Raw genomic sequence first — 67,152 nt, forward strand, 5'->3', positions numbered from 1 at the left:
AAACACGGGGGAAAGTTGCCTCTTTACCAAACTCCAGGGTTTTCACCAATGATCTGGTAAAAGACAAAACCAGTCAGGATAGTGGAGTGGTAAATATTACAGCAGACAAGGCAGAGAGGAGAGTCATCTGGGCCCATAAGTGCGCACAGCTGACACAAATAGGAGATGCAAGTCATTCAATAAAATACAAAGTCAAGACACCTTCACCCACATCAAGGAGGTTACACTGGGTCTGGACAAGGATTCAGAAGTTAGAATATACAGGCACTTAACACTCATTTCTCATGTCACACTGTGACAAAAAGGTATTGCTCTTTTGATCTACTACCTGGAATTAAGAGAATTTGCCTCTCATGTGGCAATGGTATTTATTCTGTGGTTTACAGGTTCCTTAGGGCACTTGAGAAACCAAATGAAGAGGGGAAAGCTGCACAGCACTTCTAAGAGATTTCTAACTTATTTAAGACAGCTTTTAGGAGCTGACTTAAATTCGCTTTGCACGTGTCTGCAGATAAAAATTAGATGGAAAACTCCTAGGATATGGCATCGGTATGCTCAATAGCAAGACTCCACACATGGCTGGGGTGTCTGGATTTTACAAAGTAATACAGAAACATCAGAAAGGGTGCAGAAACTTCACATAAAGTATCTTACACTGAGAATCTAGGGTCTCTGTTGGCTTCATTTCTTAAAAATAATGTGAGAGGCAGACAATTACAACACACAAACTCCCTCACAGGGAGGGACTATCAGTTATTAGAGGCCTCTTCAATCTAGCACAGAACAACTTAACAAACCAGTTGTTGGAACCTAAAGGCAAACCGAAAGCAAGGCACCATTCCCTCCCACCCACTCCTTTCTAGTTTAATAAAAAAGTGCCAAAAGTGGTGCATCTTCCTATATTCAGATCAAGTCTGGCTGCTCTTACTGCTATGCTTAAGTCAAATACGTATTATTAGCACATATAATTCAGGAGACTATGAGAGACAGAAATGTCTATAATATACAGGAGGTCAACCTAGATGGATTTGCCTTTAAACCACTCATATGTAAAACCAGGCTTCTGCAGGTCAGTAAGTTCACAATAAGGTTGAGGGAACAGATGAGAACAGAAGAGAAACATGAGGATTTAAGAGTTCCAGCAGCTCAGTATTAATGGCAAATGAGCTCTTTAAAAAACCCAAGCTTACAAATTACAGCCAGAATGCTTTTTATGTTTGTCTTCAAAATTTCAACTTACCTTTTTCCCTAAAACACAGATTTAAGTTTTAACAAAAGCTAAAAGTCACCTGCATTTACCAGCTGTTCTGGTTAGATTTATTTTTAATTCACTTCTTTCACAGTTGCAGACTATATATATACACTGTTCAGCATGAAGATGAAACTCAAGGCTACAGAAACTTCATAGTGGAAAAGATTTTGGAAACACACAAAGTTTAGGTGAGACTGTCCAGCTGTTGAAAGCAATACGAGCCGCAGCTCACAGCAAAGTTTGTGGTTGAGGTATATTTTCCACAAAGATTTTGTCAGTAACTGGGACAAGAGGTGGCTGGGGACTGGTGGCTGGGCATTGAGTGCTGGCACTCCTCAGGCACTGGTTTGAAGGCGGCAGATGCAGGAAGGTGCTTCTGATGGTCAGACTGGATGGTTTAAATTCTGAGTAAAAACTACTATTCAGACTTCTAGAAAAGACACTGAGTTTACCGTGTGATATTACAAGTACTCAGTAACTGTGAAAAGAAATCCAAAGGAACACTATGTGCCAGAAGGGCCTTTTCTTGCTCAATAAGCTACATCAATTATCTGGCCATTGGATACTCTGCCTCTGTAATAAACTGCCTACAGCACAGATGGCAATCATGTCTGAACAGTATCAAAACTCAAAGCTGAAAATAAAAACCCCAAACACAAAATCACTCAAAGGCTTTGCTTTCTCTGCTTACTTCCATTGAAAATGCGTAAGCCTAACCACTCCCTTCTGCGAATCCTCATCCTACTAGCCTGTTCCACATACTCCCTTACAGAGAAACTCAGCTTAGACAAGGGCTAGCCAAAGGTTTGTCTCAGACAGACCTTTTTCATACTTTCTGTATCTTTATTCTGATGGCTGACACAACAGCATCGACTTCTAATCATCCATCTTAAATCAACATGGGTGCTCCATGTGGTCACCACAGCCAAACATTCAGAGCAGGTCACAGACAAGCAAGTTGGTTCATGCTGCATCTACAAAGATCTGTCTGAACAACAGCCCTTCTGCTATCGGGCATAACTAGTTTGACAGCCAAGGCAAGTCACTGCATGCACCAGCCCAGGCCATCCAACACCAGTATACATTCACCAAACCCCAAGTCTGTTCCCCAAAGAACATTGAGCAAAATTCCTCCTGTTTCATCTCCCCCTTACACTAGAGCAGTTTATAGGCCAAAACAAGATTTCATGTGGTCGAAGTGCTCTGAAACTCCATGGTGATTTAAGAATGTCCTGTGTAACAGCATGCCATTTCTATCTCTAGCAGACAGCAGGAATACAGCCCTGAGCAATCACACAACAATTTCAAATACATCAGCAATGTCCTTCTAGAATAACAAAGAACAGAGACACCAGTTTTTCTTTGTTTGAATATATATATTGCATATGGGATTTTTTTTTTTTTTATCATACTTTTCTTTTACAAAAACAACAAAACACATTGACATCTTGGAAACAAGGGCAACAGGTCTTCCCCACAAACCTCATGTCAGCTGGGGCATTTAAAAGCATCCATATCACAGTGATGAGACCCTGCAGGTAAATTCAGCAACATGCCTTCCAGAGCAAGGGTCTCTCCCTTTGGTTTTATTCACTAATCCTTACTCTGGCATGCATCTGCTAGTCTATCTCCTGAATATCACATCAGTCTTCACAAACAAGCAATAGCCAAGATGATCCCAGTCTCTCTTGGCTTCCCCCTTTCAATCATTGTAAGATTCTCTGACTGCAGAGAGCAAGTTAGCTGCTACAGGAAACTTTCTTGAAGTATTCCCCACAAAAAAAATAACCTCCAAAACCGACCTTTAACCTGAGCAATGCAGACTTCAACCCACTTGATGGAGGGAGGGAATACTGCTCATTACTAATTTAAGGATTCTTCTGTAGCTTCAGCATGCCCAAATCTCTTGCCACTGCTTACCCTTGTGCTTCAATTGTCTGCCGGTCTCTCTCCAGTATGCTAGCATTTTGTGGAAAGCTTTCTCTTACAGTTCTGACCCAACAGTGAGAAGTCAATCGGCAGGCTATCTTCTGTCTTCCTAGAACTGGTGGAATACCTCATCAATACTGCATATTGCTGTTAAATCAGCAGCTACACTGATGATTTTAACTGTGAAACCACACATCGGATTTTGTACATTTTCCCTAAGGTATTCATTTAGCAACAACCAACAAAAATTCAGTGGCAAAGATAATATACCCTCTGTGTTGCTTCTCTTTATTCATGGTTCAGACAGGGTTCATTAGTTTCAAGAAAAATACAGTGGAAACAAGGCAAAGCCTCTAGGAAATGCTTGTGATTTAAAACCACCCCAACCCCCATGCTGTTTAAGCAAATCACATCTTAAAACATGGTATAGATGAGTGTTTGAAAGTTCATGGTGCAAAATAGAGGGGGATGTCAAAACCTCCTCAGATAGTCAAAAAAACAGCTATCTCACCCTATACGTGAACAGAGTGATCTCCCTTCCCCTTTTCCTCTCTGCTTCCATTCACCCTGCAACAAAATCAATATATAGAGAACATCAGCAGCAGCTTTATGATAGGCAATGATCTTCTTTGACATCAGTCTGTGATAAGATCGTTGATTCTCTATCTTTAAATTACATCATGGCTGTGTAAATATGCAGTGATATCCAAAACGTGAACTCTTCACATCTGCTGTCGATACCTCAGCAAGATCCAGACCGCTGCCACAGCAAGCGCCAGGCCTGGCACAAGAACAGCTGCTAGAGGAAGCCCACCTGATTCTCCATCGCCTTGATGACCCACAGGGCCATTCTGTGGCTGCAACTACAAGGAAAAAAAAGTATTTACGTCAGAGCCCATCACAGGAGAGCACCCGCTTTTGTGCCAGGACCAGGTGGTTCTGTGAGGATGCGCATGATGGTTTCCCCACATACCTGTACATTCCACACATGGGAGGGCTAGAATGGCTTCGGATTGACTGAGCTTTACTGCAGGGCTCCCAGTCACTACCAGGCACCCTCATGTTTCTCTGCCACTTGGCTCTAACAGCTGGAGCTGGGTACATTTCATACAGCAGAAACAATGACACATATTCCCAGTCATCCCTTGATGCACTTCCCACCACACCATTTCGCTGATGTCTTTACAAGGAAAAGGACATCACTAATTCTCTTTGTTTTCTTCTTCTTACTTGCCCTGTACGCTAGTCCTAAGACTTTAAAGATCATGAAGTCCAACTGTTAACCGAGCACTGCCAAGTCCACTGTTAAACCATGTCCCTACATGTCCCATCTACCCATCTTTTAAACACCTTCAGGGGTGGTGACTCGACCACTCCCAGGGTAGCCCATTCCAATGCTCAACAACCCTTTCCAGGAAGAAACTTCTTCCAATAGCCAATCTAACACCCCCCCCCCCCCCCCCCCCCCGTGCAACCTGAGGCCATTTCCTCTTGTCCTATTGTTTGTTACTGGGGAGAAAAGACTGACAACCCCCTTTCTCCATCCTCCTTTCAGGAAGTTGTAAAGAGAGATAAGCCTCCCCCTGAGCCTTCTCTTCTCCAGACTAAACAACCCCTATTCCCCCAGCCACTCTTCATCAGGCTTCTCTCTAGACCAGCTTCACTGCTGTTCTTTGGACATGCTCCAGCACCTTAATGTCTTTCTTGTACTAGTGGGCTGCACACACATCTCGACACTAATCTAAGTGATGACTACTGAAACAACAAGGGAGTTCTGCCTCCAGTAAGATTTTGGCCTCTGAAACAAAGCTGGAAAACTGGAGAACTTGAGATTTTGTCTTCACAGACAAACCTTTGCCTCTGAGAAAGGAGATGTCTGAGAAAACACATCATACTCCAGCAAAACAAAGACCTGGGGATTTCTCCAAACTCACTTCTTCCATGATACTGACACAAACAAGTAATGCACGGATGATTACAGCTGTGGTCAATTAGAGAGGCTACAGTTTAAATAAAATCCTTCTATGTATAATTCACACTGAGCACCTGGACATCATATTTTTCTGCTTCATGATATAGAGGCCTATCAATCATAGAAACCAGTCTAAACTGAGACAGAAATAAACCTAAGAAACAGGTAAAACATACCCTGCGCTGAATTTTTAAAGAGACGTCACAGCCTGCATTCCTGAACAGTTCCACAGCATCCTTGTGCCGCAAATCCTTCAAGTCTCTGCCATTGACCTAGCAAAAAAGAAAAGGAAAACCAGCTGCTGAAGGGCAAAAAGCAAATTTTTAATGATGCAGCCTAGCACAAGAAGGAGATAAAATTCTTCCTTTTTCACAAAATGACGCATTTGGGGCATGATTAATACATTTATATTGTAGATGTATTTTTATATGTCGAGAGATAACACGAGAAACCCCAAGCCACAACACAGAGGTACTGAAATAACTACCTAGAAGCAAAATCAGAATAGAAGATGACAGCTGTGTCAACAGCAAACTCTTATACTGTTGCTTTACTGGCAGTAAACCACAGGTGAAATTCTGACAGCTAATGAAAATAAAAAAGCAGCTACAGCAAAATTATGATTGTCTTTCTCACATTGTTCCTTCTGCTGCTCTACCTTTGAAACCCTTCTGTTTGAAAAAGTGTGGTAAACGTACATTTAAAAGCACAGTGACATAACAGAAGAAAACAAAAGAAGACTTACATACATTTTGGCAGTCACTTGAAAGTGTTAGCATTTTTCTTAATTTAAAATAATATCTCATGGCAATAGGTTTTATAACCTGTTTGATTTCATTCACTAACTGATGACATCTATCCTAATTTTATTTTTTCATCCCCACTACCCCTAGCTGTATCCCCTGAGATCACACCCAGTGCCTCCTTTCTCTTGATATTTAGACTCCCCAAACACAAATACATAAATATTAAGCTGTCAAGAAAAGATAGGATAATATTCTCTATTTAACTTAGTATCACTTTCTGGATCAATAACAGGCTCCAACTACTGCAAGGCACTCTGTAGAAGCTAAATGATTACATGTGGAACATAATAAAAGGTATAAAATAAAATTAAGCAATATTAAAAGACTATGTATCACACTAGGAGAGGCTGCTTCTTCACCCAATCACTGTAAATCATATTGTCTTGTATGATTGCCAATTGTTTGAAGAACCAGTGGGACTAAACCTCAGCCACTTTAAAACATTTTTCTAGAAGGGGAACCAGCCTGTATTATTCCTGATCAGCGGAAGAGTTTTATGACCTAGAAGTTTTATAGCCTAAAAAGCCCCCTGAGCAAAAGGATCAGTAAAAAAAAAATGGAAACTTAAGACATAGAAGACCTTTATTTACATGTGTATCAATGACAATCTATTGTGAGCAAGAGAAGGTCTGATGGAATCTAAAACTTCTGGAAACCAAGTCAGAGGAAACATTAAAAAAAGACCTCACCTGGAGTACTGTGTGCAGTTCTGGTGTCCTCAACATAAAAGGACATGGAACTGTTGGAACAAGTCCAGAGGAGGGCCATGAGAATGATCAGGGGACTGGAGCACCTCCCGTATGAAGACAGGCTGAGAAAGTTGGGGCTGTTCAGCCTGGAGAAGAGAAGGCTGTGTGGAAACCTCAGAGCAGCCTTCAAGTATCTGAAGGGGGCCTATAGGGATGCTGGGGAGGGACTCTTCTTCAGGGACTATAGTGACAGGACAAGGGGTAACGGGTTCAAACTTAAACAGGGGAAGTTTAGATTGGATATAAGGAGGAAATTCTTTCCTGTTAGGGTGGTGAGACACTGGAATGGGTTGCCCAGGGAGGTTGTGAGTGCTCCATCCCTGGCAGTGTTCAAGGCCACGCTGGACGAAGCCTTGGGTGAGATGGTTTAGCGTGAGGTGTCCCTGCCCATGGCAGGAGGGTTGGAACTAGATGATCTTGAGGTCCTTTCCAACCCTAACTGTTCTATGATTCTATAAATGCAGCACCAAGGAGTAGTTCTGAGACAAGTCAAGAAGGCAGAAGAGACAGGCCCATGTGTACAGGCACTCATCTCCCTAGTGCTCAAAGTTCTACCCAGACCCCCAAGATAGCTCCTCCACAGAGTATGTTCAGCATCACCTAACTGTATTCATCAAACCTTCCCTCTCTGTGCGCTGCGATGGCAAACCCACATCTCATATCACATCACTGATCATCTCTGATCACAGCACTTCAAGAACACACAGGGAGGCAGAAGAAAGGGCTTACCGATAAAATTTTATCTCCTTCTTGTAATCGGCCATCAAGGTAAGCTGCCCCATCCTTTTTGATCCGGCTTACATAGATGCTGCTGTCATTGGAAATGTACTGCTGATCTGTCCCACCAACAATGTTGAACCCCAGCCCTAAGGTAAGCCAAAGAGAAAGCTGATGAGAAAAAGCTCAAATCTTCAGACATTCTTGCTGTTGTTGGAGACTGCACCCTCCCAGTTGTCCTTTTCTCTCCACCATACTAAAACTCACAGCACACAAATCTGTGTAATCCTTGCCAGCCATCACTGTCTAGAAAAGTTATTCTCATAAAGCTTATCTTGAAAGTAGAAAAGAGACCCCGAATGCTTGAGGGCCCAGATGCTTCATTCCATAAAGCACCAATGAACCCTTTTGAGATGGGCGTTGGGGAATACTTAGGGACACGCCATTGTTTTTGAAATGCTGATTCAGCCCTCAGCAGGAATACACCTCTTCAGCACAACAGGAAATGAAAAGAATGAATTCGACATTTCACAGGAGGCTATGGTAAATTATTACCTTTGAGCAACAAGAAATCATGCCTGACAAGTGTGTCATGAGCTGGAAAACAGAGTTAGGAAAGGTAAGGAGCATTAGATCCTGTCTACAGATGAGGAAGCAGGCAAGCAGAGCTGTGCTACCAGCTCGAGGTCACTCAGAGCCCAGAAAGATCCCCTTCCACATCTCAGGAGCTGGAATTGGCATCCTTCACCCCCATGAATTAGCTTAGATGCAGCTACTTCAAATTGTATATAATCACTTTGTTTTCTTTCAGGGATTCAAAACATGAAAGGAAATAAAGACAAAGTTCTCGGATTTAAAGCAAAACAAAACAAAAAAAAATACGCACACATTAAACAGAACTGATGTCCACATTTCTGTTATGTTTCATATTGTTCTTTAAAGTAAGCCTTGATTACAGATATCTAACTGGAACCAGCTGCTGGATTAAAGTGCAGTTAAAGATTAAGACTTCTTGTTTCATCAAAATTGAGAAGAATAAATTTAATTAAAATTGGAAAGCCATAGGTAATGAGACCACATTACCCACTTTGCATGCAGCTAAGTCTCTCAGTAAATAATTATACATGACAGGGGATGGGAAAGATTCCCTAAGAAGAGGCTTGCAATGAAGAAAGAAAAGTCAAAGAAAAAAATTCACCAAAACAACAAATATACAATCAAAGTAAATGGGGGAGGGGGAGAGGGAACCCTCTTTTTTCTGATATAAACCAGTCATCCAAAACCTCTTGTCAAGAACAGCTGAAGATGAATTCTCCCCATGTTCAGCCAGGTTGATTTATTTATTTTCTCTTTCTTTTTTACTTTCTCTCAAAGTTGGGACTCAAAACTCAGAGGAGAGTTGCAAATGAAAGTAAAACCACCTGGTGCCTTGCTGGGAAGCACTGCTTTAAATCAGTCATAGGAGATCAAAGGATGTGCTAGATGAGTCATGCTATTTTAAGTATGCGTCTAAAGCTAGGAAGTAAAGAAATATTAGCAGCAATATTGCCACACCTCCCCCTCCCTCCCCCACCCCCTTCCTGGAAGCTTCAAATAAGGAAGAAAATAGAAGAGGCAGCAGACTGAAGAAACACTGACATTTCAGCTAGACTATTATCTATTCCAAGAAGGGACAGCTATGCACAATAACACACCCTTGGATGGGAATTAAAAAATAAATCTGAAAATCCTCAAACATAAAATTATTTGCCATAAAACCAATAATCCGGGAAGAGGGGGAAATCAATACTGCAGACAGTATGCAGCTTAATCAACACTTACTAAAAAAGCCAGAAAGAATGAAACAGTTTCAGAATACATTCTCTCTTACATATATAAAAAACCCCAAATATATATATATATATATATATATGTATATATATATATATATATATATATATATATATATATATGAATTACAGAATCATAGAATGGTTTGGGTCGGAAAGGACCTTAAGATCATTTAGTTCCAACCCCCCTGCCATGGGCAGGGACACCTCACACTAAACCGTGTCACCCAAGGCACTATCCAACCTGGACTTAACACCACCAGTGGATGAAGCATTCACAACTTCTTTGGGCAATCCATTCTAGTGCCTCACCACCCTTACAGTAAAGAACGTCTTCCTAATATCTAACCTGAACTTCTGTTTATGTTTAAACCCATTGCCCCTTGAAAACACATATTTTGCAAGTTTTCACCCACAGTTGGACAAATAATTAAAAGTCACAGCATTGATAAGCAGAGGCAACATGAAATAGAAGTAGATCTTCATGACAAAAAGAAGCAGCAGCTCATGCTAGACCAACTTAAGTATTCACAGGGCTTGTTCACTGTGTATTTCCTTTCCAGCACTTAAACTTCCAGTCTGGCTAAAAATATCTCCCCTGTCATTCCTTGAGTGCTCTACTGTTCTTCTCCTTTCAGTTCATGCACCTATAAAAGCCATACAGCAGAATTAGGATAAAAGCAAGAGGAAGAAGAGAGGACACAGTGCTAAATCCCTACAAGGGATTTAAATGCCTACAAGGGACCAGAAGTAAAACAGCAGTTTTAAAAGCAAGCTCTGGGCCAAACTGGCCCTCCCTGAGGCTACAGACCTCCCTATGCCTCATTTAAACTCCTGAAACTTAAAAATCCCTCAAAAAAAAATTACAAAGTTATGATTGCAGGATTAGGGAATGACATTACAAACTGAACCAATGAAGTTACTTAGTTTACCATAAAACCAGAGTTTTCTGCCTAGTTTCACCCTAGTACTTCAGAAAAAGTCTGAAACAGACAAGAGACATACACACAGTGTCTTGCCATTGTACATGCATTCACCTCCTCAGCAAACTTTTGCCAGAGATATTTCGTATCAGACCTATTCTGAAAAATTGTAGTCAAAACTCCAATTAGAGAGATTCTGGGATTACACTGTGCTTTACAACTAACATTGTTGTGTTTCTTCGCAGAAATGAGTTATAGCTCACACAGTAAAAGTATCAAGGTTTTAAGGGGCTGTAGGACCTTCAAATCAAGTAACATAGCTAGAAACCTAACTAAAAAGACACAGCCCATCTTAATGATGGGACAAATGGTACTCCTGGTAATAAGATTTCAATTGCTATGGCTGCATTCAAGACTTATCAATCCATGACCCTTCAACATCACTTTTCAACCAGCTCAAAATTTTAGGTTCCAAAATGTATGGAAACAGCTTTCCCATCAGAACCAGCTTCATTTAGCATAGAATTTTCATTGAGAAGCATAGCTTCAGTAGCTTGAGCTCAAGGCTGTGCAGGCAGTGCTACGCAGCCTTCAGGCAGGTGCCTACTGCAGTGAGCAGAGAAGGCAGAGGGCTGCCCGCCAGGCTCACCCTTTGGGTGTTACTGCTGGCACGGGGGCCAGCCACCGACCCCAGCCCTGCACAGAACTACCTGCACTCCCAAGAGAGGAAAATGGCACATACACCAACAATGTGGGTGCTGCAGATCCCCCGGGGGACCTGCAGAACCAAGGCCGGGCAGCAGCCGCACCCAGCAGTGGTGCAGACAGAAGCGCTGCCACGTTTTCTCTCATGCTCATTTTAATTAAACAGCAGGCCTCACGCACCAAAGTGCAGCTCTAGCTCCAAAACCTCGCTGGAGCCTGCGGTTCTTTGGAGCCAGGATTTTGCTCCGGAGCTGTACACTTGGTGCTAACTTGTTGCACTTCTGGAAATGCCATTTGAATGGCATCATAAATCCTGGGAAAATACAAGGGTGGACAGGCTCCTCCAGGCTTCCGTGAGAGAACACACTGCTGTGAAAGGCAAAGCAAAGCCAAAAACATGCCCCACTCACTGCCCTATCACCTCTCCCTTCCAGCCTGCGCTCCTCTCACTCACTGCCCTGAAGCCCTCCCTAATGCTACCCCAAACACCACAACGCTGACAGCATAGGGTATGATCACTTTCACTCATGCTTTTCAAAACGCCCCCTTATTTCGGGTGTCCCACACGGCTGAGCGCCTGCCACCTCACTCGAGAGCAACAGGAGCTGCCCTGGAGATGGCAGGTCCCGGGAAACCCAGATGTGAGCTGCTCCTCCGCGGACACTGCTCGCAGAAGACAAAAGCCTGCCGCAGCCAGCTCCCCTTACGGAGGTCACGGCTCCCCCCGCAGCGCTGTGTCCGCCACGGGCCGTTGCCACGGGCCGTTTCCACGGGCACGCAGCGGCAGGAGAGGCCGCTGGGGCCGGGACCGTCCGGGCTGCCGCGCTGGTGCCGGGGAACGGGCACTGTGCTCACCGCCGGGACCCTCCCACCACCGCCGTCCCGATGGGGATAATGCTCCCCCGGCCCCACCGCTGCCGCGCTCCCAAAGCGGCCTCCCCGCCCCGCCGGGGGCTGCGCAGGCCTCGGCGCGGCTGATCCGGCTCGGGCGCCGCCGAGGCCCCGGCCAGGGGCAGCTGCCCCCAGCTTACCGGAGGATCTGCGGGTGAGGTTGATGATCTCCTCGGAGAAGCCGCCGCCCGCCACGCTGCCGTTCATGCTGCGGCCTGAAGGTGAAGTCGGCTCCCGGGGCGGCCGCTTTCGTTTCCTCGGCCGCCGCCGGAGGGCCACGCCGGGGAGCGCTGGGAGTTGTAGTCCGCGGCCGGCCGCGCCGCCCGCTGCCGGGACCCTGCTGCCAGCCAGCGCCCGGCTCGCTGCGGGCACGCGGGGAGGAACGCCGGGGCCCAGCACCCGCCTCTGCCCGCGGGGCCCGGCCCTCCGAACCAGCCGGGGTGCCGCGGCGGCTGCGCCATCAGGAGGGGTGCCGGGTGCGCGCTCGGAGAGAGGCACATCCTGAGGGCGGAGGGCCCTGGACGGCCTGCGGAACGGGGCTTCTCGTTCCAGGGCTCGCGATGGGTCTCCCGGCACAGGCAGGAGGGGGCCGTGCGCTGGGGAGCCCTCCCTGCCTGCCGGCGAAAACGGCACAGCCGCTTCCTGCCCCATACATCAACTTTGCCCGGCACCGCTGTGCTCCCCAGACCAGGGTGGGCTGCTTGCGCAGTTAAGCAGCAGGAGAGATGTGACCTGCTCACAGACCTCTTAACTGGCCACACAGCAAACACAGAATCATAGAATCAAATAGGCTGGAAAGTTCTTTAAGATCAGCAAGTCCAGCCTTTACCTCACCACTGCCAAGTGCACCACTAAACCGTGCCACTAAGGGCTTTATCTACACGTTTCTTGAACATTTCCATAGACGGCTATTCCACTACATCAGATCAGACAGTTACAGGCAGAAGCAAAAGCCCAATGCAGGCAGGTATCATGGACAGCATCTATGCCAACTCCTAGTTATCCTGCAGTGCAATGCAATGGTAGCCCTATATTCAGAACCACAAATAGCACTTGAACTGCTGTACTGACCACCAATGCTGGGAACAATACATACTTAACTATGTCTTGAAGAAGGTACTCAGTTTGAGGATTTGGGAAATTTCCTCAAAACTCTACAGAACAGATAGTTACCTACATATAAAAGGCAAAGCAGTTCAACTTTAACAGAGGAACTGCTTTAACCTGGGGCTCCTTAACCTAGGACTCCTGTACCTGAGGGAATTCTTAGGAAAAAGATAGCAAGGCAAAATTTATCTTGTTTATTTCCTTATTGAATTTTATCCTCATCTATTTCAGCACAAGCTGCAAGTGTAGCAATACAGACAATGACAACAGGGAACAATGAAGAGGGCTTGGTGCAATTTAATCACCTGCTTGGTGCTATTAGGACAGCCACATCTACACAGGAACTTTTCTGATGAAAATGAGGGCCAGGTGCTCTGATCTTCAACGTAACCCTAGCAGTTTGTTTTGTTCCCTATTGTAGAGCAGATAAACAAATATCTTTTGACTGTATTCATTCCAAGATTATTTGCACTTATGGACTCCTGAATTTAACAGGGAGAGACAGCCTGGGTGCTATGGTGAAATCAGAAACAACAATATTTTCAATGAGAAAATCTTAGGAACTCGCATATTTTATACAACACATGCTAGGTTTGTTGGGACACATGCTCATCTTGCTCACATGGCCTAAGCAGAAAAAGAAACAAAATGCACAGAAATACTTCTGCCCAGAGCTTGCTGAAAGCCTCCTCCCATTTAAGTCATGTTTTTTTAGATCAGTCATTAAACATAGAGAAAAATGTAAACTGTGGCATTTTATTGCTTTGTCTCTTCCAAAACTGCATTTGCAAGTAAGCTTTTATAAGCTAAACTGTGCTTTTATTTACACCTTTGTCTCTTCAGTATGCAGGTCTGTAAATAAGAACTCTCTCTTAAATGTTTCTCTGATCTCAGCATAGACCTATACTCAGCAATTTATGGTATCCTATCAGTGAGCAAGAGCAGGCCATCAAGGTGTCAACCTGACACTTCTACCACTGATGTTTATGTATTTAAAAAGCAAAATAAAATAAGTCTGCCAGTCTTTACTAGTTGTGCATAGCTACAGTTGGAAGGTGCTGGCTGTAGTGCTTGCAGTACTTTTTACTTTCTCCATCTTTCCCCTCATCCACATCCCCCTTGTTTGTCACCTTGCTTCCAACATTGTTAGTTTGACTGTTAGTTTTTGGAGGAACAACCACCACCCCACCCAAAAAAACCCCTCAAAAAGTCTCTGGTTATAAAGAATACATTTGGGGTGTGAGTCAAGAAACAGTTATCCTGTCTTTTGAATAAACACAGGATTTAAGTTTTCTTCATCTAATCGAAGCCATCCACATTGTTTCAGGACAATAAGTGTAGCCTGCTGAAGAAATAATGTGTTACCTCATTTCCCCAGACAATATTGATAACAATTTAAAGACCCATTCACTTTAGACAGAAAGCCATGAAGAACTGTAAATCACATCCTTTGTATTTTGTATCCAATCATAATGTAACCAGCCCTTTTTGGATGCAGAACAGAATCATTCGGGAAAAAAAAAAAAAAAAAACCAAAAAAAACAAACAAACCATAAAGGAAAATGTGTATTCTAAAAACATAAATGTCATACTTGAGAGGCAGTAAGAGTTGTGGTCTTTGCTTTCCAAATACAAATAATTCTTTTGGTAGCAGAAAAGTGCATTATAGCCCTTAATCCAGAAATACCAGTCCTTTAAAATAAGTTTTCACTGTAAATCTAGACTACAGACTCCTCTTTATGCTGATCTGGTTGAAAGATCTAGTCAGTGCTCTAATATGAGCAGTGTATTATTGGAAGTATTTATTACAAGTAATAAAAAGTAAACCCATTGAATGGTATTTCCACATCCTTCATATTTGCTCACGAGTTAGACATATTTTATCTCATATAAAAAATGGAAAATACAATGCTTCTCTGTGGCACTCTGTAGAGCTGCAAGGACACATTCAGTAAAAGTTTTAGCAGCAATCATAAAGTAAACCAAGAGAAATCCCCTGAGACAGATAAAACATGTCAAATGCTGCAGGAATTCTTTGTGGGGGAGACTTGCAGAATAGTTCCAAATATTGTAGAAATCCAGTTAACTATTCTATGATTCTATAAAAGCTATACCTACAGTTTTCCTGACGACTTCAGTTTAAGAGCTCAAGGTGCAAAGAACAGCACGCCTTACCACCTACATTTATTAACTTAGAATCATAGAATAGTTAGGGTTGGAAAGGACCTCAAAATCATCTAGTTCCAACCCCCCTGCCATGGGCAGGGACACCTCACAGTAAACACCATGTCACCCAAGGCTCTGTTCAACCTGGCCATGAACACTGACAGGGATGGAGCATTCACAGCCTCCTTGGGCAACCCATTCCAGTGCCTCTCTACCCTCACAGCAAAGAACTTCTTCCTTATATCCAATCTAAACTTCCTGTTTAAGTTTTAACCCATTACCCCTTGTCCTGTCACTACAGTCCCTGATGAAGAGTCCCTCCCCAGCATCCTTATAAGCCCACTTCGGATACTGGAAGGCTGCTATGAGGTCTCCACTCAGCCTTCTCTTCTCCAGGCTGAACAGCCCCAACTTCCTCAGCCTATCTTCATACAGGAGGTGCTCCAGTCCCCTGATCATCCTCGTGGCCTCCTCTGGACTTGTTCCAACAGTTCCATGTCCTTTCTATGTTGAGGACACCAGAACTGCACACAATACTCCAGGTGAGGTCTCACGAGAGCAGAGTAGAGGGGCAGGATCTCCTCCTTCGACCTGCTGGTCACACTCCTTTTGATGCAGCCCAGGATACGGTTGGCTTTCCGGGCTGCGAGCGCACACTGCAGCCGGCTCGTGTTCATTTTCTCATCGACCAGCACCCCCAAGTCCCTCTCCGCAGGGCTGCTCTGAATCTCTTCTTTGCCCAACCTGTAGCTGTGCCTGGGATAGCTCCGACCCAGGTATAGGACCTTGCATTTGGCACGGTTAAACTTCTTAAGGTGGGCACCAGCCCACCTTACAAGCCTGTCAAGGTCCCTCTGGATGGCATTTCTTCCCTCCAGCGTATCAACTGAACCACACAGCTTGGTGTCATCCGCAAACTTCCTGAGGGCACACTCAATCCCACTGTCCATGTCACTGACAAAAGATGTTGAACAAGACCGGCTCCAACACCAGTCCCCTGAGGGTACCACTCGTTACTGGTCTCCAGCTGGACATTGAGCCATTGACCACAACTCTTTGTGTGCAGCCATCCAGCCAGTTCTTTATCCACCGAGTGGTCCATCTATCAAATTCATGTCTCTCCAATTTAGAGACAAGGATGTTGTGTGGAGCAGTGTCGAACCGTTTGCACAAGTCCAGGTAGATGACATCAACTGCTTTACCCTTATCCATCAATTCTGTAGCCCCATCATAGAAGGCCACCAGATTGGTCAGGAAGGATTTCCCCTTAGTGAAGCCATGATGGCTGTCACCAAGCACCTTGTTGTTTTTCATGTGCCTTAGCATGCCTTCCAGGAGAATCTGCTCCAAGATTTTGCCAGGCACAGAGGTGAGACTGACTGGTCTGTAATTCCCTGGGTCATCCATTTTCCCCTTCTTGAAAATGGGGTTATATTTCCCTTTTTCCAGTCATCGGGAACTTCACCTGACTGCCATGATTTTTCAAATATGATGGCCAGTGGCTTAGCAACTTCATTCGCCAGCTCCTTCAGGACCCACGGATGGATTTCATCAGATTCCATGGACTTGTGTATGTTCAGGTTCTTCAGATGGTCTTGAACCTGGTCCTCCCCTACAGTGGGCCTAAGGTCTTAATTCTCACAGTCCCTGCATCTGCCTTCCAAGACTTGAGTGGTGTGGTCAGAGCCTTTGCCAGTGAAGACCGAGGCAAAGAAGTTATTCAGAACCTCAGCCTTCTCCAAATCCAGGGTACCCAGTTCTCCTGAGAGCTTCTGGAGAGGGCCCACATTGTCCCTAGTCTGTCTTTTATTTGCAATGTACCTATGGAATCCCTTCCTGTTACCTTTCACATCCTTAGACAAGTTTAATTCTAACTGGGCCTTAGCTATCCTAACCTGGGCCCTAGCTTCCCAGATAACATCCCTGTATTCTTCCCAGGCTGCCTGTCCTTGCTTCCACCTTTTAGAAGCTTCTTTTTAGAGTTTCCTCAGCAGCTCCTTATCCATCCAAGGAGGTCTCCTGGCCCTCCTGCTGCACTTCCTTCTAGTTGGGATGCAACACACCTGAGCTTGTAGCAGGTGATCCTTAAATATCAACCAACAGTCTTGGGCCCCCTGCCCTCTACGGCTACATCCCATGGAACCTTACTAAGCAGGTTCCTGAAGAGGCCAAAGTCTGCTCTCTTGCAGTCCAGGGCAGTGAGCTTGCTGCACGCTCTTCTCACTGTCCTGAGGATCTCAAACTCAACCATCTCATGATCGCTGCAACCAAGGCTGCCCTGGAGCGGCACGTTTCCAGCCAGCCCTTCCCTGTTGGTGAGCACGAGGTCAAGCATGGCACCTCTCCTTGTTGGCTCCTCTATTACTTGCAGAAGGAAGTTGTCTTCCGCACCGTCCCTCCAACTGATATCAGGGTGGTTGAAGTCCCCCATGAGAACAAGGGCCTGTGAGCTTGAGGCTGTTCCTATCTGTCTACAAAGTGCTTCATCCGCAGATTCCTCTTGATCAGGCGGTCTGTAACAGAGCCCCACAGTAATGTCCCCCATAGCTGTTCTCCCTTTAACCCTGACCCACAGACTCTCTGTTGACTGCTCACCTGTCCCCAGACAGAGTTCCATACTCTCCAGCCTATCCCTAACATAAATAGCAAGTCCCTCTCCCTGTCCGACGGGCCTGTCCTTTCTAAAGAGCCTGTAACCTTCCATTCCAACACTCCAGTCATAGGAGCCATCCCACCGTGTTTCTGTGATGCCTATTATATCATACCCCCGTAGACGTGCACACATCTCTAATCCCCACGCTACGGGCGTTTGTACAGAGGCATCTGAGCTGAGCTCCAAACGAAGCCGGCTCATCGGCTGGAGTGGCTGGAATATCTCTACATTGCTCCAAGCATTTATTATAGGTGCTGGCAACTGACCTGGCCTCTTAAATTGAGTCCCATGTTCTAGATACCCATACCCATGACTATGGCACCACTGTTCTAACCATTTATTAACCTGGCCAATCCTCCTAGCCTTTTTAAGGTCCTCCCTTGTATCCTGGAGAATTGACAAAAAGACAGTCTGATCTCCAGAGCCCCTAACCACCTCTCCCAGGGCTCTGTAGTCCTTCTTTATGTTCTCTGGGCTACTGCTATGTATATCACTAACACCCAGTCCAGTAACTGAGGTATAACAGAAACCACTACTGCTACCACCAATAATAATAATGATAAAGGAAATAACAAGGGGAGAGAATACAACCGCTCACCACCCGCTGACCTATACCCAGCCCGACCCAAGCAGTGATCTAGCCCTTCCAGGTAGCTTCCCCCAGTTTATATAGTGGGCATGACATGCTGAGGCATGGAATACCTCTTTGATTAGTTTGGGTCAGGTGTCCTGTCTCTGCTTCCCCTCCTCCCTGGCAGAGCATGAGGCTCACAAAGTCCTTGGTCAGAGTAAACATTACAGAGCAGCAACTAAAAACATCGGTGTTATCGGCGCTGTTCCCAGGCTGAAAGTCAAACCCACAGCACTGCACCAGCTACTGAGAGGGAGAAAAATGGCTGCTACTGCTGAACCCAGGACAGCCAGGACCTGTTGCTTTTTCCTGGCAGCACCAGTAGCGATCTTCTTTACCAATGCATCAGCTGGTTGTTCATGCTGCAAGTGCGTTTCCTCATTAGCCCCCTGCAGAACTGCAAAGTGGTTCTGGGTGGGGACATCAGATTTACTAGGAAGCTCCTGGCTTTTAATTGTCCTCTTCCGCTTTTTTTTGTTGGCTTTTTTTTTTTTGTGTGTTTTGTTACTGTTTACCAGCTTCCCGGGTTAACGGCCTCCTTCTTCCCTCCATGAGCTACAGTGGACGCTGGAGGCCCCTGCACAGTTTGGGCCTGGAGCAAGCAGCCCTGCTCCCTCTCAGCTTCCCTGACATCTTGCAGCCCATTGACAGCATCCCGCAGCTCAGCCCCTGCTGCAGGAGGGCCTCCACCAGGGAGCACCGGGTGCAGCCCTGCCCATCGTGCACCTTTCCCTCACCAGACCAGTGCCGGCACTCTCTGCACCCCGAGCTCTGCGCTGCAGCCTCCCCTCTCACCGGCTCTGTCTGGTGCCTACGGTGCCACCGCCGGGGCAGCCAGAGCAGAGCTCCCAGAGCGGGCCCTGGCCGTAAGGCGAGTGCCCGCCCTCACACCGCCCTCCCCGCGAACTGCCCCGACCCGCCCTGCTCGCCGCGCTCCTGGGGCAGGTTTTGACCCGGTCAGGGCTGGTGCCGCTGCTCCTGGCTCCGCCCCCTGTGAGTCCCTGCTCGCGTCCGCGGAGCTGCCGGCTCCTGGGCCGGGCCTGTCGAGGGCTTGAGGCTCCCTCGTTGGCTCCGGCCGCTCTGAGGTGAGGCTCCCGGACGCTGATCTCTGCCCCGCTCCGGTGTTGGAGGCGCCCTCTCTCGAGCCGCTCACCTCAGTAATATAAATAAATACAAGTACTATAAAAATAAAGATAACACTCTTCATTTAATGGTGTCACGTGAGATTGAACCTGTTCAGAATGTGTTGAATTGTTTTATGAATTATCAGCTGGCGCTGCTCAAGGGAGATTTCCCCAAGAACATCCAAAGCTGCTGCCTGTTGGTCTTCAGGAAGTGCTTTTTGGTGCATTTTGACTCGCCAGCAGGTGTTTCTCTTTAGGAACAACTGTATTTGAAATAACTGCTACCTTCTTCTGTGGAATTGGGCTCTTTTCCTCCTAAGCCATGCCACTATTTGCTGTCGATAAATTATAATGAGGGTTCCTCCAGTGATAAGGTGAAAAAGAGTACTAAATAGTATTACTCTTCTTCCTGCTCTCTGAAGAAGCCCCCTGACTGGAGGAGGTCCACTGTCAACACTGCCTCCATATCCTTTCAATTTGCAATACGGAGGAGCCCAGCCATACCTGCAGTGGCAGTTCTTATGATTGTTACACACTCCTCTGTCATGACACTTTGTCGTGTTACAGTTGTAGTTCAGCAGTGATACGCTGGTACATGTCCTGTTGATACAAAGCATATCACGACCACATGGCGTGCCATCTTCCACAGCTCCCACATCATCTACTGGTATCCCTACATGGTAGTCAAGACCCCAACACTTTTTATGTCCAATAGGCGTTTGGACTAGCGTTACATGGTCCTGCAAGAAAGGCAATTCGTTTACGTTTTCACACTGGATCCTGCCACATAGGATATTCTCAATACTGCATTTTGGAAAATGGGCACTGTCACGAATCCTACAGTTCCCAAACCGGTCACCTTGAGTATTCACTGCTTTGAAGCAACCTAATGAAGCGGCTCTGGCTTGTTTGCCAGAGAGACGCTGGCACTGTTTGTGGTGGGTAGAACATTTTCCTCGATAGCAATAAGCCCCATCTTCACAAGGGGCTCCGTCTTGCATGTACGAATCTTGTGGGCACTGAGGGGAAGTCCCGTTGCAATACTCCGGCAGGTCACAGACACCAGTGGCTGCTCTGCAGACCTTTCCTGCTGGAAGGAAATGACATCTCTTGCAGCATTTTCCAGAAGCACAGACTGAATTTGCAGTAAACGTACAATTGGGGTGACAACAAGGATCCTTTCTGCAGTTTGATTCTGAGCCACAGTCACATTGCTCTCCGTTTTCTACTATCTTATTCCCACAGTATTCACGCTTCATGGCGTAGAAAGTACCGGGTGCTGGTGGCTGACGAATGCAGTTGGAGCCACGCGCAACGAGGTCAAAGTAGTCTTTGTAACTGCAGTCACTGAATGCATCCGTGTCAACATCAGCTTCGTACATAACACATCTCTTTCGCCTGCATTTGCAGCCCGGTTTATCGTGGCGCATCCCAAGATTATGGCCCAGCTCGTGGACAAAGGTGATAGCAAATGAGGACAACTTCCTATTAGCGAAGGAATCAACTGCTGCTGACCACTGGTTATTACATATGGACCCTAGGTACGCCAACCCCAGGCTCTTTCCAAAGCCCTGAAATACAAATAGGTGAGCAACATCGTGGCGCATCCGCGGAGACAGGTCTGACCTTCGCCATTTGTTAAAGACATAAAGTACACGACCGATAGAGTTAGTAATGTTTATAGGATTGCTTTTGGTCCAGATCTCCAATCCCACAAGAAAGAGCCGAACAGAAAGCTGTTTGTACAGAGAGTCCCCAATGTTGATGACTTCTAGGACTTGCCTCAAGACTTCGGATTCGTTCCTGCCCAACTTCACAAACCATGTGTTGTCAATGACCACTGCTATCTTCACATACCTGACGTGTGTCCACCAACCCTCCAACACCTCTTCCTCCTCCTGCGCTGCCTGGGGCTCCTTGAGCCAGGGCAGCAAAGCCTCTTGGTGCTGCAGCTCCTGCAGGGTCAACCCGCAGGTGGGACCCACAGGGTTGCTGGGCTCCATGCGGTAGAGGATGTGCCGGAAGGCTGGATCGTCGGGGATGGGCTCAATCTCATAGGTGTCATTCTTTACCCAAAGCATGCCATGGAGACCCCTGCCACAGTTGCTGAGCGCCACCATGGAGCCGGGGCTCCCCTGCACCTCTCCCTGGTAGAAGCAGTTGTCATGAGCGAAGGGGTGCTCCTCCCAGCGTGTCCCATCCTTGCCGTACGTGACCAGGGTGAAGGGCTGGGAAATCAGCCCTCGCCTGGGCTGCAGGCGCAGCACCCACGGCCGCCCATTCACCTCCAGCCAGTAAGAGACAGCCAGGGGGCTGGTGTCAGCCTGACCACTCAACTGCCGCGGCTCTGTCATCCACATGGAGGTGACACGCAGCCCCCCAGGCAGGCCCCCTGGTGCAGGAGGGCACCTCACCAGGCCCAGCAGTATCAGCAGTATCAGCAGCCTCAGCAACATTGGCAGTGCCTCCATGGCTGCTGCCCGGCACTGCCCCACACCCTGCTTTGTGAGGGTATGAAAACTAGAACCACGCCCAGGGAACCACCCCAAGGCCTCCAACTGCTCCTCGGCAGGGAGGAGCAGCATCGTCACAGCCCACTTTGCCTTCTCCCTGTGCAAACGTACCCCCAGGCAGCAGGGTGCCATCTCATTACCTTGAGACATCCATCGCCTCCTCTTTGAGCATATACAGAGGTGCTTGTGGGGAGGAAGACTGGTGATCTTGGGCTCTCTGCTCAGACCCATTAGTTGGTTAGTCTGCCACAAGGAGGGGCCCCAGCTCAGCTTCACACTCCCAGTCAAAGATGTTTGTGTTGAGCAAAGGGATCATTTAATTAGACCACAAAGTGTAAAACCTGTTTTGATAGCTGAGAGGCTAAGTTTTGCTTTGCTCACTTTTTTTATTAAAGGGTAATTGCTGTTAACTGGTACCTTGCTCATTCATTGTAAGCATGGCCAGCATGAGTAGTGGACACCTTGTAATGCAGTACCTCAGATCAAACGAATGAAAACACGATTATGCCTGCTTCTATTAGTACCTGCCTAGATACCCATAATTGTATATTTGAAATTTATTACTGCTTTACCTCAAATTCAGCAGACTCATGACCTGTGTAAGCCTTAGGTTTGCTGGTTTTAATTTTAAAACTACAGAAAACAATTCGTTGTTGAATAATTGTCTGCTACTTTTCAAGTATCAGTTTTTCATTCCAGAGCTGTGAGTTACATCAGATTATGTCTTTTGAAGCAAATATAACTATCATAGAAAAATCCTGTTACATAATCCTTGTGTGCAGTGTCTGGAATGCTATTTTTAAATGCATACTTCTGCTGTATGCTCGTTCCTTAAGTTATAGAAAAGGCCCTACTACATCACTCTGCCAACTTGCTAGAGACATGTCTTATCCCTCCTCCCCCCAAGGTTGCCCGCTACTTACTTTCTCTTTTAACATGAACATAACTATATACAGTTAGGACTAGAGAGGATTCTGGTTTCATTGTCAAACTCATATCAGGTTATTCTTGGAGGGGAAGTGTCAGCCTAAGTTTGTGACACTGCATTGAGCACTTCAACAAGCCCTTCAGCACTGAGGTTACATAAAAAGAGATAAACTGTTGTGTTCAGATTACCAGAGCCTTGCACTTTTGTACTCTGATAAGGTAAAGATCAAAGGGGAGAGACGGAAGGATTCCCATTAGATGGCAGCAGGGAAAAATTACAGTCAAAAAGGTATCACAGCAATCCATAGCTACTTCAACTGCAGAAACGTCTGGCAGGCCTAACTGGCATTCTTACAATGCATCAGTGTTGTTCAGTCTTGTAGCCCCCTAAAACTTTCAGTGAAGGTGCAAGCTTCTATGGAACTGAATCCTACCAGCAAGAGGTTTACTTTTCTCACCTTGTTAAGTTTTCAAGAACTGGACACAAAACCCCAGCAGCCTTGTGAACTGCAGTCTGAAATCCACTGTCCTGGCAGAAAGAAATGAAGCCTTCTTATTGTTGAGAGATCAGTTATACATCTTAATTCATGCCAGCGGGAAAACTTCTTCCATCACCCATCCATCTATGATCCACATTAGGCTACAGAAGAACACTTGTCACGTAAGGGACTATTTCTTTGTTCTGTGCATGATTACAGGGCCAAAGCAACACTTCACCAAAAAATCCACCTTCCTCTCCAAGAAAAGAAAATAAAACAACTCCAAACTGACTTGAATCTTGAATGCCTACTCAGCATTTGCTTTGACATTGAAAAAAATATCAAAAAAAGGAAAGGAGTGTATCACACTGGCTTTTTGCTCAGAAGCCATCTGTTGGTTCAGTGAAGGCACAATATATTTGCATAATACATCTTCACCGTTTTTCTCACAGGGAACCTCCATGTCTCAAAATAAAACTAATGTCTCCCCCTTCTCCTTGTCACTCCCATTACCTATACCCTCTAACTTTGCTCTGGCAAACAACACATACTGACTGTCCAGACAGCATCTAACTTTCTTTGCTAGGGAAAGATTATAAAAGTATAAAGTATGTGGGGAGAGCAGCAAAGAAGAACAGCCAAGAAAACCACACAGGCTGGTCAGACCTTACTCAGTGAAAACTTGAAGACAATGAGCTGAGGTAGCCAGACTGCTGCTCTTCCTACAATCTGGCTGGACTTTTGCTTGTATGTGTATATGTACACCTGTATACTTACCTGTTCACGTGTATACACATTTATATGCACTTTCAGGCTCTCAGGAGAAGATATCTTTTAGAGTTCTAGGTAATTTTTAGCTCCTGCTACCCTGTGATTTAAGCCAAGAAAAGCCCTTTTGAAGTCTGAATTGTTATTACGTAAGAGCAAAAAGCAGAGATAGCTCTCTTGTGCAACCAAAACCAAATCTCCTTTATGCAAAGGAAAGTGACACACAGGACAAATTGCAGAACTGCTTGCTTATTTCCCTTTTATCTGTAAGATTTACAAATACTGAAGGTCCTTTGAAGGACTTTGGACTTCAGAACTCAGGCTCCAAACCAAGAGACAGTATATAAATACCAGAGAGGCTTAGTACCTCATACACTGAAAAACATTACTGACTACAAGATAGCTGCTTAATAGCTTTTTGACAGTAAATTATTTGGAGTTTAACAGTAACATCTGACATGACGCTTCAGTTAATATCAAAGCTTACTTAGCTGATAAAATTATTTGGACTATCTTGTTAGCAAGTAACAGAAGAGAAGATATTTCAGTCCCTCATCCCCTCATATGGCAAACCTTCAGCACTGAAGTACACCTACTAAGAAACTGACCATTGGTAACATCCCTTATGACTTTTATCACTGTATCATTCTCTCAGGAAAAGATCTTTCCACAGAAGAGGCTTATCGCATTCAAATGCATTGTTTCATGCATGGAAACCATCTTCTATCCTCTCAGTAGCTTAGATGTTGGCACTTCAGCTCAAACGGGATCAGACCAGAAGCCCATCCTTTTTGGTTTGTGTAGGCCACATGCTAAAACAGCAAAATGTATAGCTCTCAGTGACGTTTCTCTTCAACTGCCCTACCTCCTCAGGTCTAAAAAGCAGATGACTAATCACGGTGATCAGATGCAGCATGCACAGAGCAGATGCAGCAAGAAAGTGCTAGAAGTACAGAGGAACAGACATAACATATTTGAGTTACACTGGAAAAAGAAATATAAACAATGTCACTGAATGTGCAACAGCAAGACATTTTAGCCTGTTTTATGTCATCATAAATATCTCTCACAGAGTATTAGCTTTTACAATAGAAGACCAGCTTAGCTATTAAGTGAAAGGAGTGGCCAGGAACACTTAGAGACTGAGGGCAGTCTGACATCAAATTACATGGATTTGAGCCTCCAGTTATCAAATCTTTTGTCTGTATTCCAAGCACACTAAAGGCACAGCAATTTATAGCAGGCAGCCTAAATCCTTTAGTTGAACTTTTTTCCCTCAGAATAGCACAGAATATATACCAAAATCAAAAAAAATGCTGCTAGCACATACGGCGCATTTGTTACTAAAAAAGTAAGCATTTAAGCAAGGCATTCCAGCAACCAGCATTTTTATTTGCCAAGAATTCTTTTCTTAATATATATAAAAGATTTTTCTTTTTACACAGGAAACCAAGACACAAGGGATACAAGAGTCTGTGAAGATTTCAGGAAGCTGCAAAACATGTCCATGTAAAAACCATTCTCAGAAGCCAACATTCAAAAATCCGATGAAGAGACTGAAATCACCTTCTTTGAGGCAACTCACAATCTGACATTAACATCTGAGTGGCAGGGTTCCATAGAAAAAGATGTTACAGGGACTTCAGGCCCTGAATCATCAGTCTCACTGGAAGGGCTTAAATATAAAGAAAGGGGAGCAAGAATATCCTGTTTTCCAGGTACCAAACCAGATGTGCAACAACTTCTACCTTCACTGGAGTCTCATCCGTTTTTCCGGTGGTCCTTTAGCACCAGCACTCTGCTGAGCATTCTTTACAGTTTCTTTTTCCTCTTGCTTGACAGCTTCAGGGGCTGGTTCTGGTTCCTTCTTGATTTGATCCACTTAAGAAGTAACAGCAAAAGAAAGTTAAACCTCCAATTTTTATTCCTAAAACATGACTCAGAGTACTTTGAAAATACAGTTGATGTCAAAGAGCCAAAATTAACTTCAAAGGTTTAAGAATAACCAAAGATTAAATTCATACCAATACTGGTAAAAAAGCAGAACAGACTGAAGAGATGCAGTTCATAGTTTTCCTGTTCTGAGGTTGCTTATGATCAACTCCAACCTTATGAAGTTCAACCATGACAAGTGCAAGGTCCTACACCTGGGTCGGAGCAATCCCAGGCACAGCTACAGGTTGGGCAGAGAAGAGATTCAGAGCGGCCCTGCAGAGAAGGACTTAGGGGTGTTGGTCGATGAGAAAATGAACATGAGCCAGCAGTGTGTGCTCGCAGCCCAGAAAGCCAACCGTATCCTGGGCTGCATCAAAAGGAGCGTGACCAGCAGGTCGAAGGAGGTGATCCTGCCCTTCTACTCTGCTCTTGTGAAACCTCACCTGGAGTATTGTGTGCAGTTCTGGTGTCCTCAGCATAAAAAGGACATGGAACTGTTGGAACAAGTCCAGAGGAGGGCCACGAGGATGATCAGGGGACTGGAGCACCTCCCATATGAAGATAGGCTGAGAAAGTTGGGGCTGTTCAGCCTGGAGAAGAGAAGGCTGCGTGGAGACCTCATAGCAGCCTTCCAGTACCTGAAGGGGGCCTATAGGGATGCTGGGGAGGGACTCTTCATCAGGGACTGCAGTGACAGGACAAGGGATAATGGGTTAAAACTTAAACAGGGGAAGTTTAGATTGGACATAAGGAGGAAATTCTTTCCTGTTACGGTGAGAATGGATTGCCCAGGGAGGTTGTGAATGCTCCATCCCTGGCAGTGTTCAAGGCCAGGTTGGATGAAGCCTTGTGTGGGATGGTTTACTGTGAGGTGTCCCTGTCCATGGCGGGGGGGTTGGAACTAGATGATTTTGAGGTCCTTTCCAACCCTAACTATTCTATGATTGTAATTCAAAGCCTTCACATGCTTTCTCGAGCTTATAGCACCATTCAAAAATCACTAAGATGCTGGACTGACTAAACTGTTCCCTCATTTTCCCTCCTTCTGCTTTCAAAGACCATTTCCTGTATTTGGACCTTCAGGCAATACAGTTTTATAGACAGAAAGGGCGAGAGTAGAATACACTTTTTTGTCAATGAAAATTTTCTATTTAGGAATGCCAGGATTCCTAAGCAGCTTAGCAGCAGCAAGGAGCTTATATGGCAACTGGAAGACATCGCTATATAGAGCCTATTTTTTAAATCTTGTGAGAATATTAGAGTTTTACCTGGGATAGGCTTTTCTCCAAGTTTTTGCTGTGGGGGAGGAAGAAAAAAATAAAACAACACATTAGCAGGACTAAGGCAGTAGTTCTTAAGCCTGCCTACTATTCATTTAGGAATGTATACCAAGTAAATACACTCTTATACATAACAGTTGATGGTACAATGAATCACTAAATACACTTTAAACAAAATCCAATTAACATTTTATAACATCCGGTTTCTGCTCTGAAAACTGAAAAGCACTAAAGCAAAAACTACACAGACAATCTTTCCCACATCTGAGGAGTAAACAGTTTTGTGAGTTGCTGTAAACATCATTTCTGTTCATCCCAAGCAGAAGACCTGGTGGAACAAATGGTTAATAGAGATGATCAGAGGTAATTACAATTTCACAGAATGCCAAGAATTTCCACACTAATTAATAAGCCTCAAAAACAACAGAGTAGCTAAACCAAAATAGCTGTGGTGGCTTGATTTAGCTCACAAAGCAGGAAACTGGAAGCAGTAGCAAAACCCGACAGCTGACAGGAACAGACCCTCTGTGATTAGGTAAGGAATTTGTATAAGAAAACTCACCCTCACAGCTTTGCCAAGGTCTTAAATGACTCCTGCAATGACATAGGGGAATCCTAGACTCCAGTCAGAGCCTTCCATTTCAAATTTATTATCTAACCCATGCTACCATTGCAGAAAGCACACAGAATTCCCATTCAGTTTCAGCTGTTCAAGTGCTTCTGACTGCCTTACATTCTAAGTTACAGAAATCCTATGGCTTGTAAGCATCATACCTGAACAAATTTGGGTGGAAACTTTTGTCTTAGGTCTAAAAGCAAAGCGTCTACCCGTTGCCTTTGGAAAATAGAACTTGGCTCTTCTTTCTTCTTGGCTTTTGGTTTAGCTTTTTCTGCAAGTCACAGAAATGTAGGAGAAAGCTGTATTAGAAGTTCTGTCCACTTTGTTGTATGACAAGCTGGTATTCATCCCTCCTCTAAAATTCACCTACATTTTCCCTTTGACATCAGTTATTTTTTTTTGTGGAAGACACATTAAAGACAATTCTTACTTCCTAACAAACTGGTCTGGCTTCTGAAGATGTACTCTGGTCTCCAGTGGGTTGAAGATTTCCCCACTTTGTTGACACACAGCTCACAATTTTCATCTCCCACCCATGCCTCGATGTTCATCCCCACCAGCACAGAAGAGCAAGATTCCTGACAGGGAGCACTAACTTACCTGTCAGACAGCACTAACTTACCTGTCAGACAGACACTTAACCTTATCTCTACACCATCACTTTGCATTGCCTCAAGGTTTCCTACATTACCTTCCCCTACCAAAGTACACAGGAACAACTAGGATTCATACCTCGTTCTTCTTGGTCTTTGAAATGCCACCAGTAGCCCTTGGATGGGTGATAGCGACAGTAGGACATGGCTTCTTCAAAAGCAGACTGAATTCCATGCACAGCAGTGAGCTTTCAGAACAAGAACATAAGGCAGTGTTCAGAGTTTAAGGAAAAAATACAGTATAAAACTTTGAAAGAACAGATTTAAAAATTAGTATTCTGTATTTATTTTTGTTCTGGGAAGGGAACTTGGGACTTTTAGACCAAGAATGTAATCTCTTCAATAGGCTCTTCTTACAAGAGATTTTCTGAAGTGCTTTTCTGAACTGACAAGAGGAAAAACTTACAAAAGCAGTTGCTTACTAGAAGAAAAAAAAAGAAAAAAAATCAAAACAAACACAAGTGCCCAATTTAAACAGAAATACCACATCGACTTATAAACATAAGCCTCACATAAAGAGAAATACTACATTCCCTTAACAGTGACATTCCAAAGCAAGCTTCACTATGTATTTAATTACTATTTCACATGCATTTGTGATGTAATTTTTCTTTTGATTATTCAGACCTTATGCTGGTCTGCTAGTTGTGTAGCTTCAGTTAATTCTGATCCTTCATCCTTAAACAGTATATCCTAATTTCTGGACCATACTGCACACTGGCAGGATCTTTCATTCCCAGGTGGGATGTACACCATATTCACTGGTGGGGTTGTTTTATGTTACTGTGTACTACGCAAGATCTTTCCTCAAAACACCAAAGGAAGGATTTAAACAGCCTGAGGAACACCCAGAAGTAAAAGCAGGTACAAACCAGTATCCATCAAATGCACAGAACACTTACAACTCTGGAGTTAATGACAGACCCTAAGTCAGGTGCCTGATAAATCACTCCAGCAATAATATAGTAGTCAGCCAGTGGAATAACTGTGGGGAGGAAAAAATGAAAAAAAATAAGAGACAGGAACAATTTAAAAGCTGTGGCTGAAGATAGGGTATTTGTTGCTGAATTTCAGTTTTAACAGCAGAAATCAAAATATTCATGACCAAATTTTCTATTCTTAACCTTTTCCTTCAAGGTGCTTTATTTGTACCTTAGCCACAGGCTGATAAGGGGGGGGGGGGAACCCTCTTCTACTGTAAGAACCTACTTAGCAGTATAACCAACCCACAGTTAAAGGTGGAAACAGTGCAGAATAAGAAAGTGATATGACACACACAGAAGCATGAATGATCCCTCTCCCAGCCTAATGATACTATGTTTTGAAGAATCATAAATCACATACTAGCCTCTGCAGATGATTAGCTAAAACTGAATTAAGCTAATCAGCCCCACACAAAGATATAGTTAGCCTTATATTCAGATAATTAAAATGAAAGCTTTTGCATAGCCTAGCAGATAAATACGATATGGTGTGAATGACATTAACCATTTCCCATGGCAAAACACACCACAAGGCACCAATTTCTCATTGCACTCTTCATATTTCACCACAAGGTGGCAATCCCTGCTATAAGTGCACTAGTGGTCACTCTGCCAGACAAAGTATCTCCACTCCACCAGAAATCCTCATACCCTTTTATTCAGATTTAAGATAGAGACAGCAGTGGTTAAACACCAGTAAGGAACAGACAAAAGCAACTAACTGATCAGCCTTCTCAACAGTGACTGGAATTATGACCTTACCTTGTGTAGGAGACTGCCTTTGCTGCTTTCGGATAATGAAGAGAATGGGCTCTTGAGCATGAAGAAGGATGTACTCCACTCCAACCATCTGGCTGAAAAAGAAGCAGCCAGAATAACTAGCTTCCTCAAAGCAAAATCTGTAGAATGTGAAGAGCTACCAAAGGGCCTGGCGGTAAAGGGATGAAGTTCTGATGCTCTAGAAGCAACTCTATATAATGTGTAGTAAATAAAGGCTTAGAATTTTGAGGTAGCTATCAAAACCTAGCTTGCAAATACAAAAAGAGTCAATACAGCTTAACACAATACCTAAGCAGAACATGTTAGCAAACAAATAAATAGCAAGAAAGTTAACAATCTGTCATCACAAAGATGTCATTTAAACACAAAAGACCAGCGTATGATGTGAACATGTGTGTCTGATGTGAAAACACCTCTACAACCACATGTGAGCACAAATGACTTTACCAACGAACTTTCAGCTCAGTTTGCACACTCCCTAACATACTGTGGAGTCTTTAAATAGTTCTCAAACATCTCACTTGTGCTCAGTGTAGCAGATGGGGAACTGCAAAGAAAGTTAACTTGTGTATGCTGTAATCTCATTACACAACCATCTGTGATCAGTTTATTTACAACACTCACTACTTTTGTTATCCATACTAAAAAGCTAGCTCTTTGAAGGAAATTAAGTATGGCACATAGCCAGCAGGATATAGAAACACAAACTATTTCTGAATTCAGAGTATCCCCTAACATAAACCCTATTCACCGTAGAAAAACATTTAACTGTATTAATGCTACTCAGGTTCTGTTGAGCTGGAAGGATGAGAGAGGACAGCTTTTCTAATTCAAACATCTAAAAGGGGATTTACTGGAATCTCAGAACACGCATAAATTGCTTCATGCTTAACACCTCCTTCAAATGGCATATGAGGAAGTAGAAGACATCCAAACACAAAAAAAGCTGGGCTTCCAAGCAAGTGGTAGGACTAAAAAGCACAGAACAGAAGAGGTTCCCAGCATGTTTCCATTCAACCACCAAAGTCTCTGGATAGAGGGACAAAGGATGCTGTACAGGAAGCAGTTCTGAATGACAACTTACTTCAAATGTTCCAAGGTCATCCGCTGCATTTTGACAACTTCATTGTTACATGTTCGGTCATAGAATGGGTTACTTCGCTCTGAGAAATAGTCTAACACACTCCCATTGTTTAATATTGGAATCCAGGAGCTGTCAACCCAGGAAATTCCCAAGAGATTATCTGAGACGAGAAATATACACTGAGTAAAAAAGCAACCAGAAGCACTACAAATACCTTCAGGAGTATATTGCTACCAGTTATTGATTACAGCAGGGGAAGGAGGTGCAACACAGCCTCACACAAACCAGTTCTAATCAAAAATGTGTTTCAGAGAGCTCAAATAATAACTGATATCCTTTAACCTTCTGCAGATCTGCTGTAGATACACAACAGAAACACACCTTTCTCTTATTGCACCTTTCTTTCCTTCACCACTAGTTGCTGGTGTACCTTTATGTCTCAAGAACATGAGGAGGGTCTGTGTGCACATATGTGCATGCTGTGTTGGTGGGAGTCATTTAGCTCTGATACTCCATATAATAGTATCATGCCACATCTACTCAGTAGTATTATACGCAGTTTTTTCTATGAACCACAGCATTAGCTGAGTAAAAAGACAATCCAAAGCATAGTTCCTTTCCAAAGCTAGGTCTTTGGTAAGCAAGTTGAATTTGCTAAGCTGAATTAGAACCAGCTGGGGGGGGGGGGGTAGGGTGAGCCTACCCCCCTAATGTGACCAACCAGAGCCTGGTCATATTTAGAACAATTTATTTCTGAGAAAAAATAGTTTCAAAGCTGTAAAAAAGGAAGCTGCAAAATAAGTAAAACACTGCAGAGCTCTATTAATTAAACAAAGAGTTTTCTTTTGCTAAAGTAAATGAGCAAACTAGTGAGTGAAACAAAATAGTGGCATTGGCAACATTTCTAAGGTGTTCTGTTATTAAAACGTATCACTATGATATGACAGCAGCTGATACTGTTACGTTTCAAACATGCTATTTTTTTATGTGGGTGAAGTATATAATAAACAAAAAAACCCCAAAACAACAGACAAAGATGCTATCTTTGGGCAGATGTTTCCCAGTAATCTTGAACAAGAGATTTATTTCTGACTACAATTAATCTGCCAAATTGCCTGCAGCAAATTACGTATTCCATAACTCAGTGGTATTACAGAAATCTAATTACAGAGTAAAAACAACTGTATAAAAAAAAGCAAGCTTTTTGAATGAAACATATTCTATAAAGGTCAAAGCATTATATGCTAGTTAAGTTCCTACAGATTTGGGGACATGTGAATTAAAATCTCTGGATTTTACTATCATACTGCAGCAAAATCATGTTCCTGGAGCAGACCAAAGAAACCAGCATCAGCAATTGTTTCCACAGTCAACAATCTGCTAACATTGAAGAGCCACAAATCACCTTGAAAAACACTCTGAAATTCAACCATTTTCAATTGCTGCAGCAGTAAACAGAATTTCCAAGACACAAGAAAGCAGGAAACAAACATAACTGGTGAGAAGTGATTAATGACTGAAAGAACTGAAATTCCCCTCTTGCAGGAACACATTATATGTTCAAGCATTATACACATACCCAGAACTCCCACTTAGCATTTCACTGTGAATTTTTTTTACTTCTGTGACAACTCAGCATGCTCGATGACTGGATCAGTTCCAAAAATGCCAGCTCATACACTATTAGTAGCTTGTCTGAGGAACAGTTAATAAAGTAACACTAGCTGCCTAGCAAACCAAGGAAAATGCAGCACAAATGGTCACACAAATGATTTTTGCCTTGTTAACCTCAGAACTGCCAGCATCTTTCACAGAAAGAGAATCTAGAGCCATTCGTGTTACTTCACATACACTATTGTCTCTCCTCACTATAAAAAAACGAAATCTCAGAATCACAGCACTGAGATTCACTATTAAGTACGTATATTGTGTTAGTGCTGATTATCCTAAATGCTTTTCAGGACCATAAGACAAGCTTTCCTTCCCAACAAACCCCACAATCTGAAGTGCTTGCATTCTTGCCACAATAAACGTTCACACTGCATTTCAAATACAAACTTTTCTTGCCTGCGTGTTTAACAATAACTGCATTTCTCAAGAGGAATGTCAGACAGGCTTTATTGTTTTTATTTTATTATTGCTATAATGCTGCATATAAACTGTTAAGTGTATTATAAAACGGAATATAAAGCTGGGCTCAAAGGCTCAATTACCCATAGCTACTTAGTGCCAGAATATATAATTGCCTTTATAACAAGTAAGATTGTTCTCTTACACTATTCTTGGAAAAAAGGAGAGGAAGAACAAAACCCTGAACCTGACACTCCTGTTCTTCCCACCAAGAAGGGAGTACTTCGCTTTATTTTGGGTATAAGAAAGAATGGATGGTGCTCCTGCATCAGAGATGCAAAAGTGCTTGTGATGATACTGCCAATCTGTCGTGAACATCAAGACAATTTTGGAAATGATCCAGCAAACCAATGGTGAAAAAAAAAAAAAAGAGGAGAGCAATTCACACAATGTCCTGTGCCTGGCCTTGCCAGCTAGATAGCCCAACATGATGCTTTGATAAACTGAGAGTAACAGTAAAATAGTTTTACAGCATAAGAATTTAAATATGCCTCGAAATATACTTAATATATTGAACCATATTAGACAATAAAAAAACCCAAGCAAAAAAACCCGAAACTTTGAGGGAGCTTAAATTATCTGGATTAAGACAGAAGGTTCTCACAGCAGCTAATAACTTAGTACAGCACTCGTCCATCAACTGCCCTTGCTGTGTCTCAAACAAGGCAGTCAGAAAAGCAAACAGGACTGTAAGACTTTGAATCAAAAATGAGAAAATCTCTATGACATGATCAAAATTAAACCCTCACAAGATTCCCTATATACCTGCTCTTGGCCATTCCCTGAGACTCCATGACAGAGATTCTCAGTATGAACCCATTCAAACACCCTTTCAGAGAACAGTAATTTCCTTTGCCATGCCCTCTCAACCCCCTTTTTAACCCACAAAGTTCAAACTCTTCACAGTAATTTAAGCTGTATTTTGTTACAGCATAAACCTTCTTTAATACTTAATTCAAGTACCACCCCTTCTTCAAAACATCCCATTAATATCCCTGAATTCTTACCCAAACTTTCTTGTTCTCAGTTACTTCAGCCTTCTTTCTGACTTTCCTAACACCTGCCCTTGCTCACCCCATCCACCCGAAGCCCAGTTAAAATCGCCACCCTAACTCAGTGCTTTGGTCCTGTCCAGGTCCCCACACATGCCAGTGTTCCCCACTTCCCTTCACACTCCAGAACTAAACTCTTTTTTGGCAGTTTACTCATGTCACCTCCTCATTCCACCTGAAAAGGAAGCAGCATAGCAGAAGGGATGCTTGTTTCCACACACATCCCCTCCCAGCCCACGACAAAACTGCTTTTTGGACAAGTTTTGATCCCAATCCCTTACCGGGTTACAGATACATTCCCAAAGCTACTAAACCCCTTGTGCAGAGCTTCCAAAGACACACAACTCGGTAGCCCCGCTGCCCTACAAAGCACTAATAAAGGCAGCAGCTCTGTTATCCTCACACCTCTGACCACATCGCGCCGTCCTGTAACTGGGAGGCTCGTGGGAGCGAACGCCGATAGCACAGCAAGCTCCAACCACCCCAGGGCAGCCATGCCCGCCCGCTCTGCCCGCGGAGGGAGCACACCCCTTAGAGGCGGAGAGCAGCCCCGGCCGCCGAGCAGGGCTCACGGCTCGACACGGGGGTGCCGGAGCAGGGGGTGCCGGCCCAGCAAGCAGCGCCGCATCCCGGGAGCCCCAAGCGCCCGCACACGGCCCGGCCCTACCTCGGATGTCCACAGCCGCCATGTCTGCACCGCTCACTTCCGCCCAGCGCCGGGCACTAGGAGCAGGTGAGGATGGGGAGAGGAGTAGAGCGGCACCAGCAACAGAGACGAGAGACTAGAGCGGCACCATACCCGGCGGGGCGGGGCGAAGGCGGGGCCTCCGGCAGCTGGGTGGGCCAGCCGCGGTGAAGGCGGGGATAGGGATAGGGATAGGGATAGGGATAGGGATAGGGATAGGGATAGGGATAGGGATAGGGATAGGGATAGGGATAGGGATAGTCATAGTCATGGGAATCGAATGGGATGGGATGGGATGGGATGGGATGGGATGGGATGGGATGGGATGGGATGGGATGGGATGGGATGGGATTGGATTGAGTGGAATGAGGATAGAGAAGGACAGGACAGGACGGGATGGGATGGGGATGAGGATGGGTTGGAATTGGGTGGGGTGGGGATGGAGTGGGACTAGACTGGACTGGGCTGCACTGGATGGGACGGGATGGGATGGGTCAGGGATGAGGATGGGATAGGATTGGGTGGGATGGGGATGAGGATGGGTTGGAATTGGGTGGGGTGGGGATGGAGTGAGATGGGATGGGATGGGACAGGACAGGACAGGATGGGATGGGACCGGTCGGGATGAGGATGGGATGGGCTTGGGTGGGGATGGAGTACGATGGGATGGGATAGGATGGGTCGGGATGGAATGTGATGAGATGGAATGAGGGTGGCATGGGATTGGGAGTAATGGGATGGAATTGGGTGGGATGAGGATGGAGATGGGGATGGGATGGGACTGGAAAACATCCCTTGTCCCTGCCCACGGTTGCTGGGTAGGAAAACATAAGCATGCAGTGAAGGGTTGTGCTGCCCCAGCCTCCCACTACAAGTGCAAGGTGACCTGCTCCTCACCCACAGGTGATGCATAAGCAGAACGATGGCATTAGTGATGAAAACTAAATGCATTTTCAATGCTAATTCTGAGCTGTCTGTTCAAAAACAGAGGAGCAGATGTTCCACAATCATCTTCAACTGACCATGGCTCTCTGGCAATTGCCAGTCACTTTCAAAATGAAAGTGACATGGGCTGCAGGTTCCCACTGAGCGTCACACCCATCCTGGTTGCGTTGGCTGGGGTAGCCCTGATTTATATTGCCATGTGGGAATAACACGGGATGTTTGCGATCACACCATCAGAACACTGCATGAATGCTATCCTGAGGTCTGGTCCTTGGAATTTTTACTCTTTAGTGGTATCACCAGTCATTTATAGTATGAAGAACAACATTCAGTGCATGAAAAATATACATACACTGAAGATTAATGAGCTGTTTATCTAGACTGACAACCACAATCTACCCGTCTACTGTACAGAGCACCCAATGCCCCCGTGTCCCACTAGTGTAGCTCTATGCATCCTCCTCACCTGAGCCTTTGCAAAGGGTCTGTGAAGGTTACAGAAAGTGACCAGATCAAGAAGTTAAGGCAGAAGAATACTGCATTGGAGGACTGGACTCTATTCTTGCCAGTGATATAGTCATATTAATTAAGTATTTTTCAACCTAACATTTCACAGTTGTCTGGTAATTTCAGTTCCTCATTTGCTGGAGACTGACACAGTGATCCAATTTACAGATATGCTGAGCCCTTGGTGCAAAGTGGTCATTCTTTGTGTGTTTTATAACTCTGCACTCTGAGATGTCAGGTTCTCTGAAATCTCTCTCAGTTTAAGCACCTAAAATAAGATTTTTGTTATCTCTGTGCCTCAACGCTGCATCTCAAAAAGGGGGGTGATAACAGGTTCCTTAGCTCCCAGTGGCTTATGAAAATAAATATTATAATCTCTGCAAAATATGATCTGTGGGTGGTTAGTGTCATGAGGAAACTTATAATCCCCTCTTCAAAAAAGGATTTGCCTGATGTGCAAAAAATAAGCAAAAATCTTGAACAGTAGAAGAAAACAAAGTAATGAGCAGGCAAGCACTGTCCATCCTTAACACTGAAGACAGAAGAAAGCTATGAAAAGATGGCACTTGATAGTATTTAATGACACAACTATATTAAAAATCAAAGCTAAGCCTCATTTTCCGATTTTCTCATTTCTGAGTGCTTGTCTTTGTTACAGAGATAACATTCTGTGTAATATACTTTGCCAATGGATAATACACGCATGCACACTGCAGATCTCCATTCATTAATTAACTGCTACTTGTTAGCAGTTTCTACCCTTGCCAGACATACCACTTTAGTGTTCTCCACAGCAGAGTGCTTCCAAATAATATTATTTGGAAATAATATTATAGTATTATTATATTAGGTTGCTGTTCTAAATCAAATATTTAAACACCCCTGTCCTAAAGAATCCCCCCAGAGAGCAGAAATGCCACAGACAATGCAGCCACCCTTCTTGAGCATCTCTGATCCCTCGCCTCACTCTATTTTTGTGCAAACCATTTCTCTTCAGTAGCAAAGAGGAACTCAACCTCCATTTTAATTATTCATGTTATCCACCTTTCCTGCTGACTCTGCACTTTTCCTCAGCAAGTATGTCTTTGGGTGAGTGAGGGACTGAAAAGCAAAGACTCTTGGATGGGTAATAATAATGTTCGATGACTTACAATAGATCTTCAGTTACATGGTGAGACTAGCGAAGCACTGCTGCAAACAACTGTTCATCTGGTAACATTTTCACCTTCTATAGCATAAAAATCTAGGACTTTTTCACTTGGCTTCCTCTAAAGGGAGAGTTCTAGTGAGTTCTGTCCTTGCTAGCAGGAGGTGTGGATTAAAAATGGAGAGCTAACAGAAGCTATCAGGTAATATGAGGAATTTATGCACTCTGCTTTTAATGTCAAACGCACATTAGGCAATGAATATTTAGGTGTATTCATCACATTTGTGTGTTTTAAAAATAATTAAATACCTGGATAAAAACTGGTACATTTTCATGCCCCAGTGTTTGGATGTTAGTGTCACCCACCTCCCAATGAAATTATATTTATATATTTCTGTGATCAGAGCTAATGGGGAATCTCATTCTCCTACGCTTCTCTTCTGTAGGCACTACAGATACATATACCAAAAGACACTGCCCCTAATTCACAATGTTTGTTAGCTCCAGGATGCAAGATTGTAGCACTGAGCACACCAACCACGTTACGGGTACAGTGGGGATGCTACTGAGGACTCCTTTTATAGTCTCAAATAAACACAGCTAAATTGAGAGGACTATGTCTGCGGATGAGAGGAAAACTCTCTGTGAGCACCTCTAGCAGTCTGCAGAGATGGAACAAATAAACTAGCTATCTTCCATCAGGTGAAAACTATTGTGCATGTATCCTTTTCATTATACTCTGGGCAGTTTCCAAAACACATTAGAAGCTGCTGAACAAGGATATAATCACAGCACTTTGGATTCTACCAACCTGCATTTGAAATCTCAGATTTACAGTAAAAAGCCCCAAGTCCCATTTTGTGTTCTGGGCAAATCTAATTCTGCAGTGAAGCACAAGGGAAATTTACATTCCTACACTAATGCAAAATTGCTGGCCTTGAATTACTTAGAAAATGAGCGATTCACTACTGGTTTTATAGTAAATAGGCTTGCCAGACTGGTCAAGGAGGCTTTAAACTAGATGTGTTGGGGGAGGGGGGCATCATTCCATCCCAACACACCCAGCCAGTTGCCAGAACCTATAATAAATGCTCGGAACAATGTACGTATATTCCAGCTGCTCCAGCCAACGAGACAGCTTCAATTGGAGCTCGTCTCAGATGCCTCTATACAAACGCCCGTAGCATGGGGAACAAACAAGAGGGATTAGAGATGTGTGCACGTCTACGGGGGTATGATATAATAGGCATCCCAGAAACATGGTGGGATGGCTCCTATGACTGGAGTGTTGGAATGGAAGGTTACAGGCTCTTTAGAAAGGACAGGCCTAGCAGGCGGGGAGAGGGAGTTGCCCTTTATGTTAGGGATAGGCTGGAGAGTATGGAACTCTGTCTGGGGGCAGGTGAGCAGTTTACAGAGAGTTTGTGGGTCAGGGTTAAAGGGAAAACAGCCATGGGAGACATTACTGTGGGGATCTGTTACAGGCCGCCTGATCAAGGAGAACCTGTGGATGAAGCACTCTACAGACAGATAGGAAAAGCCTCACGCTCGCAGGCCCTTGTTCTCATGGGGGATTTCAACCACCCTGACATCTGTTGGAACGATGGCACTGCACGGCACAAGCAATCCAGGAGGTTCCTCGATTGTGTGGAAGACAACTTCCTTCTGCAAGTAATAGAGGAGCCGACAAGGAGAGGTGCCATGCTTGACCTCGTGCTCACCAACAGGGAAGGGCTTGTTGAGAATGTGGTACTCCAGGGCAGCCTTGGATGCAGCGATCACGAGATGGTCGAATTTGAGATCCCCAGGACAGTGAGAAGAGCGTGCAGCAAGCTCACTGCCCTGGACTTCAAAAGAGCAGACTTTGGCCTCTTCAGGAGCCTGCTTAGTAAGGTTCCATGGGATATAGCCCTGGAGGGCAGGGGGGCCCAAGACTGTTGGTTGATATTCAAGGATCACCTGCTACAAGCTCAGGAGTGCTGCATCCCAACTAGAAGGAACTGCGGCAGAAGGGCCAGGAGACCTCCTGGGATGGATAAGGAGCTGCTGAGGAAAATTCAAAGGAAAAAAGAGGCTTATAAAAAATGGAAGCAAGGACAGGCGGCCAGGGTAGAGTACAGGGATGTTGTCTGGGAAGCTAGGGACCAGGTTAGGAAGGCTAAGGCCCAGTTAGAATTAAACCTAGCCAGGGATGTTAAGGATAACAGGAAGGGATTCTACAGGTACGTAGCAAACAAAAAACAGACTAGGGACAAAATAGGCCCCTTGAGGAAGCTTTCGGGAGAACTGGCTACACAGGATTTGGAGAAGGCTGAGGTTCTGAATGACTTCGCCTCGGTCTTCATTGGCAAAGGCTCTGACTGCACCACCCAGGTCTTAGAAGGTAGACACAGGGACTGTGAGAATGAAGACCTTGGGCCCACTGTGGGAGAGGATCTGGTTCGAGACCATCTTAAAAATCTGAACGCGCACAAGTCCGTGGGACCTGATGGAATCCATCCGTGGGTCCTGAAGGAGCCGGCGAATGAAGTTGCTAAGCCACTGGCCATCGTATTTGAAAAATCATGTCAGTCAGGTGAAGTTCCCGACGACTGGAAAAAGGGAAATATAACCCCCATTTTCAAGAAGGGGAAAATGGAAGACCCAGGGAATTACAGACCAGTCAGTCTCATCTCTGTGCCTGGCAAAATCTTGGAGCACATTCTCCTGGAAGGCATGCTAAGGCACATGAAAAACAACAAGGTGCTGGGTGACAGCCATCATGGCTTCACTAAGAGGAAATCCTGCCTGACCAATCTGGTGGCCTTCTATGATGGGGCTACAGAATTGATGGGTAAGGGTAAAGCAGTTGATGTCATCTACCTGGACTTGTGCAAAGGGTTTGACACTGTCCCACACGACATCCTTGTCTCTAAATTGGAGAGATACCAATTCGATAGATGGACCACTCGGTGGATAAAGAACTGGCTGGACGACCGCACACAAAGTGTTGTAGTCAATGGCTCGAAGTCCGGCTGGAGACCAGTAACAAGTGGTGTCCCTCAGGGATTGGTGTTGGAGCCGGTCTTGTTTAACATCTTCATCGCAGACATGGACAGTGGGATTGAGTGTGCCCTCAGCAAGTTTGCCGATGACACCAAGCTGTGTGGTCCGGTTGATACGCTGGAGGGAAGGGAAGACATCCAGAGGGACCTTGACACACTTGTAAGGTGGGCTGATGCCAGCCTTATGAAGTTCAACCATGACAAGTGCAAGGTCCTACACCTGGGTCGGAGCAATCCCAGGCACAGCTACAGACTGGGCAAAGAAGAGATTCAGAGCAGCCCTGTGGAGAAGGACTTAGGGGTGTTGGTCGATGAGAACATGAACATGAGCCGGCTTCAGTGTGTGCTCGCAGCCCAGAAAGCCAACCGTATCCTGGGCTGCATCAAAAGGAGCGTGACCAGCAGGTCGAAGGAGGTGATCCTGCCCCTCTACTCTGCTCTCGTGAGACCTCACCTGGAGTATTGTGTGCAGTTCTGGTGTCCTCAACATAAAAAGGACATGTCCCAATAAGTAGGAAGTCAAGTAAGGGATCTAGGAGACCGGCGTGGTTAAACAAGGAGCTGCTGGGCAAACTCAAGTGGAAAAGGAGAATCTATGGATTATGGAAGGAGGGGCTGGCCGCTTGGGAGGAATATAGGACAGTTGTTAGAGGATGTAGGGAGGCAATTAGGACAGCTAAGGCCTCCTTGGAACTCAATCTTGCTAGTCGGGTTAAAGACAATAGAAAGGGCTTCTTCAAATACATAGCAAATAAAACTAACACAAGAGGCAATATAGGCCCACTGCTGAACGAAGTGGGTACCCTGGAGACAGAGGATATAAAGAAGGCAGAGGTGCTGAATGCCTTCTTTGCCTCTGTCTTTACTCCTGCAGACTCTCCCCGAGGGCCCCGGATTTCTATAGCCCCAGAAGGAGTCAGGACAAAGGAGGAGTTTGCTTTGGTAGATGAGGATTGGGTTAGGGATCAGCTATGCAATCTGGACATCTGTAAATCGATGGGTCCGGATGGAATGCACCCACGGGTGCTGAGGGAGCTGGCGGAGGTCATTGCTAGGCCACTTTCCATCATCTTTGGTAAGTCGTGGGAAACGGGCGAGGTGCCTGAGGATTGGCGGATGGCAAAGGTCACACCAATCTATAAGAAGGGCAAGAAGGAGGACCCGGGTAATTATAGACCGGTCAGCCTTACCTCCATCCCTGGAAAGGTGATGGAACAACTTATTCTTGACTCCATCACTAGGCATATCAAGGATGAGGGGGTCATTAAGAACAGCCAACATGGTTTTATGAGGGGGAAGTCATGTATGACCAACCTTATAGCCTTCTATGAGGAAGTGACTAGGTGGAGGGATGATGGTAGAGCGGTAGATGTAGTTTTTCTTGATTTCAGTAAGGCATTTGATACTGTCTCCCACAGCATCCTCATAGATAAGCTAAGGAAGTGTGGGCTTGACGATCAAGTAGTGAGGTGGATCGAGAACTGGTTGAAAGGAAGAAGGCAGAGAGTTGTGGTCAATGGCGCAGAATCTAGCTGGAGGTCTGTGACTAGTGGAGTTCCTCAGGGGTCGGTGCTGGGACCGGTGCTGTTTAATATTTTCATCAATGACCTGGATGAGGGAACTGAGTGCACCCTCAGCAAGTTTGCTGATGACACAAAACTGGGAGGAGTGGCTGACACACCAGAGGACTGTGCTGCCATTCAGCGAGACCTGGACAGGCTGGAGAGTTGGGCAGGGAGAAACTTGATGAAATTTAACAAGGGCAAGTGTAGAGTCTTGCATCTGGGGAAGAACAACCCCATGTACCAGTACAGGTTGGGGGTTGACCTGCTGGAAAGTAGTGAAGGGGAAAGGGACCTGGGGGTCCTGGTGGATAGGAGGATGACCATGAGCCAGCAATGTGCTCTTGTGGCCAAGAAGGCAAATGGCATCTTAGGGTGCATTAGAAAGGGAGTGGTTAGTAGGTCAAGAGAGGTTCTCCTCCCCCTCTACTCAGCCTTGGTGAGGCCGCATCTGGAATATTGTGTCCAGTTCTGGGCCCCTCAATTCAAGAAGGACAGGGAATTGCTTGAAGGAGTCCAGCGCAGAGCCACAAAGATGATTAAGGGAGTGGAACATCTCCCTTATGAGGAGAGGCTGAGGGAGCTGGGTCTCTTTAGCTTGGAGAAGAGGAGACTGAGGGGTGACCTCATCAATGTTTACAAATATGTAAAGGGTAGGTGTCAGGATGATGGAGCTAGGCTTTTTTCAGTGATATCCAGTGATAGGACAAGGGGCAATGGGTGTAAACTGGAGCATAGGAAGTTCCACGTTAACATCAGGAAGAACTTCTTTACTGTAAGAGTGACAGAGCACTGGAACAGGTTGCCCAGGGGGGTTGTGGAGTCTCCTACACTGGAGATATTCAAGGCCCGCCTGGACAAGTTCCTGTGTGATGTACTGTAGGTTACCCTGCTCTTGCAGGGGGGTTGGACTAGATGATCTTTTTAGGTCCCTTCCAACCCTTGGGATTCTGTGATTCTGTGAACTGTTGGAACAAGTCCAGAGGAGGCCACGAGGATGATCAGGGGACTGGAGCACCTCCTGTACGAAGATAGGCTGAGGAAGTTGGGGCTGTTCAGCCTGGAGAAGAGAAGGCTGCGTGGGGACCTCATAGCAGCCTTCCAGTACCTGAAGGGGGCCTATAGGGATGCTGGGGAGGGACTCTTCGTCAGGGACTGTAGTGACAGGACAAGGGGTAATGGGTTCAAACTTAAAGAGGGGAAGTTTAGATTGGATATAAGGAGGAAATTCTTTCCTGTTAGGGTGGTGAGGCACTGAAATGGGCTGCCCAGGGGGGTTGTGAGTGCTCCATCCCTGGCAGTGTTCAAGGGCAGGTTGGATAAAGCCTTGGGTGGGATGGTTTACTGTAAGGTGTCCCTGTCCATGGCGGGGGGGTTGGAACTAGATGATCTTGAGGTCCTTTCCAACCCTAACTATTCTATGATTCTATGATTCTATAAATAGGAAAATGTTTTTTTAAATGCTTACCTTTTGGTTTGGGGGGAAGACATAAAAAAATGAACAAAACAGTGATGGAAAATTATGGGCAGTGCAAGGAAAATGCTGAAATCACAACATTTCAAAGGAGGGAATGGGAAGACTTGAGTGGGCTGCTTGGAGTTGAGCCCCCTTATTTTGTTTTAACATTTTTGCTGGTGAAGTTTCCTTCTTTCCACACAGAAAACAGTGCCAACGTTACCAGTATTTTCAGATGGCACTACACATACAGTCATTTACAGAATAGCTTCCAACAGGCCTCAAAAGCCATCGCTGAATTGTGCTTTAGAAACCCACAGCACAGCAAAATTGTAGAATTCTGGTTTTTAAATCCTTAATCAGGCACTTTTGCTGACTTCAAAGTCTGTTAATTTCTTCTTTCCTTCAGTGCATCTGCCTGTACTTTTCCTGAGATGCTGTTTTCTACACAGTTTTTATAAATATCCCTAATCACATGCATTAACTATAGAAAAAAATAGCCAGGCTTGTGTGCTCTTTTTTCTCCTGGAAAAATGCCATGGGGAAGATCTAACTAAACTGACTGCAATGATAGCTGCAGCTGGTGCCCTCTTCAAAAAATGGGTCCCTCCCTTGTTGCTCTCAGCTCTGGGCTGCAAGAAGCAGAAAAACTGGGGGACAGTGAGGAGGGTCCTGGCATTCTCAGAGCATTTTAATACATCTCACAGTGCCTTATTAGAGTCATCTGTTTGAAGGGATGGGGAAAAAAAAAAAAAAGATAAAACCCTGCTAACAGTCTAAAAGCTTCTTGAAAACAATTAATCTCCCAGTAAACCCCAAATGGCTATCTGTGAAGAAGTTAATAAAGATGAAATATCAGGATGCTACATGGCTACTAAAACTGCAGGCAGGAGGGGAGATGAGGTCCCAAGCAAAGAAGCACCAGATGTGTCATCTCGCACATGATAACCTATTATAAACATGCTGAAGCTCTAGATGCTGGCTTTAATGTATCTGCAGGCACCTCTGATCTTAGCATCTCTGCTGCTGCATTGGCATTATCAACACAAAGGCCCACAACAAAGAATGCTACAAGTCCAATAGGCAGGTATTGGATCACCCAGAGGGGACTGGGGGGAAAAGCAGAAGCTTCCCCCTGTCCTGAGAGCTGCATGGGTCAGATGCAGACCGATGTCCAGGAAGAGGCAGATTGTGCGGTCAAGTAACCCTGGATCATGGTCTCCATCCTGCGCAGCTCTACTTGCCTGCATTTGTTTACTGGATTCGGAATCAACTGGTCTTTTACTCCCATACAGTTTCCAAAGGGAAGATCAGGGCCCTGGAGCAGAGCCCTGGCCCTGCTTGCTGTCAGCAGTGACTGCAATTGCCTTCCCAAGCATCCTCTTTATTGCAAACGCCTAATAATCTAATAATCCTAATCCCTGGACTGCACCACAGATTTAGTATTTGTAGAATACCTCTCAATAATCTTTGAATGCCATCATTTTACTGTGCATTATATACCCTAACATAGCCAAATTGCAAAGTACTTGTTTCTTATGCCCTTAGTCAGGCATTTGGTTGATCTGATAGAAGGTTTTAACAAAACAAAGCATCTCCCTAGTCTGATGAACAAAATCAGGATTTGCTTTCATGGTTTTTTGGTATTTTTCTACTAAAAAACAGGACTTTGCTTTGGCAGTGATCCCTGTTCTACCCAGTGGGAGGATGTAAAACATGGACAGGCTGACCGGATGAGGAAGTGAAAACAAATGGTTAATTTCAGCGTTTCAAGATTGGAGGGAGCTGCAAAATCCAACAAGCAGCATTGGTGGCAGAACATGAATGAAAACCCTAAAAAAACCCCTCTGCTTGAACAACAGGCCTTATAATGTTTAAAATAAAGGGGCTTATTTAATTCCAGTGGAGGATTTTCCTCTCTACTCTGTCCATTTAGTCACATATGGTATTTTTCTTGCACCTTCTGTCTACCTAAAAGAGATTTCCTCATCTACTGTGAAATCTTAGTGTGCTCACTTCATCACTGTCTCAGGCACCTAATTGGCCAGGCAGGTCATTGATTGGATACCTTCTTCCCTGTGTGTCTTCCACATTATTTTTTTACTAGCGCTGGTTGCTTGGTAACACGAACACCTCTGCTTCCTTTCCAGGAATTTTACGTGCTCCCCCTCAACAGGTACTGATAAAAAACACCATCATTTCCATCCTGACTGCTCACCCCCAAGGCCCAGAGGGAGCATGAATTAATGCTAACAACTGAGATAACTTAAGGTATGGAACTTGGTCCATCTTCTGGGCCTGTGAAAAATGAGCTATAGCAAAGTGTTAGTTCTCTGCTTGATAATGCTGCATTATCAAAGGTTATTTGCAAGGTAACTGGATACTGCTTTGCAGAGACAGAAGTTCCAGTTTGGCAGAGGTGACATGAGTTTATGGGGTCTCTCAGCTCAACAGCTATATGGGGCTTTTGCCTGCTTAGTCTGCACAAGGCATTTTTCAGAGGGGGGATTTACTCATTTGCTGCAAATGTGGATGAGAAGGTATGGGTTCCTCTTCCTTTGCATTCAGAAGCTGCTGCAGAGAGTGTCACTTAGGCTTCACCTTGTTTGTCCTATAGCCTTTAAACTAGAAGGTCTTCTGTGGGTTAGGAAACTTCTAGTGAATCGATGCTCAGCATTGGCTCTGGGAATTAATACAGGGGCATAGCTCAAATAGCTCTGTGCTGCAATTTGCAAAGGAATTCCATACTCGGGCACATCTGCCCCTCTGCAGGAGTAGTAGTTGTAAAATTCCTGTCACAAGCTACACTAAAATTAACATTTCCTCCCCAAGTACAGATTATCTCTGACTTCAGTATGGTCCCAAAGAAGTGAGGCTGATATTGTTCTGATATTGATCAGTACAATATCAGCCCATCATGCTAGTGCTGCACTGTCCATCATCAGAGGCTGAAATTAGTCTTGCTATGCCACTTCACAGAAACTTAGAGGCTGTACCTGTAACCCTGACCTCACAATGTACAAAGCTGGAAACAATCTAAATTAGCAGGAAGACACTGGCCAGTACATTTTGCACGTAAGGGAATATTCCATCTGGGAATATTCTCTAGACCACAACAGCCAAAAGTGGGCCAGTATTTTACACCATACTTTGACAGGAAAGAGTAGGTTAAATAAATTAAATTCACATCACAGAGATTCAGCATGTGCTCCAAACAAAGGACAAACTTGCACCAATACCAGAGCTTCATCTGTATGACTGAAAGCACCTCTCTGCTTTGCAGGTCACAATGAAGTCTGTATGTATGTGGCAACTCACAGAATATGCTGGGATAGTTGCATATCCAGCAAAGAACTAGTCATGTTTTTCTATCAGGGCAATAGAGAGTGGAGCAAGGATGCTTACGGATTAACAAGCAAAAGAATTTGTTTGATCATTCTCCCCACTCTCCTCTCCCTAGTGTTTTAAATATCCCCTTTGTTGAACAGGAGAAAAATCAGAATAGCAAGGCAGAAGATACACAAATATAGCTGATCTACTGGAGTGAAGCCAAAACAGCAGAGCCAGAAATGTGTTTCTATAGTACTCAACACAGTGGGGCTCCACTGGGACTGAGAAACTATCATGATCCAGTGCTAAATAATAATAATAGAAATATGAGGAGATGAATACAGACAAGCTAGATGTCCTACAAATCTGTCAAAAATTAATATTTACCATCAATACACCACATGACTGACCTTCATAGCTTGATTCAGTGCCATGAATCGGCGGGACTGTTGTCTGAGGGAACAAATGGTAAGGCAGGGCAATGAGCACTCTCCGTCAATAGGGCTGTTTATCCAGGACAGGCTTCCTCAGTATGGCTCAAATCAGCAGTAAAGTGTTTCATTCACATACAAAGTACTGCATCTGGTAGGCATTGCCCAACAGAAAATGTTCTTACCCAATGAGCCTGGGCTTTGTATTGAAAAAGGATATCAGGAGCCTTAGCAAGCTACATGGTCTTGTTCACCCAGCCCCAAAATAACCCTTGTTTAGACTCTGCTGCTTTACCAAATATCTCAATCATGTTAATTTAAATTTCATTTGTTTATTTGTTTGTTTGTTTACAAATTATAAAAAGATTTTGATTTAAGGAAGGTTGGGTTAAATTAACTTCCTTATATTTGAAAATCCGCTATCAGAGCTGTGGCAAGAGCAATATTCTTCAGACTTAAGCTCCAGGTTGACCGGAGTATCTTTTCCATCCGTATTATCCACCTATGCAACTCAATATGGTTGTTTCTTCCTAAAAGGTAAAGGTGAGTGGAGAGGAACATTTAATGGCTTCAAGATGGTCTAATTAAATGATCCCTTTGCTCAACACAAACATCTTTGACTGGGAGTGTGAAGCTGAGCTGGGGCCCCTCCTTGCTATACCTGCTCAGAAAGGAGAAAAATCCATTAATCTGAAATTTAAGATTACAAAAGCTGTGAACATGCTTGTGGCAGGCTAACCAACTAATGGGTCTGAGCAGAGAGCCCAAGATCACCAGTCTTCCTCCCCACAAGAACCTCTGTACATGCTCAAAGAGGAGGCAATGGATGTCTCAAGGTAATGAGATGGCACCCTGCTGCCTGGGGGTACGTTTGCACAGGGAGAAGGCAAAGTGGGCTGTGACGATGCTGCTCCTCCCTGCCAAGGAGCAGTTGGAGGCCTTGGGGTGGTTCCCTGGGCTGGTTCTAGTTTTCATACCCTCACAAAGCAGGGTGTGGTGCAGTGCCAGGCAGCAGCCATGGAGGCACTGCCGATGTTGCTGAGGCTGCTGATACTGCTGATACTGCTGGGCCTGGTGAGGTGCCCTCCTGCACCAGGGGGCGTGCCTGGGGGGCTGCGTGTCACCTCCATGTGGATGACAGAGCCGCGGCAGTTGAGTGGTCAGGCTGACACCAGCCCCCTGGCTGTCTCTTACTGGCTGGAGGTGAATGGGCGGCCGTGGGTGCTGCGCCTGCAGCCCAGGCGAGGGCTGATTTCCCAGCCCTTCACCCTGGTCACGTACAGCAAGGATGGGACACGCTGGGAGGAGCACCCCTTCACTCATGACAACTGCTTCTACCAGGGAGAGGTGCAGGGGAGCCCCGGCTCCATGGTGGCGCTCAGCAACTGTGGCAGGGGTCTCCATGGCATGCTTTGGGTAAAGAATGACACCTATGAGATTGAGCCCATCCCCGACGATCCAGCCTTCCGGCACATCCTCTACCGCATGGAGCCCAGCAACCCTGTGGGTCCCACCTGTGGGTTGACCCTGCAGGAGCTGCAGCACCAAGAGGCTTTGCTGCCCTGGCTCAAGGAGCCCCAGGCAGCGCAGGAGGAGGAAGAGGCGTTGGAGGGTTGGTGGACACACGTCAGGTATGTGAAGATAGCAGTGGTCATTGACAACACATGGTTTGTGAAGTTGGGCAGGAACGAATCCGAAGTCTTGAGGCAAGTCCTAGAAGTCATCAACATTGGGGACTCTCTGTACAAACAGCTTTCTGTTCGGCTTTTTCTTGTGGGATTGGAGATCTGGACCAAAAGCAATCCTGTAAACATTACTAACTCTATCGGTCGTGTACTTTATGTCTTTAACAAATGGCGAAGGTCAGACCTGTCTCCGCGGATGCGCCACGATGTTGCTCACCTATTTGTATTTCAGGGCTTTGGAAAGAGCCTGGGGTTGGCGTACCTAGGGTCCATATGTAATAACCAGTGGTCAGCAGCAGTTGATTCCTTCGCTAATAGGAAGTTGTCCTCATTTGCTATCACCTTTGTCCACGAGCTGGGCCATAATCTTGGGATGCGCCACGATAAACCGGGCTGCAAATGCAGGCGAAAGAGATGTGTTATGTACGAAGCTGATGTTGACACGGATGCATTCAGTGACTGCAGTTACAAAGACTACTTTGACCTCGTTGCGCGTGGCTCCAACTGCATTCGTCAGCCACCAGCACCCGGTACTTTCTACACCATGAAGCGTGAATACTGTGGGAATAAGATAGTAGAAAACGGAGAGCAATGTGACTGTGGCTCAGAATCAAACTGCAGAAAGGATCCTTGTTGTCACCCCAATTGTACGTTTACTGCAAATTCAGTCTGTGCTTCTGGAAAATGCTGCAAGAGATGTCATTTCCTTCCAGCAGGAAAGGTCTGCAGAGCAGCTACTGGTGTCTGTGACCTGCCGGAGTATTGCAACGGGACTTCCCCTCAGTGCCCACAAGATTCGTACATGCAAGATGGAGCCCCTTGTGAAGATGGGGCTTATTGCTATCGAGGAAAATGTTCTACCCACCACAAACAGTGCCAGCGCCTCTTTGGCAAACAAGCCAGAGCCGCTTCATTAGATTGCTTCAAAGCAGTGAATACTCAAGGTGACCGGTTTGGGAACTGTGGGATTCGTGACAGTGCCCATTTTCCAAAATGCAGTATTGAGAATATCCTATGTGGCAGGATCCAGTGTGAAAACGTAAACGAATTGCCTTTCTTGCAGGACCACGTAACGCTAGTCCAAACCCCTATTGGACATAAAAAGTGTTGGGGTCTTGACTACCATGTAGGGATACCAGTAGATGATGTGGGAGCTGTGGAAGATGGCACGCCATGTGGTCGTGATATGCTTTGTATCAACAGGACATGTACCAGCGTATCACTGCTGAACTACAACTGTAACACGACAAAGTGTCATGACAGAGGAGTGTGTAACAATCATAAGAACTGGCACTGCAGGTATGGCTGGGCTCCTCCGTATTGCAAATTGAAAGGATATGGAGGCAGTGTTGACAGTGGACCTCCTCCAGTCAGGGGGCTTCTTTGGAGAGCAGGAAGAAGAGTAATACTATTTAGTACTCTTTTTCACCTTATCACTGGAGGAACCCTCATTATAATTTATCGACAGCAAATAGTGGCATGGCTTAGGAGGAAAAGAGCCCAATTCCACAGAAGAAGGTAGCAGTTATTTCAAATACAGTTGTTCCTAAAGAGAAACACCTGCTGGCGAGTCAAAATCCACCCAAAAAGCACTTCCTGAAGACCAACAGGCAGCAGCTTTGGATGTTCTTGGGGAAATCTCCCTTGAGCAGCGCCAGCTGATAATTCATAAAACAATTCAACACATTCTGAACAGGTTCAATCTCACGTGACACCATTAAATGAAGAGTGTTATCTTTATTTTTATAGTACTTGTATTTATTTATATTACTGAGGTGAGCGGCTCGAGAGAGGGCGCCTCCAACACCGGAGCGGGGCAGAGATCAGCGTCCGGGAGCCTCACCTCAGAGCGGCCAGAGCCAACGAGGGAGCCTCAAGCCCTCGACAGGCCCTGCCCAGGAGCCGGCAGCTCCGCGGACGCGAGCAGGGACTCACAGGGGGCGGAGCCAGGAGCAGCGTGGCACCGTAGGCACCAGACAGAGCCGATGAGAGGGGAGGCTGCAACGCAGAGCTCGGGGTGCAGAGGGTGCCTGCACTGGTCTGGTGAGGGAAAGGTGCACGATGGGCAGGGCTGCACCCGGTGCTCCCTGGTGGAGGCCCTCCTGCAGCAGGGGCTGAGCTGCGGGATGCTGTCAATGGGCTGCAAGATGTCAGGGTAGCTGAGAGGGAGCAGGGCTGCTTGCTCCAGGCCCAAACTGTGCAGGGGCCTCCAGCGTCCACTGTAGCTCATGAAGGAAAGAAGGAGGCCGTTAACCCGGGAAGCTGGTAAACAGTAACAAAACACACAAAAAAAAAAAAGCCAACAAAAAAAGGCGGAAGAGGACAATTAAAAACCAGGGGCTTCCTAGTAAATCTGATGTCCCCACCCAGAACCACTTTGCAGTTCTGCAGGGGGCTAATGAGGAAACGCACTTGCAGCATGAAGAACCAGCTGATGCATTGGTAAAGAAGATCGCTACTGGTGCTGCCAGGAAAAAGCAACAGGTCCTGGCTGTCCTGGGGTCAGCAGCAGCAGTCATTTTTCTCCTTCTCAGTAGCTGGTGCAGTGCTGTGGGTTTGACTTTCAGCCTGGGAACAGCGCCGATAACACCGATGTTTTTAGTTGCTGCTCAGTAATGTTTACTCTGACCAAGGACTTTCTGATTCTCAAGCTCTGCCAGGGAGGAGGGGAAGCCAGGAGGAAACAGAGACAGGACACCTGACCCAAACTAATCAAAGAGGTATTCCATGCCTCAGCATGTCATGCCCACTATATAAACTGGGGGAAGCTACCTGGAAGGGCTAGATCACTGCTTGGGTCGGGCTGGGTATAGGTCAGCGGGTGGTGAGCGGTTGTATTCTCTCCCCTTGTTATTTCCTTTATCATTATTATTATTGGTGGTAGCACTAGTGGTTTCTGTTATACCTCAGTTACTGGGCTGGGTGTTAGTGATATAGATAGCAGTAGTCCAGAGAACATAAAGAAGGACTACAGAGCCCTGGGGGAGGTGGTTAGGGGCTCTGGAGCTCAGACTGTCTTTTTGTCAATTCTCCAGGATACAAGGGAGGACCTTAAAAAGGCTAGGAGGATTGGCCAGGTTAATAAATGGTTAGAACAGTGGTGCCATAGTCAGGCGTATGGGTATCTAGAACATGGGACTCAATTTAAGAGGCCAGGTCAGTTGCCAGCACCTATAATAAATGCTTGGAGCAATGTAGAGATATTCCAGCCACTCCAGCCGATGAGCCGGCTTCGTTTGGAGCTCAGTTCAGATGCCTCTGTACAAACGCCCGTAGCGTGGGGGGCAAACAAGAGGAATTAGAAATGTGTGCACATCTACAGGGGTATGATATAATAGGCATCACAGAAACATGGTGGGATGGTTCCTATGACTGGAGTGTTGGAATGGAAGGTTACAGGCTCTTTAGAAAGGACAGGCCCGTCGGACAGGGAGAGGGACTTGCTATTTATGTTAGGGATAGGCTGGAGAGTATGGAACTCTGTCTGGGGACAGGTGAGCAGTCAACAGAGAGTCTGTGGGTCAGGGTTAAAGGGAGAACAGCTATGGGAGACATTACTGTGGGGCTCTGTTACAGACCGCCTGATGAAGAGGAATCTGCGGATGAAGCACTTTGTAGACAGATAGGAACAGCCTCAAGCTCACAGGCCCTTGTTCTCATGGGGGACTTCAACCACCCTGACATCTGTTGGAGGGACGGTACAGCCCGGCACAAGCAATCCAGGAGGTTCCTCGGTTGTGCGGAAGACAAGTTCCTTCTGCAAGTAATTGAGGAGCCAACAAGGAGAGGTGCCATGCTTGACCTCGTGCTCACCAACAGGGAAGGGCTGGCTGGAAACGTGCCGCTCCAGGGCAGCCTTGGTTGCAGCGATCATGAGATGGTTGAGTTTGAGATCCTCAGGACAGTGAGAAGAGCGTGCAGCAAGCTCACTGCCCTGGACTGCAAGAGAGCAGACTTTGGCCTCTTCAGGAACCTGCTTAGTAAGGTTCCATGGGATGTAGCCGTAGAGGGCAGGGGGCCCAAGACTGTTGGTTGATATTCAAGGATCACCTGCTACAAGCTCAGGAGTGCTGCATTCCAACTAGAAGGAAGTGCAGCAGGAGGGCCAGGAGACCTCCTTGGATGGATGAGGAGCTGCTGAGGAAACTCTAAAAAGAGGCTTATAAAAGGTGGAAGCAAGGACAGGTGGCCTGGGAAGAATACAGGGATGTTATCTGGGAAGCTAGGGCCCAGGTTAGGATAGCTAAGGCCCAGTTAGAATTAAACTTGTCTAAGGATGTGAAAGGTAACAGGAAGGGATTCCATAGGTATATTGCAAATAAAAGACAGACTACGGACAATGTGGGCCCTCTCCAGAAGCTCTCAGGAGAACTGGGTACCCTGGATTTGGAGAAGGCTGAGGTTCTGAATAACTTCTTTGCCTTGGTCTTCGCTGCCAAAGGCTCTGACCACACCACTCAAGTCTTGGAAGGCAGATGCAGGGACTGTGAGAATTAAGACCTTAGGCCCACTGTAGGGGAGGACCAGGTTCAAGACCATCTGAAGAACCTCAACATACACAAGTCCATGGAACCTGATGAAATCCATCCGTGGGTCCTGAAGGAGCTGGCAAATGAAGTTGCTAAGCCACTGGCCATCATATTTGAAAAATCATGGCAGTCAGGTGAAGTTCCCGATGACTGGAAAAAGGGAAATATAACCCCATTTTCAAGAAGGGGAAAATGGATGACCCAGGGAATTACAGACCAGTCAGTCTCACCTCTGTGCCTGGCAACATCTTGGAGCAGATTCTCCTGGAAGGCATGCTAAGGCACATGAAAAACAATGAGGTACTTGGTGACAGCCATCATGGCTTCACTAAGGGGAAATCCTGCCTGACCAATCTGGTGGCCTTCTATGATGGGGCTACGGAAGTGATGGACAAGGGTAAAGCAGTTGATGTCATCTACCTGGACTTGCCCTCAGGAAGTTTGCGGATGACACCAAGCTGTGTGGTCCGGTTGATACACTGTAGGGAAGAAATGCCATCCAGAGGGACCTTGACAGGCTTGTAAGGTGGGCTGGTGCCCACCTTAAGAAGTTTAACCGTGCCAAGTGTAAGGTCCTACACCTGGGTCGGAGCAATCCCAGGCACAGCTACAGGTTGGGCAAAGAAGAGATTCAGAGCAGCCCTGCGGAGAGGGACTTGGGGGTGTTGGTCGATGAGAAAATGAACACGAGCCGGCTTCAGTGTGCGCTCGCAGCCCGGAAAGCCAACCGTATCCTGGGCTGCATCAAAAGGAGCGTGACCAGCAGGTCGAAGGAGGTGATCCTGCCCCTCTACTCTGCTCTCGTGAGACCTCACCTGGAGTATTGTGTGCAGTTCTGGTGTCCTCAACATAAAAAGGACATGGAACTGTTGGAACAAGTCCAGAGGAGGCCACGAGGATGATAAGGGGACTGGAGCACCTCCTGTATGAATATAGGCTGAGGAAGTTGGGGCTGTTCAGCCTGGAGAATAGAAGGCTGCGTGGGGACCTAATAGCAGCCTTCCAGTATCTGAAGGGGGCCTATAGGGATGCTGGGGAGGGACTCTTCATCAGGGACTGTAGTGACAGGACAAGGGGTAATGGGTTCAAACTTAAACAGGGGAAGTTTAGGTTGTATATAAAGAAGTTCTTCGCTGTGAGGGTAGGGGCACTGGAATGGGTTGCCCAAGGAGGCTGTGAATGCTCCACCCCTGGCAGTGTTCAAGGCCAGATTGGACAGAATCTTGGGTGACATGGTTTACTGTGAGTTGTCCCTGTCCATAGCAGAGGGTTTGGAACTAGGTAACCTTAAGCTCCTTTCCAACCGTAAGTATTCCATGATTCCATGATTCTATGACTTACTAGCCTTTGATATGAAACATTGGTTTCCATTCTGGGCAGAATAACTGATCATTTCGAACTGTGTTTCAGGTGAGTATCAAGGACATGGAAGCAGTAGCCTGAATTTTTGTGTTGTCCATGGGTTCTCTACTTTCTTATCCACTTTTTGGTTTTTATGGCTGAGCAAATGTCTCCTCTGCCTCTAAACATTTACAAATGTGGATGTGAAAAGCTGTATTCATCACACATTTCTCTATATATATGAATCTCATTTGTTAAAATTCATATGTCTACCTATGTCTTACAGTCATTATCATATTTACTACTACATTTTACTATCTCTTTCAGTCTGTCTACTGGAAAAATACAGAATATATTAAATGTTGTAAATTCTTGAGTTTCACCCCAAAGATCTCAGGCCCTTCAGGTCAGGAGACACTGACTTTCCCATTTGTGAATGGTACTGAAGCCTTACTGACTATATACAACATTCGTTTTCCAAATCTTCACTACATCATCTCCTATATCAGTTTTCAGTGCAACAGCTTGTCTCAGTGACATTCAGAATATAATTCTTTTTAGCAGCTGTGCTTCTTATTTCTGTAACCCTGAAAACTCAGCCAGTTGAGCAGATAAACACTGGATTCATGAGTGCAAGGGTCTGTCAGAATATCACCTCTCAAACTGAAAAAAAACCCCACCAATGAAGCCACAAAGGTGTTGCTGCTTGTCCTGTTTGTTTACACCAACCAACCTTTCCATAAATATTTGCTGCTATGTAAGTGACCTGCTTAAATCTATAGAAGACTCTGTTATACAGTGATCTGATTTGTAATGCCAGCATGACACTAAGTAATTATATAAGATCCTATATCCTTAATGCTGCTCAGATATCTCATTTCAGCATCCATCTTCATTTTATAGCACTCTTAATGCAGATGGTAAATATTTAGAACCAAGTTCCCAAGTATTTTGTCCATGCCTGTAATCTCTGCATTTCCTCTGGAAAATTCTAAACATTCACTGGGAGAATGCTAAAAATACATCATACATTTGTCAGGTGGCTTCATACATACACTGATATTTGCCTTAATCCCAGCCCCTGGGAGAGATGCAGCTGAAGATCCTCACCACAGCAGGTGCTGCTATGGGACATGTCAGAGGGACTGGGTTACAGGAAGTAAATGGGAGACACTCAGGGGACAGAGGTGGGAATTGTAGTTCACCTGAGAATTACAAAGCTGTTGCTAAAAGGTTGGACTTTAACCTTGCCACCTGAGGTTAATGCCCTGGCATGCAGCAGGAGTCAGTCTCTAAAATCAGCAGCTTCAAGAGCTCTGTGCTGCTCATGAGCATGTGGTCATCCATGTTGTGTATCAGCTGATGGGTTTGTGGCAGTGTCTCCTGTTGTCATGGGTACCAACCTACAGAGGGCATCATCTACGAATAATTTGTGTGAATTGTGTGGCTTACATGGAGCACTTCACGCTTAGTAATGTAAGATGTACATAAATATGATTTACAGTAAGAAGAGCCCTTAAACACAAAGAAAAAAAGAATAATCAACAAACTAACCCAAATCCTAAATGGGTTAGGAAGCAAAAAACATGAGGGCAATTTCAACATACCCTGTTGCTCCCAGCAGACTGGCAGAATTCCTTTCATCCCCAAAGCCTCCCAATAAAGAAAGAGCGATCTTGCTAATAAGGTCAAGCATAGCTTATTCTTCTAACTGCTTTGCATTTTTCAGTACTTGTATTTCTAAGCCTAGCACTGTGATGAGAACAGTCCAATGATTGTGCAACTTCATAAAGGAAGGCAACAGCCCAGTGGGAGTTTTTTATAGGCTCATCTTCATGAGAAAACCATCTCTAATTGGAAACCAATGGGCTAAGAATTAAATGAACTCTGGATACTGAAGTGGGTAGTTGACTGGAGATGCAATCAGAGAATCAAACAGAGGCATGGTCAATGAGTAATTTCATAAATTTATATTAACACAGATGTTTTCATTTTAGAGGAAAAATGTCAATTATTTTTCTGTTCAATCAGTGTATATTTGGTTAATAGAAATTATGAGAATATTGAGGGCAAGAAAATCATGGTTTCAGGTTAATTTCTCATAAACTGCACCTGACTTTGGCATGAGATAATCCTAGAGACCTGCAACATTTGTTATCTACTCTAGATTTGGCAGGTTTGTAAACAAAGTCTCAGAAGGTCTGTCCCATAGGGCCACATACTTTACTTATACATGAACAGGTCTCTGAATTTATGCCACTGGGATTTTGCAGGTCCATCTTTTGTAAAAGGGGTGTTTTACTGACTTTATCTGGACCAGATAAAGCCCCTAAAACTTTCTGTCCCTGAGTAGAAAATGAGTTTTCTCCTTAACCCACTTTCTCTACTGTGCCTATCTCGGTAAGTTTAGTTACTCATTTGGGAATAGTATTTCCTTCTTTCATTTGCAGAGAACCATGCCTTTGGAGACTACAATTCACCTCTGGTGCAGTCTGGAAAGCAATCACCGCATGTCACTTCACACGTTTGTCTGAAGAAAACAGTGAGTGAGGGCTCAGACAAATTCTGCTTGCTATTCCTGTCACAGGGGTTACTGTAAAAAGGCTGACCATTTTTACATTATTTAGGATTAAATTAGGTTATCCAGACAACGTCCACCTGGATACCAAATGCAACCTGTAGGGTTGTAACAGATAAAAGTGATTTGTACATTTTGCCTGTTTATGCCTCAACATGGATTTTTCACCACTGACATTTAGCTCTGCATCCTCACTCCTGTGCTGCTGTGTCCTCTGTTTGTCTCTGCCCTAGGAATTGTGATTTATTACAGGTGTTCCAGCCACCAGCTCCATCTTCAAACATCCATTGCTTCCTCACTGAAGTGCAAAGGTACTGATTTTATTGTAGTGTTTTCCATTTCCTTCCTCATCCATGGCATCCTTTTTATTAATCTTTTGCTCTTTCCACTCTTTGTTCTTTCATATTCTCACTACCTCTGATTTCAAAGCTCCTGTTCAGCTCCTTCTCTGGAGCATCCATCCGATGCTCTCTAGACCACTGATTCTCCATTTTTCAAATCTCTGCTAGAAATATGTTTCCCACTTTACCTACCTAGTATTTAACTGTTACCTGCCTTGGAACCACACAGTATTTTACAGAAATATTGGATTGGAATAAAAAATTACTTTCAGCCTCCATATCCAGCATTAATCAGGACTGTGTCTCGGGTTTTAGTAAATACTATGTATTGTATATGCTAAAGTTTTTAAAAAAGACATTATGAAGGAGGAAACACAATATTGATATATCAAGACAGGAAGTTCATAGCTGCTGGCCAAGACAAATTTCCAGCTCTACATGCTCAAAGCAGCAATTTTCCACAGTTGTCTGACACACATGCAGTATTTTTTAGTGGTTTTCATATTCTGATCCTCTAAGGCAAGTAAGTGTAGGGTAGAGAATATAGCTTACCTTGGCCCTCTTTGTTTGAGGAATTTTGTAACACTGTACTGAAACTACCTTTTTTTTACCCCCTGTATTCTGAGGAAGTGTATTTAATATTGCCCTAGCAGTCATATACGAAGTATTTGATGCTTTGCGTCATTTAACCTTGTATTACCTGAGGGACATAACTTGTACAGAATACTTTCTCCCACTGAAACAGGCCCATGTTACAGCTTGTCCACATTTTAGATGGCCTAATTTAGAACTAGCCCAAATAGAGCTGCAAAAGAGTAATGTTGAAAATGGTACTTTATAATGGCAACTGTTTATTTTAAGAACCAAAGTCTTTGGATAGTATTCCCATTGCTGCTGATTTAGCTAAGGACTCTGATTTCTGTGTAAGTACATGTACACATATAAATATGCAGGCCATGCATTTCTGCATTAACCAAGGACACTTCATCCAAAGTCTTCATATACTGCCTGCCAATGACGTTTGGGAGCCAAGTCACTAGGCCAGAGAACATTTCACTGTCAGAAGTGAATTAGGAAATCATAGAAAAGGCACAGAAAAGGCCCAAGGCAGGAGCAACAAGGAAAAAAGTCTTGAAACATTAAAGAAAACTTGAATGCCAAGACAGCAGCCAAAATCTCCTCAAGATCAGGAAGCCTTCCTTTACTGAGCTGAGCTGCCAGGACACTTGGTCAAGGCTAAGACATCATCATGGCAGCTGTGCACAGACAAGTAGAGTCATACACCCTGCTCTGCCGAATCTCCTCAAGGTGTTAATATAAGCTGTGTACAACAGCTCATAGGGAAAGAAATACCTTTTCAAAGATTATAAAAATGCAACAACAGTGCATTGCAGGAACCACTAACAAAAATTTCCCACAGTGAAATCTTCAGTGAGCTTTGATTAAACAGTGACGACACTAATCTCTACGTGTCCACACTTGGGACCTTACATTTGCAATACCACATGGCCCCTCTAATGAGTTCGAAAGGCTTTCATAGATCAAGGTCCATTAGAATTTCTCATCTCTTTGCAGGATGGAGCAGTGATGTTTCCTCACTTAAAGTTCACTTAAGTGCCCAGTATAGACAGAGTTATACTGATACCACACCGTGCTGGCCACCTTCCACCACTGCAGTGTCCTGGGAGATGAAGTCTGCTTTGGAAAGCTGCCTGGATGGGGAACGGAACCATTTTTGCAACAAAAGAAGAAAGCTGAGAACCTCACATGTGAACTGCAGACCTGATGCTACCAGGATCCCATAGAGATGGTAAGACTGTGACCGTGCTGCCCAGGGCTTTGCACTCACCAGACCTCACGAATTTATTCCTAGCAAATCTGGGATTGCATGTCCTCAGGAAAACCCCACAGGCTGCATGATGATTAATGTTGGGATGCAGCAGAAGTGTTCCTTTTTCAGAGCTTTACTCCCTTTTTCTACTTTCTTGTGAACAAATCACCCATGCATGTGCTAAATGACCTTAAAGATCTTCAGTTTCCACTGCAGCTTACACTTGAGTGGTTTTACTCAAGCACTCCTTTAGATACAAGAATCCTTACACTCAGAAATGGATCTGCCTCTAGGATGAAGTGAGCCATCTGCTTAGCTGTGCACTGCAGCACCTTCAGCATGTTGGGAGAGAGAGAAAAGCAAGCAGAATAACTACATCCAACTGGAAGAGCAAGTATTAATGCACTTACACTGAAATTTGACCCACGCCCTGCAGCTCACACTTCAAACTCAATAACAGCACAAGCGTATTAAAGGTCAGGAGCATAAAACACCTTCATCTCACCTCTCTTCCTAAGATAGCACAGCTAACTGAGCTGCAGGGCCTGCCAGTCTGCCGACAGAGTGGCTAAGTACTGTCTTAGGGAAGAGTACCATTTACTGCATCATCAGGCACACTTCCTGAAATAGCCCGTTTCTCATTAGAGGCCACTGATGACCATCTACAACTTACAGGGAGGTTTGAGACAAGACAGAAAAACGGTAGAAACTTTCCCTTTGACATCAGCCCAGTCAGGTACATGTCACACAGCAAGAGCCTCCCCAGAGGCCAGGGTTTGGTACCCATAAGGCATGACTTTCTTGGTAAGCATTGAGTCTTCACCTTAGCAAAGACTGCCCCATGACTTATAAGACAACAAAAACGGATGCCACGCTAGAGACAACTCATGTAAGCCCTGGTTTTCAGACTTTGCCCAACTGGGAACTTTCCAGACAACTCTGCTTGTTGCAGGGTCTTAACTCCTTTGCACATCACTGGAACAGATATTAAAAAGATAGACACTTCTCTAGCAGGTCTGCTTGCTCTGTAAAATTGGTGCTCACAGTTTTCCTCTTGCAGTTCAGCTGTAAGAAGGATTCGGAATAGCTGTGCCTCGCACTATCTGGCTGTTGCACAAAGCAAGCAATTAGAAGCACAAGTGTCCCCATTTGCTCCCACGCGTCATTTTTAGACTCATAAACACAGACTAAGCTACAAAACTCAGAGAAAGAGAGATGTTTTTTTGAGCTTAGGGGTAGTTAGATGCACATTTGATGTGTATCTATATGTTACCATGGAAGAATTCAGCTGAATGAGAGTTACAGCCATATGTGTGAATTCAACCTAAGGATGCTGGTGTTAGTTATGTAGGTAATGGGCAAGTAATAATAAATATGCACATATCCTGGAATGCAGTTGCAATCACTGCTTGATCCTGAAGGTGTAAGAATGACAAAGATTATGTAGCTGTCCTAATATTCACATAAACTGAGCAGGCTTTACTGCTGGTTGTCACTGGATGGCGTTTCTCAGTTCTGAGTGCCAGCAAGATTTATGGGCAGTGAGTGCACTTTAGGGTTCTTTTTATATTGTTCAGTAATTTAATTTCCAGTTACATTCGCATGCTGTTGGATTAGACTCAAATGACTTTTTCCACACTCCTGTACGGATCTGGACACCAAGTGTCACCTCTTGGAGTTAAATGATCTTTAGTAACCTTGAACTACTCACCATTAGCCCAGGCAGTAAGAGGATGCTAGACAGGAGCAGCCCTGCAGTAACTGCTTCTGTGCAGTCTCTTATTCCCCTCTAATGCAGCATAATACGCAGTCTTTCACTGTTAGAGGAACGAGTGTCTTCACCTTCACAAAGGGTCAGAACAGGCACCCTGCCAGACATGGTGGAGTGGCTGATGCACAGTAACTCAAGCCCATATTGCCATGAAAAGCATTAAGCAGTTCTGCAGGTCTCCCTGGGGCAGCAGTAACTGGGACAATGGAGAGAGGGTCTGCTTCCTCAGGGTCTTGCTAAAAGCATTGTTCTCAAGTCAGACCTAGGTCATAGCTAACTCAAAACCCTCACACCATGTTCCTTTGCCTGCTGTAGATGTGCCTTCAGAATTAGGACAGCCTTGGATGCTGGTAGATAGATAGAGAGAAAATGAGGGCTGAAAGACAGAGGAATACTTACTTTGCAATCCTCAATATCTGCCTGAAAAAAAGGTGTGTGTTTTTTTTTTTTTTCCCAAATCTACTCTTTTCACACACAACAGAAGAATCAACCTTGCTGCTCTTCAGTCCAGCCTGAGTAAAGTGCAAAAGCTTTCCCGGAACACTGGGATTTACCTCAGGTATTATAACTGCAGCCTGCAGAAGGACTGTGAACAACTGATTCTATGAGATTAAAAGTGTTTCTCAAATTTGTTGGCAGCATTCCTTCCCAGTGTGACCATTCTGCAAATCAAAGTACTCATTTTTAATTAAAGTGCAAAAAGAAACACTGAGAATCACAGAATGGTTGGAAAGGACCTTAGGATTATCTAGTTCCAACCCCCCCTGTGGCAGGCAGGGATACTTCCCAACAGACCAGGTTGCTCAAGACACTGCCTAACCTGAATGATGATAAATTGTTTTGGTTTGGCCTGTCCTGGGTCCCTTAGCCTCCATGGCTAAGCCTCTTAGTTAGCAATTTGTTATTGTCTTTATGAAAAGACAGAAAGAAGCCAGTATGCTAAAACTAGAATTTTTAACAGTCATTTTAATCTCAAACAGCTCTTCTGTTTAACCATCTACCTCTTAATATTCCTGAACAGTAAACACTTCTGTGAGAAAGATGCTGCTCATATACACATCCTAGGAATGGATTGCTACAGAGGCACTCTTATTTGCCCGCAAATACTTCTGTTGACTGGTCTTCCTTTATTGCATGCTACTCTTGTGAATTTCACTGCAGTCCAGATTAACTGTTCTTAAGCAGGCAATCATCAGGCTTCAAACAGCTCAGCAGGATCAACTGACTGATGACACAACCCAGGCATGGAAGAAAACATATGCACAATAAGTGTGTTGCATTTGGTGAATACTCATAAACAAAGGATCTGTTGTGCTAAAAGGAATTGTTGACTGCAACAAATGATATGGAGAGATCAAAGGAATTTGTATGAAGATAACAAATTTTTGTTGGATATGATGTTATTTCCTTTTCTTCTCTTCCTTGGTTATAACTACATAAGACAATCTCCAAAGCAAAGGATTTCACACGCTTCTCTGCTTTTGTGTTCCCAGGTTTTGCAGAAGCTCTGTCTTTTCCTTGTGCATGGACAAAAGGCTACGGTGCAGAGCTTTACATATGATTTGGAAATAAATAATGGATGACTGACTAACCCGGTGACAAACTGCAGCAGCAGCAGCTGTGTCTGGCTGCAGCTTGGGAATTCTGCAGCTGAGCGGAGGTGGTGAGTGGTCTCTTCTCCTGTTCACAAAGGCTTGACACCATTTTCATCACAATCTGGTTCTGGCCCATTCAGAAAAGGGAGAAGCTTGCAGTTTGCCCCCTAAGTGTTCATGAAGGGCTTGATGAAACAAGTCTCACATGGCTAACATAGCAAATAAATGCATGAGGAGAACTGGAGCGAGGCCTGAAAGGCTACACTGCTTTCCAAATTGATATCTGGTTTTGAAAGTTCATAGACTTGAGTCCTCATCGTGGCCCTTAGAGTTTCAATTTATAAAAAATCTCACCCAGCAGCATAAATGCTACAGCAAATTCACATCCAGCCAGAAAAATGCATTGCCAGAGCCCAGGTGCTCAGCCTCCTCAGCTCTCCTCAGATGCTTTTCCAGTTTCCTTAGAGCACTGTCCTACAGGGGGATGAATCTGTCCTGAAATGTGTGAAATCTGTCCTATCTGCCTGTAACTTAATCATCCTCTCAGGTAGACAGAAACAATCGCAGCTAGAGTCTAAAGATCTCACAGCTCTGTCTCCAGTACCTTTTTCAATATTTACAGTTTCACCCAAGAATACATCTCCCAGCCGTGAACAGGACCCTGCAAAGACGATTTTCTTCAGGTAACCTCTGAGGAGGAAGTTATGGGTTAGTGAGTCACAGATCCTAAAATATCCCTATGAGACATGTGACCGCTGCATAATCATCATCATAATAATAATAGTAATTGAGCAATGTAAGTGTACATTTTTGGAATGTGCTAAGGAAATCTCAGTGCAAAGGAAGAGACAGGCACACCCAGGAAGTTTTAGATGCTCAGGGCACCTGGTTGCATCCAGACAGACCGGCACACCCCATCTATTACAGAATGAGCCAGGCAAGCACCTTCTTCTGTGGACAAAAACCCCTCACTGTTGGACAAAAGACAGGCATGACAGTTAATACTGACCAATACCATGACCTCATCTCATGACATACAGATAATGACTGCAAACTGGCTTTATTTTATCTGAATATGTGCCTTATTTCACAGTACAGTCTATCTATATAATATATAAAACTATTCTTTGTGATGCTTTCTGACAGGTTCCTGACAGGTTTTCAAGCTGGGTCCTAGGCAGCTGAAATTTAGATCTGGACATCACATCAAGGAGATAGTTTCTCATGGTTTCATGTTTCCCTTGAAAAAGAAACAAAAGCAGTCCCTTACAAGAACAGTCAATGTGGTGACCTATGACTAACGTGGTGATGTATTTAGTACACTCAACACATTACTTAGCTCCTCTCTATGAGGAAGGAGCTGATGGGCTAAACTGACCCTTGCCAGTCATCCTGCACAGATATTATGGCAGCTTTAAATTCTCTGGTTGAGAGATGCTGCTTTCAGCTGAGGGATACTATGTTGGTATCAACATAGAGACTAAGTTGGCCAACAAACAGCAATCATTCCAACACTTCTGTTGTCATCTATTTTGGGATTTACACAGTTATGACATTCCTCTTCATGTTCACCAGCAATCTGTCAGGAAGAGAGCTTGGACATTTCTGGAAGAACTAAAAGATGTAAAACTCTTTTGGGTGCTTAGGCAGCATTCGTGACTAAGCTGCAGTTTAGTATGTTCAGTATAGTTCATAACAGAGGAGCACCCGGTTTTGTCAATATTTTGTGACATTCTCTGACCATACCTGCACCCAAATTGGCAGTGACCACTGCCAGACTCTTCTGTAAGAAACCTTCAGCTTTGCAGAGCTTGTTTCAAACATCCACTATTGACTAGTAACCAAATACATAAATCTCCAAGATTTCCTGAAGGCTAATGCTTTGGGGGGGGGGGGGGGGGGGGGGGGGAGGGGAGGGAAGAAAGAGAGAGAAGGAAAAGTCACCGATGTCTCAGTGCCTTCTTTACCATACATAGAACCATACAACCCAAGAACAGTTTGGGTTTGAAGGGACTTTAAAAGGTCATCTAGTCTAACCCACCTGCAATGAGCAGGGACTTCTTCAACTAGACCAGATTGCTCAGAACCACATACAGCCTGGCCTTGAATATCTTCCGGGATGGGGCATCCACCACCACTCTGGGCAAAAATGTATGTCCATGTGCTTAGACAAACTCAGAAGGAGAGAAGCAATGTTAACTCCCTGTGTCACTTTGCCATACCACCTTCCAAGAAGCCAGTCCCTTCTTTGATTGCTTTTGCAGCTACTCAGATCTGAGGAATTAAACCTCTGTGTCAGTGGCAAAGTCACTGTTGTCTCTGGCAAAGTCAGTGGTCCAGCACAAGAGACATGCATTGTCCTTGTGAATTCTCCTGAACAGCAATCAATAATGGTACGACGAAACCTCCGAAGTGACTTCAACATACTTTGTGCAATATGACTAGCAGACAGATTAAAGAATGACCCAGCAGGAATTTTCCTTCCTTAATTTTCAGGTCCCACACATCAAATCCACTCTAGCAACTGTGACTAATACCCACCACCAGCACACCCGCCTCCCAGGATTTCCTGATTCTAGATCACACATAATTTGAGGAAGATTTGCAAGTAACTTGTCTTATTCTTGGCTTGAGGTACCTGAAAATCCTGAGCACCCATTTCCATGCAAATTTTGAGAAGATGTGTTTCGTAGCGCACCTGGAAATCAAAGTTCTTGAAATCATGTAATCATTGCTGAATGTCTTAGCTCTAATTTCTCTCACACAAGTATTTCCAAAATTATACTTTTATCACAAGTATGATGCTATTTCCTTCTCCTTGAGGCTGTCTCTTAGGTTCAAGTGAGTACATGTATGCCTGTATCACCCTGTGACCACAACTTCAGCAAGGTCTAGAAACCTAGCAGCAGTGGACTCACATTGATGAAGGATAAAGCCCATGTTCTTAGCCCTGCTGACAAGGAATTCTCCAGGCATCAGTTCCAGACCTGCATTAACACCTTTACATGGAGCTGTATCGCACAGCTATCCCAGTCTGCCCGGCACTGCACCACCACATGCCGTCGCACTAGGCTGGACATACCTCATAGAGAAACTCCATTTTAAAATGTCCTCCTGATTGCAGAGGGAAGCTTGAACACACTGTACAACAGCTGCAGCTTTGCCATGTAAAAGTGACATGTAATGAAGAGATGCCTCTCAATATAGTGTTGAGAAAAAAACTCTTTATATTTTCATCCATCCTCTAATTTGTAAGCACGAAGTATGACCTACAAAATATCTTGGATCAACAATACACCCATAATACATCAAACTGCTCTAATACACAGTGCAGACATGGTTTTTGGCCTAAGAAAGCAATGCCTAGTGCTGCGAGCAGTCCTTCTGCTGTTTGTCTGTGCGAGGCAAGCAGCTCCCTACTGGTACCCCCAAACCAGGAAATGCTCCAGACATCAGCAAGCATCGACCCATTTTTTTCAGCAGCACGTGGGAAAATCTGATTCAGGAAAATCAAAAGTCCTGAGTGGCTGGTGTTGGGGCAGTTGCCGGGCCTTTGCTGCTGCAGAGGACGCAGCAGGCTTGCTTGCCCTGCAGTATGGAGTTTACACACTGCAAAACACCTTGAGGCACCATTAGCAGTTGTAGGTGGTGGGTGGCCACTGGTGGGATCGGGGAGAGGCAACGGGTAAGGGAAATGGGATGAGAAGGGGAATGGAG

The 67,152-nt window shown here is 44.9% G+C and overlaps 4 protein-coding genes across 5 annotated transcripts; 1 reads left to right on the forward strand and 3 right to left on the reverse strand.

The window, feature by feature from the left end:
- Window positions 1-2,607: 2,607 nt before the first annotated feature.
- On the reverse strand, window positions 2,608-12,410 carry SYNJ2BP (synaptojanin 2 binding protein). Its single transcript, XM_065686798.1, has 4 exons — window positions 11,914-12,410; window positions 7,438-7,574; window positions 5,330-5,425; window positions 2,608-4,044 (listed from the first exon to the last, which is right to left on the reverse strand). Exons 1-4 carry the CDS (start codon window positions 11,978-11,980, stop codon window positions 3,904-3,906), a joined length of 441 nt encoding a protein of 146 aa, XP_065542870.1. The 5' UTR covers window positions 11,981-12,410; the 3' UTR covers window positions 2,608-3,903.
- Window positions 12,411-19,518: 7,108 nt separating this feature from the next.
- Window positions 19,519-21,986, reverse strand: LOC136017181 (disintegrin and metalloproteinase domain-containing protein 20-like). Its single transcript, XM_065685256.1, has one exon. It carries the CDS (start codon window positions 21,923-21,925, stop codon window positions 19,736-19,738), a length of 2,190 nt encoding a protein of 729 aa, XP_065541328.1. The 5' UTR covers window positions 21,926-21,986; the 3' UTR covers window positions 19,519-19,735.
- A 3,526-nt stretch (window positions 21,987-25,512) lies between these two features.
- MED6 (mediator complex subunit 6) lies at window positions 25,513-35,433 on the reverse strand. Of its 2 annotated transcripts, none has more exons than XM_065685436.1 (8): window positions 35,325-35,433; window positions 31,476-31,635; window positions 30,374-30,465; window positions 29,531-29,613; window positions 28,708-28,816; window positions 28,131-28,246; window positions 27,345-27,372; window positions 25,513-26,022 (listed from the first exon to the last, which is right to left on the reverse strand). In XM_065685436.1, exons 1-8 carry the CDS (start codon window positions 35,344-35,346, stop codon window positions 25,892-25,894), a joined length of 741 nt encoding a protein of 246 aa, XP_065541508.1. In that variant the 5' UTR covers window positions 35,347-35,433; the 3' UTR covers window positions 25,513-25,891. The 2 variants fall into 2 exon arrangements, with proteins under 2 accessions (XP_065541508.1, XP_065541509.1); XM_065685437.1 differs by lacking the exon at window positions 25,513-26,022 and adding an exon at window positions 26,598-26,666.
- Window positions 35,434-48,781: 13,348 nt separating this feature from the next.
- Window positions 48,782-51,189, forward strand: LOC136017466 (disintegrin and metalloproteinase domain-containing protein 20-like). The gene has a single exon (XM_065685786.1). The coding sequence runs from the start codon at window positions 48,782-48,784 to the stop codon at window positions 50,969-50,971; it is 2,190 nt and encodes a 729-aa protein (XP_065541858.1). The 3' UTR covers window positions 50,972-51,189.
- Window positions 51,190-67,152: the final 15,963 nt, after the last annotated feature.

The sequence above is a fragment of the Lathamus discolor genome, chromosome 6 (genome assembly GCF_037157495.1).
Source record: "Lathamus discolor isolate bLatDis1 chromosome 6, bLatDis1.hap1, whole genome shotgun sequence".
NCBI classification, from domain to species: Eukaryota; Metazoa; Chordata; class Aves; order Psittaciformes; family Psittacidae; genus Lathamus; species Lathamus discolor.

Bases quoted from the DNA above. Each gene is read 5' to 3' on its own strand.
- MED6 (XM_065685436.1), bottom strand. From the start codon at position 35,346: ATGGCGGCTGTGGACATCCGAG. The intron at 31,636-35,324 runs GTAGGGCCGGGC...TTCTCGTCTCAG, and splicing joins GGCGGCTGTGGACATCCGAG to ATAATCTCTTGGGAATTTCC. The intron at 28,247-28,707 runs GTATGAATCCTA...TGTGACTTGCAG, and splicing joins CAAAGACCAAGAAGAACGAG to AAAAAGCTAAACCAAAAGCC.
- LOC136017181 (XM_065685256.1), bottom strand. From the start codon at position 21,925: ATGGAGGCACTGCCAATGTTGCTGAGGCTGCTGATACTGCTGATACTG.
- LOC136017466 (XM_065685786.1), top strand. From the start codon at position 48,782: ATGGAGGCACTGCCGATGTTGCTGAGGCTGCTGATACTGCTGATACTG.
- SYNJ2BP (XM_065686798.1), bottom strand. From the start codon at position 11,980: ATGAACGGCAGCGTGGCGGGCGGCGGCTTCTCCGAGGAGATCATCAAC. The intron at 5,426-7,437 runs GTAAGCCCTTTC...CTTTTTTGCTAG, and splicing joins AAGGAGATAAAATTTTATCG to GTCAATGGCAGAGACTTGAA. The intron at 4,045-5,329 runs GTATGTTTTACC...TTTTCCTTGTAG, and splicing joins CTTTAAAAATTCAGCGCAGG to TTGCAGCCACAGAATGGCCC.